The 63,615-nt window shown below is 35.1% G+C and overlaps 1 long non-coding RNA gene across 1 annotated transcript; it reads right to left on the bottom strand.

Annotated features, from left to right (window-relative positions):
- Positions 1–19,251: 19,251 nt before the first annotated feature.
- Positions 19,252–58,535, bottom strand: LOC113083529 (uncharacterized). The gene is made up of 3 exons (XR_003283298.1): positions 58,388–58,535; positions 21,663–21,758; positions 19,252–20,126 (listed from the first exon to the last, which is right to left on the bottom strand). It is a non-coding gene; the product is annotated as an uncharacterized LOC113083529 (long non-coding RNA).
- Positions 58,536–63,615: the final 5,080 nt, after the last annotated feature.

Raw genomic sequence — 63,615 nt, forward strand, 5'->3', positions numbered from 1 at the left:
AGGGTTACGCTATTCACATTGACGAGTCAATGAGAGCTTCCCAGGAGAGTTGGAGTTTGACAACCATAGAGATTGTGTATGAATTATACAGGGCTCAGAACAGCCAAAGTGGGGACTGTCCCCGGCCTGCAAGAGCTGTAAATGTGCTTTCATTGCCAAATAAGTAAAATTCTGGAAACCTCTGGATGTGAATGATCTGACAGTAAGCAGTTAGCAGAGCTTATTATTAATAATAGAATTGTACCTATATAAAAATAAAAACAGAGAGAAACATGCACACATATGTTGAATTTATGGTTTAATGGTTAGCACATGTTTTGACATATTTAGGGAATTCGAGCTTGAATCTCATATTTAGCACAGCAAGGAGGCATTAAATTAATCAAAAGTGACAGTAAAGACAAATAACATTACAAAAGGTTTCCATTTAAATAAATGTTATTCTTATTCATCAAAGAATCCTGAAAATGTAGGTTTCCATAAAAAATATGCAGCACAACTGTCATGACTGATAATAATTAGTTGTTGAGCAGCATATCAGCATATTAGAATGAATATGAAGGATCAGGAATGAATTACATTTTAAAATATATTAAATATAGTAGACAGTTTAGTTGATCTCCGTAACACTATAAATGTAGCATTAAAGGGGTGGTTGATTATGATTTCACTTTTTAAACTTTATTTAGTGTGTAATGTTGCTGTTAGAGCATAAATAACTTCTGCAAAGTTACAACGCTCAGAGTTCAATGCAAAGGGATATATTTTCTTTTAAAGAAATCACTATCTAAGGTCAACAAAAATGGCTGGAAGGGACTACAACAAGCTTTTTCCTGGGTTTGTGACATCACAAACTCCGATGTTTACATAAACCCTGCCCCTGGGGAATACGCAATTACATGTAAAGGTAAGGGGGCATGACATTTCCGGACAGCATGCACTAGGAGGTTAATGAATCACAAACACACTGACCCCGCAAACCAATCAGAGCCTTTTGTGTATTTCTGAGGGAGGGGCTTAATAAAACCAGGAACTCAACAGACCGTTTTGAAGATAATGGAAACAGCTGTGTAGTACAAAGGTAAAATATGTGGTTATAGTTTTGTTTTTGTTTTTTTATTAAAGGGTACATAACATACAGTTTCACCTAATCTCATGTTAATCTTGAGTACCTATAGAGTAGTACTGCATCCTATATATGTCCAAAAAGTCTTTAGTTTTATCATATTTATAAAAGAAAAATACAGCTTTCTGATTCTTTCCGGAAAAAGCCAAGCTCCTGGAGGCGTGCCGTGGGCGGAGCAGTAATACTGATGTTTTTTGTTGTTTCTATTAACATATATTCACTTATGTGCTGATTTCCAACAAAACACAGAAATCTGATCCAAGTACCTACATGAATGGGGTCTTTTATCACCGGGATGGCTCCATGTTTTAATAGCAAATGATGTGCAAATCCAGCGTCGACTTGGGCCTTGTTTATAAAACATTAATTACTCAAATGACCAGAACACACAAACACACTTGATACACTGCGTTGCTGCCCCGGAAAAACAAACTGCATCCACTGTTCATGTAACGCTGGGTTCTTGGGAAAGCTGAACATAGTAAACTTTCCCGCACATACAAAAATGCACTTATTTGGAGGCATTCTCGAACAAATCCTATGCAGCGCTGCCGACAATTTTGAAACGCGTTGAGGTGTGCGGTCTCACTCTCCTCAGGCGATGTGTGCACGGGCGTTTCAGAGAGATATGCTCATATAAGGAGTTCCGCTCTTGTCTACGTCATTAGATCCACGATCGGAACTGCCGAAACATGTACCAACCCGGAAGTAAGATTTTCGACACAGAAATTCTTAGTCATTCTTCTAAATTATTTTTTTTTTAACTTTGGCCATGTTTAGCATGAGAATCCATCTCTTTAACACTGTGAACAACTCTGAATACACAAAACACCCCCTTTAAGCGAAGCATGAGCACATTACACTCCACCCCATAAACAAAATCAAGCTTTCAAAAAAATCTGATCAACCACCCCTTTAAAACACTTGTTGAGCAATGGGTCCTCATCAGTGAATGGGTGCCGTCAGAATGAAAGAACTGCATGTCCATCAGTTAATGTATTGTGAAGTGAAAAGCTGAGTGTTTGTAATAAATCACTCATTAAAACATTTTTAACTTCAAACTGATGCTTCTGGCTAAAATACGAGTCTTCTCTTCATAATATCGCTATATCCACACAGCATTTTACTTCCCAAGATCTTAATCGATGGATTGGAGTCATGTGCATTACTTGTGGATTACTTATTTTTTTATCAGCTGTGTTGACTCTCATTCTGATGGCACCCATTCAATCCAGAGTTTCCATTGTTGAGCAAGTGATTTAATGATAAAATTTCTCAAAATTGTTCTATTTTTTAATATTTCGATTTCTATTCTATTTCTATTTCTTTAAAGTCTATTTCTTTAAAATCTCCTCTGGTGTTAGACAGAGCAAAAAAAAATAATAAAAAAAAAATATATATTTTTTTTTTTTCTCTCCCCTTACACTGAACCTCAACGTCTATCTGTCTGTCTGTCAACTGAGTGCATTTCCAATAATAGCAGAGCCGACATGCAGACAACATACCCATAAACATCTGTTGTGTTCTTCCTCCATTACAATGTACCCTACCACCATTAGATCCAAGCCTGTGCTTCCCGGTGGTTAAAAACAGGACAAAATATGCACACTTTGAGTCTAATCCAAGAGCTAAAGCCCAGTTGTGCACAAGTAATAACTTTTTGGGGGCAGCAAAGGAAAGCGTTTTGCTGACCGCATTCAACTTCTTTTATTATATATTTAGTTGCATGTCAAACCATTGCCAGCCTGTCGTTACAGCCTGACAGCGGCAGCATTTGGAGCGTGACAAGTCAAATTTAAATAGATGCAGGGAGGGACGTAAAAGCAGGGCAATTTCCATGTCTGCGCAGATGTAATCGAATGGTGTCAGCAGCATAAACAAATGTGTTACGGAGGCGTTGGTTTTCTTTTTTTTAGATATGATAAAGTGTATGTGTTCACCCGCGCACGCTTGTCACTCAGCGTTTTCAAATGAGATAGCAAGGCCGTTTTGCGATTATGGAGAACATTTGGCCACATGGGACTCGTGGATGTTTGGTTTGTCTGCCGCCTGTGTGCCTGATGTATACAGCTTTAGCATTGAAAATAAAACACTAATAGAGAAACAGCGTACCCTAAGGATTACGGCTTGACAAGCGACACGGTTTCCTATATACGAAAAACTGCTTTTATTAACTAATACAAAATTGGATTAGATCAACTATAATGTCCATTATAAACCAGTATCCACTCCTGATCTGATGCTTTATAGGTAATACTTAAACATGGCAAATTCCCTGCGGCTTTAAACCATGAATGGTGGTTCTTAAGTAGTGTGGCTTGGTTGGATCTGTACTTTGCTAAACTTAAACCTCGTGGTTGCTACTTGCTGTTCCACATGAATGTACAGTAGGATGTTAAAGTGTAATTGTGAGCAACAGGACTGATTTTGAGTGTCTGTCAGGGAACTTCATTGTGGCTGTTTTTAGACTGAAGATTCACAAGTCAAGTATACTAGCAAACAACTGCAATGCCTTATAACAGTGCATTAAGGTGATGCATACTAATAGATTTGTCAACAAAATATTTACAAAAGTATTTCGCGAAAATGCAGAGGCAAAAATATGCTTGTAAAATATTAAATACCCGAATGTCTGCATGTGATTGCACACAGCATGGCTTTTCTTCATCTAAGCCACAATTCTAAACAAACACTGTCTGATTAAAATAATTAAACACTGCGAAACAAATTTGTGGGGAAGGATGGTCAACAGCCAACGACATGATGAATTTATTGTATGCAGATTACACTGATATCAATAAAACATATTTTAACAGTCATGAAGGAATTAGTTCCAAAAGAATTATCTACTCAGTAGGGTTGTGACGGTGAGGAAATTTTCCCTCTGGTTAATAATACCAGTCTCACCCTCTTTTTCTAGCTTTCCTTCGCTTTTAAGCTTGTAAAAGCGGAGTGCATATTTTACATTCACTTTCAAATATTGGCAATTTGATATAAAACAACTGATCGTTTTAATTTAATTTAAATTTTTCCTATTTTCCTTGCTTTTAAATAGCTTTAAAAGGGCAGTGCGCATTTTACTTTCACTTTCGAATTAGCGGCAATTCGGCTTCAATTGCTCGAATGCAACAACAAAATACAACTTCAACTTCAATTTTGCATTCATAAAACAGAACTTTTATTAACAAAACAAATAAAAATGCACCATGTTTTAGGCCTAGGGCAGGCTATGTCTAATATAAAATAACAAATAACTTACATTAAGTTTAAAAAGGTAGCCTATACATAACTGGAAACAGACAAAACAAACATGTATAATATATAACCAAATAATTAAGAAACATAGAATGTTTATTAGCAAAATGAGTAAGAAAGCTTGGAGGCACGACATACACCTTGATATCAAATAAAATAAATAAATGACACAAAATTTAAATACAGTTAATATCAGCAAACAATGTGGAACCAATAAAAAAAAAAAAAAAATCACCTTGGATAAACGTCATCAGGCTTTTCAAAATCCAAAATATTAAATCTTCCGCGATCGTCTTGTCTGTCTCATCCCACTCTTCTTGTCAGTCAGCTCTCCTCACTCGCACTGGATAAATGAAATCTGATCTGTGATGCGACTGACATTCGGCACTCCACATTGAGCAGCCGCATACAATTTTTAATTGTAGTGTCTGTTCTTTTACTGAACTAAATTATTTGTATTACTACAAAGAATCTAAACGACAGTGGGGGTCGGTGTCACGGTGGGCAAGTGACGTCAGAAAAGTATATGATATGAGATGGAGACAATCAATTGTTTAGTTCTTGAATGGATTTGTCTTTTGAATTAATCTATTGAATGATTTGTTTACTCAGAAGTCCCTTAAAATCCTCACCATTAATGCTGTTGGACTGTAATATGCATCTTGGGATGCTGCTATATGAATTAGACTGCATTGTTTCAATTCAAGAAACTGCTGTATTTCCACATGAAAAAAAAGACGACTCTTACTAGTTCACTAAACTTCTTTAAAGTAAGATCTCTGCATAGGGCTGTAAAGCTACCCAATATTAATCAAGTAATGCACATCAGGGGAATCATTTATTTTTTAAGCAAATCCAGGACAAGCAGCATCCAGCAATGATTCCTGCATAATTGCTCCCTATGTGAGTGCAGCAAGAGAATTTACAGTTGTATGTGATGTATGTGATGTAATGCTGCTATCAGCGAACTGCAGTTGACAAATAGTAAGTGAATTTTACAATATCAAGCACTGCGTTGATAGCATACGATAAAGATGTAAAGTAAAGCCCAGATTGCATGCATTTCAGTTTTATAAATCAATACAAACACCTAAACACTTGAAATAAATTTTATGTTTTGCAGTTTATTCAATTTACTTAATTCAAATGAGCTAATGCAACATTTTTTTATCTTTTCTTTTTTTTTATGTGTAATCAATTTAAATTTATAAAACAGAAGTTTACTTAGACTAATCAGTTGCTTGGACTATACTTCTCCATCCGAACAGGGCACTTGCAATTCCTAGCATGCTTTGCATGGGACTGGATAGTTAGAAAGAGTTAGTTCATAGCATGCTATGCTTACATTTTCTGACATATAAAGATACAAGAAGTAATGAGATCCAAACATGAATGAATAACTCTTTTTAATGACTTGGTTCATCCAGTTCACAAAACAGGTCAAATTTTCAATCATAAATCTGACTGATCTGACTGTCAAACTCAGCTCACAAGATTACATGTAAAATATAAATAAATAAATAAATATATTTAATATATTAAATCTTACCATAAAAGTAACAACACTTTAAGTTTTACAGTTTTAACTTAAATGTACACTAAACACCATCATGGTAATATACATGAACCTTAAATAATCCAATAAACATTAATTTAACAACATTAGGGGTAATATACAACCTTAATATACAAAACTGATAAGAAAATTAAATAAGAAGAAACATATGGTAGTTAAAAATAAAACAACATCAAATTTCAACCGTAATGCAGGGAATTCTGTGAATGTCAAATTATGGTTATTCACTAAAAATCATATGGTCTTTTTTCACACACACAAAAAAAGACTATATACTACCATAAAATTGCATGTAATGTCCAATACAGTTTTTCACCGTATATATACAGTGTAGTAGTAATATAATATAATATAATTATTTCGTATATGTACATATCTGTTGTATCTAACGTGCACTAACAATGAACAGTTGTCCTTTTATGAACTAATGTTAACAGATTAATAAATGTAACAAATGTATTGCTCATTTTTTTTTGTTAAGGCATTAAATAACATTGGCTAATGTTCTTATATATAATATTGAAAAACAAATAAAAAAAACACTGATAAAAATTCAATTAAGTTTAGGGAAACAATTTTTAAGAGAATCATAAATTATGCAAAAACAAACCAAGCAGATCTCTTTCAGGTACAGTAAATTGTTTTAATTTTGTGCTGTTGCGCAAGAAACCATGTTCATACAAGTGTTTCCTGCAGTTTTTACAACCCTCATAGGAATTCTGGTCTGAAGTGGGGGGTCTGTCTCTGTGATTAAACCATCGAGCTGCGAGCCAATATGGCAGGCCGGAGCACGAGAAGGGTTTTGGGCTCGCGTTCAATAACGTACAATACAGCTGACAAACATTCATGGTTGCTCTGTCACTGACACGCATGACCAAATGTTACTGTGAGCAATGCTTCTGCTCAGGAAAAGAGCCTCTCACGGTGTAGGCTGACAGAGCTGAGAGGTAATCATCTGCCATGGAGTTTAAGCCCATCAGTGCATACATATTCATTACACCATCAAGCCCTGTCATGGAATACAATAGGCAACAGGAACTGAACGAGAGAGAGAGAGAGAGAGAGAGAGAGAGAACTTAAGAGATTGAGACACAAAGGATCTTCCAGGAACTACTTTAATTTGACTGCTTTATTTAATTTATCTTTTCATTTACAGTTTAATTACAGTTGTATATATAGTACCAGTGTATTGTAATATTTAATGAAAATAATTGCAAAATTTAATCAAAAGTTCCCACTTTATAATAGGTGGCCTTAACTACTATTATTTGGATCACAAATAAGTAGAATGTACTTATCGTGTCCATATTGTATTGCACAACATTTTTGCTGCTATTGATGTGGGATATGGGTGGTTAGGGACAGATTTGGTGATATAACTAGGTCAAAGGGTGGTTTAAGCTGTAAAGGATGGGTCAACAGTGTAATTATAAATGTAATTACAGAAATGAATTACAGATATAACTGCAAGCAGGTATTTTTTTAAAATATAACTACAGTGTTAAAACATGTATATACACAATAAATACATTGTATAAAATGGTTTATGTACACCTAATATATAGTGGGACCAATGAGGAAAATTGAAAGTATTTTTTTAAATCAATAAATCGATCACTATAAGAACACAGAAGTGCATAAAAGGTAAAGAGGTTCAAAATCATGATCACTGTTAGTAGGCCTAGCATTCCAGTTATCTTACAGTATGTCAGACATGATGTAAGCATGACTACAAAGCTTTTCATCACATCCATATGTCACCACGAACAAAAACCAAACTGATATATGGTGTACTTATCAAACAGCCCTACAAATCAACTGTCTTTTCAACATCACTGTCACTGCCGACCAATCAGAATTGACTGTGAAGCATGTACACAGCTGCCTTCAAGAAACTGTCTTTTTCCTTTTCAGTCACAGACACTTGACGCTACATTTTCAAGAGTCTGCAGGCGAAGGTAGAAAATACATCACCCACTCCAAAGGTGTGGAGATGGCCAAGGATCACAAAACAGTTTACAGTCTCAACCCTGCAGGATTTGCCCATTCAAGACCTGCTGAATCATTTAATGAGACACGTCCTGTGATTTTTCCCCTTTTACTGAAGGCTAGGGAGTTGACAGGCCTCACTTTTCCGTTGCCATTTTTAGCGTCTGTCTCTTTCAATTACTCCGAACTCAACCACAGACAAGAATCAACACCAGAATTAAATGTGACAGTGTGACAACAATCGAAGCTAGGCTCTTTTCCCTTACTTTTTTTCCACACTTTATCCATTGCTTCCTCCTTCCCGGGGCGTTCCGTGCCTTTGCGTTTTTTATACTCGAGATGAAATGGCAAAATGGGGATTGAAACCTGTAATCAAACACAGATGTGGTGTTCTACATACAGATGAATGCCACCATGAGCGACACTTCACTGAGGTAATTCCAGCAAACAGGCAATTTGAGCGCCCGCAACAGCAACTTAACAGTGTGAGTCCACATTCATCTCTGAAGAGACACTCAGGCAAACCAAGTTTATAGGCTCTAATTACCCTCGATAATGGCGGAGAACTGTGAAAACACGTTAACTCGATTTTAGCTCTTGAAGCGTGCCGTAGCGCTGGCGAACCTGACTTTTCAAGACAGGAGGGAATGAAAGTTCTATCTTGTTACCCTGCGATGCGTCATCCTGCCTGTTTATAAGAGGAAGAAGTCCTCTGATCGTGACGCTTGCTTAGATTCCTCGACTCCCGCTGGTCTCCGTATGGCGAGGAAAGAAAGAAGAAAGACGCGGCCTGCTGATACGAGCACACACCCGGACCAGACGACTGCTTTCGGCGAGCCGTCCAACTGTGCGAAGCATCAAGAAGTGTGTATCCTTGTCTATTGCTGTAAATGCAGCATTGTTGTAACATTTTCTAACATGCGTGCTCTCAAATAATTGACCAGCACTTTGATTCTCATTCTTTTCAGTAAAAAAATGTCTTTGAAAAGGGAATCATCTGATGTCATTCCCAGTGCCTGTGTGAGATCTAGGCTCTTTGGGAGTCTCTTTTATGTCCTGGAATGCTGTACTTACAGACCACGCAAATTACATTCTGGGGGAATTCGCGAAGAATGATTTGCGCTAGACATTTGTGTTGTTTATTAGCTTGTAGTGCATTTTTTCGTATCTATTTCAATGCAAGTAATTATGCATATACCTTAAAGGTGCTTACCCCTCCTCGTCCAGAAAATACATTCTATAAAGTAAAGCCATGAAATTTAAATGGCAGCTGTGGTTGCCAGATATTTACTTTAAAAATAATAATAATAAAAAACTAAAAATAAAACGGCTGTTAATAATCATACAAATTAGCCACGACTTCAACTAAAACATTACAAATTCCCATGAGATTGTGTTTGTTGTTTGTTTTTATTTTCTATGGAAGCTTTCCATTAAGCAATTATGATTTGATCATGATCTGATGAATAACTGCTGCCATGATCATTGGAAAACATACTGATGTTTCTAGTAAAAAAAAAAAAAATTGCTTTGACTTCTGTCAAAGCTACAGTAATTGTGCAAATAGAAGTAAAGTGTCACAATCTTTAGTAAGCTCAATTTACAAAGTTGTTACTGAGAAAAATTAACAACAATTACTAATTAGATATACATATTATAATATGGAAATGACAGGTGGTTAGTGATTAATTTTTATTTTTAGCACCAAAATACATATAGGGTTGCACTATCATTAAAATTTTGGCCAGTATTTAAGCCAATGATTATTGTCAGGTTGTGACCAATCGCAGATAATTCAATCAAAACATCATTATGAAAGCTTTTCATGATTAATTCAGAGGTATTCTAAATGGAAAGCAAACAAAGAATTATACCTTTATATAATGCATTTCTAGTAATACAGCTTATAATAGCGACATTTAAGCTAAAAATTGGTTTTGTAACATAAAATATAATGCATTACAATATATCCAATGCAAGTATATCAACTACTAAACACCTGACATATGCCTGCCATGCAGTTTCCATTTGCTAACCAGAAAAGCTCATCCTATAGGGTTTAGAATGGATTTAAAACAATTTTAAACTAGTGGGCAATACTGAAAAAAAATTAAGCTGGGTAATAAATGTATGATTTTTTTTAATCCTCGTCTGCAGAGTAAATTGAATCCCAGACTGAGAGTTCCAGCAGAGGAGAAGCCGACACTAAGTGGTAATAGATTTTCTTTGAAGGATGCAGTACAGCAGGGGCAGCGGCTGCTTTCTTTAATGATTCCATATCTCGACAAAAACAACTCCTCTTCTTCTTTGAAGAAACAACTGGTGCTAGGCTTCCTACATTGTATGGAATGTGAATAAGCCTTTTGTTAATGCAGAGGCTGAAAATATTTGATAATCATTCAATTATTGATGGAACAGTGTCGTAAATATTCAGCTTTTAGTCTGAACTGTCACAATGGCAAGTAAAGTAGTTGCAGATGCATATTCTAGTACGCACTCCTTACCAAGTGTGCAACGTTTTTGCTAATTCACTTAAAATATTAAATGGCGTAATTTGGCAAACACTCATGTGTATCCAGACACAGTGAATCCAGTAACTGCTCCATTATTTGAAAAATAACATTTGTATAATGAATCATTTAGATCTTTTTTTGTTATATTTCACATACAAAATCATGTCAAACTCAACTGTTCTTTAAAAAATTAGTATGCTTGTTTTATAATATTGATGAATATGAATAACTCAAGTTAAAAATGTTCAACCAAAAAGTGCTAGAATAGTTTATTAATATTCTAGTATTCAAAACTAACAACAAAATTATTAAACATCATTTTTCTTAATTAAAAACAAATTAAACTTGAATTTAAACTTAAAAGCAGTGTTGGAAACTGAAATTACACTTGGAAACAAAAATAAATATAATACATAAAATAAAGCTATATATATATATATATATATATATATATATATATATATATATATATATATATATATATATATATATATATATATACACACACAATGTATTATAAAAGCTAAAACAGTAGTTTGTCAAGTTACAAAGTCTTTCAGTATCTTTAAAAGCACATGTGGGAATGTATATCATGTCTGTCTACATGCAAACCGAATCAGAGAATCCACAGGAGTCCAGTCAGAGTTCTGCTGGAGTTGAAGCCCTTGAAGTTGAAATGAAGGCCAGAGTGACAGTCCTTCAAGCCTCCATTAGTTTAGAGCGGAGAGAGAGAGAGAAAGACACAAGCAGATTGAAGGATTGCTGGTGAGGGGGAGGTCTGGATGACCTGGGGGAGTTTGAACCATCTACACATTGACAAGAGAGAAGAGGACCACTTGTCCCTGGAGCCCCACGAGGTGAAAAAAGCCTGGACTGGTTTCAGGCACACATCCTCTTCAGATTCTCACATTAGCATGAAAACAAATATGACATGAGCTTTTCATGCTATGGGGCAATTCAGTAGGAATAAATTGTGTGCCTATAAGCATGCACTAACTGCATGATGTGACCTCTCGAAAAAATGTGAATATTAAATGGACTACTCAAATGAAAAATTACATTTGAAACAATTTACATGTTTGGGTTGAACTAATCCTTTAAAATCAATGAAAAAGCAATAGCTCGGTTTCTGTTCATTTGGATCATAAAGCAAAGCAGCAGTTGAAAAAGATCAAGGAGTAGTTTCTGGTTCACTCATTAAGAATGTGATCACTTAGCACCATGCTAAGCGACATGAGTTTGTGATTAGTGGAGATTCTTAGCACGTTCAGATATTTAGCATGAGCTTTCCTGCATTTCTCACATTATCACCCTGCACTTTCAGCCTTTTTTCTTCTTCTCCTCTTCATTTCTACTGCCATTCGCAATGTATTGCTCATGTGATTTATAGTTGCTTTTAATGTTTGTGCTGGAGCCATAATTCAGTGGTGGGAAACAGAGTCTCTTGGGCCTGGATCAAAGCTGGCGCTGTTCTCACATAGGTCCAGGTGTTTGAGAGGCACAGTAGGAAAGCAATAGAGCCAAGAAGCCCAACATTCACGGATTAAGATGGATGAATGAATGAAACAAAGCCATGATCAGAATGGAATACTAGCTTACTAGTAACTGTATATACTGCTTAGAATACACTATTGTATATGTATTAAAATAGTATGTGAAATTAGTTAATTCTATACACTACCGGTTGGCCAATAATGCAATCACAGCAGATTGATTTCTTTTGGCAACGCACTAAATCCTAAATTGCTTTAGGGGACTGTCACTGTAATAATGTATTAAGTCACTTTGGATAAAATGATCTGCCAAATGACTGCTTAGTTCTATGTCTTATAGGAAAGCAGTATAAGATCCGAGACAGGATACCACAGGGATTATGGGATTTGAGGTGAGTTTCGAAGTAAAGCCACTTAAATGTATAAGATAGTGAGAGACTGAGACATCACACATCCAGGTCATGCAGGGCACTAAGTGAAGCATGACACCTTTGCTAGCATCAGTGATTTTGCACTAGCTGTCGCCGTCTAAAACGTGCATTGTAGCACAGCGGGCACGCAGCATGTTTGGGGCCTTGAGAGGAACTGAGTTCATACATACAATGAAAAACAACATGACTCCAGTTGGTTAAAAGTAACTGTGCAGCAAAGTCCAGCAAAGTTAGTTCTGCACAAACGTGGTAAATGTCATGCTTGAGAGCGGGAGTGCTGTGCATTGTGAAGCAGGAAAAAAATATTATTATCATCAAGCAGCGGAAGTGAGCTTTCATGGAGACTCTAAAGGTAAGGCACATGGATTCAGATGCCTCTGGGTTGGGCAAAAATCTTTAGAACTTGCTCCCTTTCATCAAACTGGCCATGTGCTACAGAATGTTCTATTGGAATGAAAGGAAGTGGAATTTACTGAATTGCAATTTAGTAATGCAACGTTATAACAGTTTGGAGCTGGTAAGGTTTTAATGTTCGTGTTTATGGTCATGCTCACCAAGGCTGCATTAGTAAAACAGCAATATTCAAAAATAATATAACAGTACACTTTAAAATTACTCTCTTTTTATTTTCGTTTATTCATATGATGGCAAAGCTAAATATTCAGCATCATTACTACAGTCTTCAGTGTCACATATCCCTACAGAAATCATTTTGATATTCTGATTCACTTCTAAAGGAACATTATATCATTATAAGTGTTGAAAACAGTTGTGCTGCTATATATTTTTGTGATACATTTGATAAACAGATAGATTAAAAAAATATATTTTCAACTTTATTTGTTGCTTTTGATCAATTTAATGGAATCTTGCTGAATAAAATTATTAATTACTTTCAGTGGATCTTACTAATGACACCAATTTTTGGACCCACTTTATATTAAGTGGCCTTAACTACTATGTACTTACATTTTAATTAATAATTTAGTACAATGTACTTATTGTGTACATACATGTTTTTACATTGTACATATATATATATATATATATATATATATATATATATATATATATATATATATATATATATATATATATATATATATATATAAACTACATGTAATTACATCTGTATTTAATTTCTGTAATTACATTTATAATTACACTTTGACCCATACTTTACACCTTAACCCACCCTTAAACTTACCCATACCTCCAAACCTCTCCCTAACCTCAACCCCATCCCACCTCAATAGCAGCAAAAGTCTTTTACAATACAATATGAACACAGTAAGTACATTGTACTTATTTTTTATGTAAGTACATAGTAGTTAAGGCCACCTAATATAAAGTGGAACCCAATTTTTTTTTTAACTGTAGTGAAAATGTATTTAAAAATGACCTCAATTCATTTTAGCAGAATGTCGCCACAAATCTACATTTCTGCATTTTATTTCATGCAACACAATCAATGTGTTGTTTGTGTGAGAGAGCTATTATATTTAAATTAATTTTATGTTTAAACAGTAAATTTAGGAATTTAAAATTGTAAATAAAAAAAAAAACAAAAAAAAAAAAGTTGCATTCCCTGAATTGAACTGATGCTGCTGGAATGTAAATTGAATTTGAATTCAATGGCATTCTCGGTTCAGCTCTGAATGTGACCCTGATACTAAATAAGAATAATAAAAAAGAAAGAAAGAAAGAAAAAAAAAAAAAACGAATGCACCTTGATTGACCCCTAAGCATCTCTCCTACTCTCAACTGACATCATTATGGACTCACAGTGAACTGCTGAAAAAAGTTAGTCTCCAAAAGCCAAAACAACATGGCCTCAAATCCCTCAGGAAAACAGGCCAAGTGTCTTTCTGAACCCAGTGAACATTAACTGAAAAGGTCTTTTTACTTCAGGGAGTTACTTCAACCAAAGACCTTCACACTGAGTAGGCTGAATGTTTCATGGACAAGAAAAAAAATAAAAATAAGCCATATATGTTCCTGATCTACACAAGTTCCCTTATGTGAGCATAAAATAAAGCATTTTAATTGGGGGCTGATGCATATGAACTGAAAAAACAAACAAAAAACAAAACAAAAATTAAATTGTATTAACATTTATGCATTTAGCAGACGCTTTTATCCAAAGCGACTTACAGTACATTCAAGCTATCAATTTTTGTGTTCCCGGGGAATCGAACCCCAAACCTTGCGCTTGATAATGCAGTGCTCTACCAATTGAGCTACAGGAACACTGCTGACATCTTTCAGCTGAGATGAAAGTGAAAAGTAAGTGAAAAAGTGAAACACTTAAAGCTTTAAAAGTCACCATAAGTCCTAGTGTGGGAAGAAGAAAGAAGTTTAGAGAGAAAAAAAATGTGCAAGACAGTCCAATCCGTGTATGATTTTAATGAGGTTGTCCCCTCATTTTCCTCTTTAATGAATATTAAATGCCCAACCCCCATTTACATATATCTGTATGTGTAACCCCAAGCTGAGAATAAAGGTCTATCACATCTATACTATGCTCAATGGGAGCCTTCAAAAAAGGCGGGAAAGGGCCTTTAGAGAGAAAAAGATGTTTGCTACCCAGCATGCCTCTCACGTACTGCCCTAATTTCAGTCGGGTATGAGGAGGAGAGTTGTGGGGTAGAGCGCATCATACACACTCCTCAAGGTTTGAGACATCATCGGCAGTTAAATCGTACCGTGTGTGTTGTCAAATAAATACAACCCTGGCCAACTGTGTTGTACTGAGGGCAGGGGTGCCAAAGCCAAGCAGTGCTGTTGGTTCAAAGCAATGAGTTTTGTACATTTGTCATATCAAAATATGCAGTATATTTTGTTTATTTTGAGTAATACAGCATTGACTTATTTGATGCAAAGTACTGCACTGTTTCCATCATATACTGTGGAGGGAAAAATAGCACAAAATACCTTAAAAGTGTGACTAGTGTAGAACTAGTTACAAGCAAGATATATATTTTTAGTGAACACAGCACAAGTTTAGTCTGAATCACGCAGAAATGAATCGTTGTAATATTATCAGACAAAAAATATTTTTTATAAGTTAATTTAAGTTACTCAGCAACATAGAGCAAAATCAGTTAAGTATGATTTGCAATAGAACGAACTCTTTCGATTCACATCCACAAATGACCCATCAAAAACATAGGCTACTGTGCAACCAATGCAGTCCAAATCTCAAACAAACTACTCTTTTGAGAAGATTAGGTTTTCTGCTTTTTAGCACAACCAGCGCAGTCAGATTCACAAAAAAAAAAAAAAAAAAAAAAACCCTTAAGGCATGTTCACCCCAAGAATGATAAGTATAATGGTAAACTACAAAGCTCTATAAAAAAATGGTCCATACCACAGTTAGAATGATATTGATGCAGAAGAACAATAATTACTCCTTTATGAGCCAATTATTTTTTAGAGGCTCAGAAACGCACAGCGCAACCAGTGTAGTCTGACTCATGAACAAATGACTCTTATGAACCATTTATGTTTTAGCGAATCATAAACATCAAAAAGATACAGCACAATCAATGTAGAGTGTTTCACATGAAAAACAATGAATTCTTATGAGTCATTATTTTAAAAACATACAAATCAGCTAGTGTAGTATGATGAACAAGCACATGATTCTTATGAGCTGGTTAAAAAAGAATTACTCATGTGAGTCCATTATGTTTAGAGATTTAGTAGGCCTAATCAAGGACTTTAGAAAGCCCAAGAAAAATCACTTGTAGTTTTGAATGAGGAAAAATGCTATGCTTAATATGGCCGCTCAATAGCAGGAAGCCCCGCCTTCTGAATGAAAGAGCCAATCGCTAATCAGTAAAGCATTTTATAATGCTATCTGAGTAAAAGAAACAAAATTTATGACACGGTCGTAGTCAGTTTTCATTGGTGATTTCAACTAAAAAATGTAATCGTAAGCTTAGTGAACAGTTTTGGAGAATGTGATGTTTCCCCATTCAAAGTGATAGGAGCTGCAGTTGTGTTTCAAAGATGGCCGCTGAATGACATGACTTGCCTTAAAAGGACTTTTTCCTAATGTAAAGTGTGACCAGTGCAGAGCAATTTAAAAAGAAACACTTCTCATAAGCTCGTTCTTTATAGTGAATCAAAAGCAAAAATGTAGGATGATTTTACACACACACACACAGAAATGTATAATAAAATGATTAATGAAAGCCTATTATTTGATAAAGAATCCAAAAAGCTGATTCACAAACAAAATACCCTTATTGTGCAGATTATTTTTAATGACTTGAGATGCAGTGTAGAATGATATACAAACAAAATGATTCTTATGAGCCAGTTCTTTTAGGCGAATCAAAAACATACAGGACAACCTTGGCAGCCGGTTTCAAACAACTGTCATTTAGTGATAGGTACAGTGTGACCTGTGTAGAACTAGTTACAAATAAATGATCTTTTTGATATAGTGAATAAAAAAAATACAGCACAACCAGTGTGGTCTGATTCATGAACAAATGACTCTTATGAGAGGTGTTATTTTTTATTTTATTTTATTTTTTATACTATGAAGGATACCTATTACTGGGGACTTTCGCATCGCTTTAGTTCTAGAACTAAATATACACTATTAAAGTACTGGGACAATTTTGCGCAAACTATTTCCCAGTACCACTTAAAGGGTTGCATTCACACAGACAATGTGAACTAAGCTAGGACGTAACGTAAGCCAGTCGACAGCGATGTCATTGTGCGCAACATTCAGCAGCGTAAAAAAAAAAAAAAAAAAAAACGTTAACAATAGGAGGACGGAGGGTGCTGTGATCCGAGCTTTGTTTTTGTTGCGTCTTGTGGGTTTCACAATAATGGACATGAAATATCGATGTATACATAAAGCGACTGAAAGAACGGAAAGGACAATTAAGAATCTCCAACGACAACTGACAGTGCTACATTTGCTACAAGTGCCTGCACTTTAGTGTCTGTATATTTATCACTGTTCATCATACTTGCAAAATATGTTGACACAATGTTTACAGTATTTTACACTGCATTATAAATATTGGCAGGTGAGGGCATTTTCGAATGCATCTAGGCAATCAAGGTTTACTTATGTCACGTTTTGTACCACTTCAGCTGGTTAGTCCCTGCTCTGGAGTAGGAGCTAATTTGGCTGTCAAATAAGTCAGTCCAGTACTAAAATCGCACCCAGTTCCTGTGGTGCAAAAACACCCAAAAGTTGGTAGTTCCACAATTAGTTCTGGTACTATAAAAAAGATTCCCGTGGTGCGAAAGGCCCTATAATAAACTACAAATAGAGTTTACATTACAACTAGAACTGTTATGAGTGGTTCTTTTTTAACGAATAAAACACATATAACACAACTAGCATGGTGTGATTAAAAAAAAAAAAAAATATATATATATATATATATATATATATATATATATATATATATATATATATATATATATATATATATATATATATATATTTACAATCTCATGAGTCACCAGAATTAACCAAAGCTACAGTTTGACTTTAGAAGACATGGAATGTGGTAGTTATGGGGTGTAATATATAAAAAAAAAAAATGCCAAGTTGTTATTTTTAGGTGCACTTTCCCTTTTAATAGTTGTTTATTCATTCAAATAGCAGATCAAACAATACATGTGCTCTTTTAAGTATGGTTGACACACTAAAGCTGCTTATTCAGAGATGCAAACAGACAGTCAAACAAACCTTACTGAAAGAGACGAAGGCAAAAAGAATTCAACTGTCAAATCAGCTTTGAAGGGCACTTCTATCAGAATGTTGCTCACGTCAGGCTGGAACACATGCCACTACAAAACAGTATAATCAAAGGCAACAACTTCACTTAATAGCCAAAGATGTTCTGTGTGGGACTATCATAGCAATATCCAATCAAATCCAATTAACTTCTTGGAGCCTCCCCTCCAGAAAAGTGCATTACAGCAGGATTAAGCCGCTATCTGTACTGGACTTGATTAATGACCATGTTAATTAATGCTGAAGGGGCTCGTTGGAGCGGTTCCTCATGTACAGCCGCTCAGTGATCCAGCGGCGATGTGGGGACCAGGCAAATAGAACCATCACCAGAACAGACAGCCTGTCCCACAAACACTTGTATATTTCAACAGAGTCTTGGCTGTGGAAGAGCTTAAGTTTGGCCTTCGAAGTACTTCTAAACTATTGAAAATCTATGTCTATACATCAATTGAACTATTACAACTAAATGAAATTGATTCCATCAATTGAATTGAACTGAAATAAATAAATAAATAAATACATTTGGATCGGTGCTTAGGCAACTAAGTGAAATAAATTAAGTTTAATTTTAAGTACAAAAAATGTGAAAAAAAAATAAAGTTGAACAGAAGAATGTTTATAAAAATAATGAAAATGACAGACAACACAACAAAATGACTCAAATGTAAATTATAGTGAATATGAACACTTAAAATATAAATATAAAAGCTAAAATATGATTAAGTGTAATAATAATAATAAAAAATAGTACTTAAAACACACACATGCACACACAAACCAAAAGATCATTCATAAATAATGATGAAAAAATTGTGTCTGATACTGAAAACCTGATAATTATTTTTATTTTACTGGAAGTAAATAAACAAACAAGCAAACTAATAACCTTAAAAATTCTAAATTAATTTAAAAAAATAGTACATCAAGATCAATCATCTTACAAGCAATTTTGGTCATCACATTATAAAAAAATGACAACTAACACTGGCTGATAAATTATATGACACCAATGTACTGCATTTTAGATCCCTATTCATAACCAGTGAATAAAAATTAAGGTACCGTCATGAAAATAGCTTTATATTTTGCAACATGTGAATCAAACTCAAGTCACTATAAAATGACCAGTGTACTGATTACACAACTGTCATCGCACATTATTTAATTCTATAATAATGAGGCAAGTTGCAAAGCAAACAAATAAACTGTAAGGATTACACCCCTTGACAAGAAGTCATTTATCGTTTTCACTCATTTGTACACATCCTGCTCTGTATTTTCTTTATCGCTCTTAAATAAAAACAACAATGCATAATGTCCATAATGTCCGGCAAATATATCTAAAAGTAAAGCCAAATCACTTCCCCTGAAGCTCCATGCATATTTCAACAGCAGACTCTCCTGAAATATAGCATCAGTGTTTCAAGATTCTAATCAAACGTGAACATTTGAATAAAACAACCCTTTATCTAAACAAACAACAAATTATATCCAGAAAACACAAAACACCCAGCACAACCCTTTATTCACAGCAGTGCCACTCAAAATAGCCTTAAGGTAAAGTGGTTCCCACTCGTCAGAAACCATGCAAACACATTTAACCGATTGCAATCTTGGGGCAACAGTTCGTCCTTGTTGTTTATTCAAACTCTAAAGAGACTCACAAACCTTCCAAAATTGTGTATTTCTGAAATCTGCATTACATAACAGAATCTGATTAAACGACTTTTGTCAGGAATTAATTTGAAAAGCTAATCTCTGATAGGCCCAGCGAAGCCTTTTGGTGCTTGAAACAGCTGTTAACTCCACAGGTACGCTAGTGCTAATCTGTGTTAGCCGCTGATGGATGTAATTAACAGTTATCCAACACGTTCTCATTTGTCTTGTTAAGAAAATTGCAGATAGGGTTGCACGATGCTCTCTGCCAGAAACTTTAGGGTTCGGAAGGTGATCAGATCATTGTAGGCCTGTTGAATCAAAATGACACTAAATACACAAAAAACATGTTAACTGGTTTTTAATGGATTCCCAAACTTTTTAAATTCATTTTCAATTCTTTTATCCAGTCATTTCCATTTATTTGTAAAAAAAATGTTAGAGGTTATGCTCATGAGGAGTAATTTTAGCATTTTGAGTTTAACAGAAGTATAGAAATATACTTTGTATGTGTGTGTGTGTGGGGGGGGGGGGGGCATCTCAATAAATTAGAATGACATGGAAAAGTTAATTTATTTCAGTAATTTAACTCAAATTGTGAAACTTGTTTATTAAATAAGTTCAATGCACACAGACTGAAGTAGTTTAAGTAGAAGTAGAAACCCACCAATTCAACCTCAATCTTAACAATTTAAAATACTTCATAAGATTGTGATTTGTTGGCCTTCTGGAAAGTATGTTCATTTACTGTACATGTAATCAATACTTGCTTTAATTACTCCCTTAATTCAGCATGGCATGGAGGTGATCAGTTTGTGGCACTGCTGAAGTGGTATGGAAGCCCAAGTTTCTTTGACAGTGGCCTTCAGCTCATCTGGATTGTTTGGTCTTTTGTTTCTCATTTTCCTCTTGACAATACTTCGTAGATTCTCTTTGGGGTTCAGGTCTGGTGAGTTTGCTGGTCAGTCAAGCACACCAACACTATGGTGATTTAACCAATTTTGCATTTCTTGGCAAACGGGTGCAGTGACTTTACTTTTCAAAAAACAAAATGGACAATTCATCCCAAATCATCACAGACTGTGGGAACTTAACACTGGACTTCAAGCAACTTCTCCACCCTTCCTCCAGACTCTAGGACCTTGGTTTCCAAATGAAATACAAAACTTGCTCTGAAAACAGGACTTTGGATCACTGGGCAACAGTCCAGTTCTTCTTCTCCTTAGCCCAGGTAAGACGCCTCTGACATTGTTTGTGGTTCTTTCGGTTGGTTTTGCATCTTTTTCTTCCACACGTTTTCCAACATGCTTGGATACAGCAATCTGTGAAAGGCCAGCTTCTTTGGCAGTGAATGTTTGTGGCTCCTTGTGAAGGGTGTCAATGATTACAACTGTCAGATCAGCAGTCTTCCCCATGATTGTTTAGCCTAGTGAACCAAACTGAGAGACCATTTTGAAGGCTCAAGACCCTTGCATGATTTAAGTTGATTAGCTGATTGGCATGTCACCATATTCTAACTTGTTGAGAAAGTGAATTGGTGGGTTTTGGTTAAATGTGAGCCGAAATCATCACAATTAAAAGAACCAAAAACTTAAACTACTTAAGTCTGTGTGCATTGAATTTATTTAGTACACAAGTTTCACAATTTGAATTGAATTGCTGAAATAAATTAACATTTCCAAGACATTCTAATTTATTGAGATGCACATGTAAAACATGCATGATTTTAACCATTGTATTGTTATATTTTACTGAATTATACCAACTTAAGTTACATTTTCCAGCAGGATAGTCAATGCCATAGACACATTTTACAGTGGTAAAAAAAAACTAACATTTGTACTCACCCGTCTGACGACAATTCAATCAAGAATTCAGTAAATCCAAATAAACCCCAACCTCTGATTCTCCGTATAAGAAATCCACATCAATCCAGCTCATACCTGGAGCAAAAATACAGATTTGGAATTCAGGTTGAAGATAAATCAGATTACATTTCTGATAATATCAAGCTTCTTTCATATTGCTATATGATTGCCATTTATTGCTTTGAGATAAAATTTTATACCCGGTTCAGATTACATGATTTTAGCCCGATTTTGCCATGATTTGCTTGATGTAGGGTGTTGTGGGGAATCGTAAACGACAATAGGCATCGGGATGCAAAATTCCATTGTTTCAGCTCATTTAGTGTGTCATACGGAACGATAACCAAATCTTTTTTTTTTTTTTTTTTTTTTGCAGTTCTGAGAAAAATAAGTCAAAATTGCATGATCTAAACAGGATGGTGAGATGTAAACACGATTCTAAAAAAAATAAACTCACAATTCTGACTTCTGAATCCTGCATTTTTTTCCTTCTCATTTTGTCAACATCTCGCAATTCTGTTTTTTTCTTTCTTCCAGCTAGAAAAAGAAGGTAATTGTGACTTTTTTTCTTTGCTTATGTGAGTTTATATTTCTCACAATCCTGACTTTCCCACAATTGCAAGTTGCCTTTGTCGCATTTGCTGAGTCTTGCGAACCAGTTCATTAAAATCAACCATCTGAACAAAATGACTCACCAAAATGAATCATGCTTTTCAATAACCTGATTCACGAAAATGAATTATTAGAGGCATTGCTTCTATAAGCTACATACTGACACTAAGACAGAAAGACGCTAAACTAAACTAGACATATGCCGTCTCATCTACAGGCTGTTCTCAGACATGAAAGTGTCCTATATATTCGGGAGGAAAAATTCAGATCCATCCCAGTTCATAAATGATGGAGGATCACTAGTCTTTCAATATTTATTGATCCTTTTTGGCAAGGAGAAAAGTCTCTTTTCTTAGAATCTTAGAAATGCTTGTACAGGCTCAAAATCACTTAATATCCCCTTTTGAACGTCATCAGAGTCATCAAGAATGGCATAATTCTTGAATACTGAAATTCATTTGATAAAGACGGCAAATTCTGATTAGCATCAAATATGAGAGCTATGCCTTGTGTTAAAAAAATTATCAGCCAGTCAGAAGAAAAATTGGAATGGGTAATTTACAGACCATTAAAAAATTTGAGTTAGATGACATTCAACACTCAACTAAAACGAGAAGTCTATTATTTTCCATGTTATGTCCCGTGATAATAATGATTTGCAATTCTTACTTTCCACTTTTCGTATTGCTTTTTCATTTTCCGCACAGATAATTCCCATAACCAATTTCAGTAACACGTCCAGCTGTGAAAGGCCTGGATTATTCTATATTATTCTTTGAGGTCACACACTTCTAAAACCCCTTTTAAAACATTTCTATATTCTAAAAGCCCTAACTCATCAAATTTAATGACGGCATTTTATGGCTCATACTATATAGTTCTGGACAATATTAAGTAATAATAATAATAAAACATTTGTATGTATTCATATGCATTTCATTTCACATTATGATGCTTTGTAAATTTTCTAGACTTTTAGAAAGTGAAGTAAAGGTACACAACATTCAGCCAATATGAAACAAATAAATACCCATTGTGTTACTCATAACGGTCTCAAAATGTTGGACCTATACAGTAATTTTTTTGTGCACAAAGAAAGAAGCATGGGTTAATTTGTGAGATCTAAAGGCCTCACTTGAGACCCTTTAATATCTCGAGCTTTCTTTATGCTGTCTTTGTACTGTGGAGTACAAACTCACCCCTGTTCAATACTCTTTGTCTTTGAATCCCGCACCAGTTCCTCTTAATTGAAATTCCATTGATATGTAGTCTACTGTGGCCAGTTTAAACCTTAAAGTAATCCATGTGATAATAGTTTCATTGTTACTGTGGTTTGAAATGGGCTGTGATGGGGAATTCTGGAGACGTGCCGCTGTGATTATTGACGGCTGGGCCTCTGGGGTGAATCAATTGATATTTTTCCCCCCGCTCTGATTTCTAGCCCTGCCAGGTCCAGCTGTCATAATTAAGGCCATCCAGACAGATATTGAAACACAGGCGGAATATTAATGGCGTTAGTGTGTTGCATACAAACACGCAAATGCATGGACGTTCACAACACTTCTAATATGCAATCTGTAAATGAAAGACACAGTAATGATGATTTCATTTAACATCTCTCATATGGTTACCAAGTGTGTGAACCGGGCATAAATATTACAGAATAGCTGCAATGCAGTTCTCTGTACTATCACACTAATAGCACTCAATTTGAGTCGTGTCTTTGGAGGTGATAAGGGGAAATTGAGACAACAGGGCAAACATGGGGTGAGAGGAATTCTGGAATTGCTTATGAATACTGAGCAGCCACTTTATAATCAACATCAATATGAATATGGAGTTGCTAAATATGGATTCCATGTGGTCTATGAACTTCACCAAAATCTGTGCTTTCTTTAAGAGACAGTGTATTAATTTATGATATGCCGATGTTTTCCATGCCATGCATGTGAAGGGTGACCAAAGCCTGTCAAGCTGCAAAAATGACTAAAAGCTCCAAAAATGTGACCAAAATGAGTACATTTCAAGCATTCTAAAAAAAATTTAACATAAAAATAAAGATTTTGCAAGAAAACGAAAGACATTAAATTCAATATCCATTGGGGTAACACTTTAGTATAGGGTCCAATTCACACTAATAACTAGTTGCTTATTAGCATGTCTATTATTAACATATTGGTTGTTTATTAGTGCTTATAAAGTGCATATAATGCATGACATCCATAATCCTACCCAATACCCTAAACTTAACAACTACCTTATAAACTATTAATAAGCAGCAAATAAGGAGTTTGATTGAGGCAAAAGTCATAGTTAATGGTTAGTTAATAGTGAGAATTGGACCCTAAAATAAAGTGTGACCTCCATTAATAATCTTTTGTCAAATCTCATTCAGTGTCACGCCGGTTTGTTAATAATGAAATAATTTGTCAATAATACAATAATTACAACATTCCAAATTTAAATGTGTGCATATTTACAGTAGGTATATAGAGCCAAAAAATTAATTAATATTAGAACTATTGCACTTGCAACTACCCGAAATAAAGTAAGTTGAAGCACTAAAAATGACAAAAACTAACTGAATGAATGATTGAATGAGACAAAATCACAAACTTAATAAACTTAAATTAAATTTAAATGAAAAGGATAAGTATAGAAATACAAAACAATTCCAAATATTAATAATACAACATAGTAATATGTACATAATATTAAAATAAAAATAGGAACATCATACATAATAATCTCGCCCAATTCACCACTTACAATTAACCAATTAAACACATCAAAATAAAATGTGCACATTTTTATATATATATTATTGAAAACTATTAATAATTGGTTTCTTTTATTGAAATAAAGATGAAATTATATAAAATATAAACTGTCACCTTGGAATTATAAGATTCTACCTGACATTTTTTTCAAAAATTGATTTATTCACAAAGTTTCTTTTGCATGCTGTGTACATTTTGGGCCTTTTTTAACAAAAATGGTTCTATCTACATAAGTCTATGGAATGCAAAAACTTTAAAGCTCAGTATCTCAGAACTGCTCAGAGAGCGGATAGAATCTTACAATTCCAAGCGAGCAAAATAATAATAATAATAATAAAAAGCTATATATATATATATATATATATATATATATATATATATATATATATATATATATATATATATATATATATATATATATATATATATATATATAAATGTAATCCTAGTAAAATGTGCAACAAAATTTTATTTAATTTACTTTAATTTTAGACAAACTGACTTAAAAATAAAGCTAATAATAAATACTAAAATTGCTGGGAACTACATAAGTGTGAATAATGCAGAACTTTCATTCTGATTGAACTATTTCTTTAAGATGATCAATATGGACATCCTTATGCTTCACATGTTGACATCATACATTATACATTAGTCTGTTTATTAGCATGGAGCGTACATTTAGCCTGTCTTCAAAAACAACATTTATATTTCAGATATTCAAACCTTCTCCTTTAGTGATTGGCATGACATCATTTAAATGCATTTTGGTTGCCATGGGAGACCTTCTCATGCAAAGTTAGGGAGCACAAATCAAAGAATGAGAGATAGTGTGAAATTCCTTTACTTCAAAGGCTAGTCTGGTCTTTCTAATTCTTTAATGCTGGCATCTCTTTTTCTTCTCGGCCTATAAACCTGCAGTGTCAGAGCCTTTGGCTTCAAAGTGAGGCGATCTGTCGGCTGGCACAGTTCCTCGGTGACAGACATGGCAAGTGTCTTGGACGCGGGGGTCCTTCCTATAAGAAGGGTCCATGTTTGAACGAGTAAATTCTGTCTATCTGTATACACTGACCCCTCCGGGGCCGCCTGGGGCTCCATCTGAGCCGTGGATCCTGCCAGACAACAACTTGAATAATGGAGCTGCCGCTAGTCCACTAAAAGTAACCTAGAGAAACATTTCAATGCTTACAGGTTGCTCAGGAGACTTGCATTTTAATTTCTGAAATTACTTGATGAAATGAAAATAGAAACAAATGATACAATTGGCATACAGTAATTGAAATATAAATATTAATGCAGATTTTACAGTCCACATAATTTGCTTTTAGAGGTATCGGATGTTTGAGGATATATTAAAATCTCATATCCCGGAGCTGTAAAAATATTATTAATAATAAAACGAATAATGACAAATTGCTCTTTTATAGCTTAGGATACTTAATGGCGTTTTACATTATGTATCATTTAAATATTAACTTCATCTCAGATGTTTTGCCAAGAAGTCCTTATAAATGATGTGGACAGCATAACTCAGTTGGTCGGAAAAACTCAACGAGAAATATTTGAAATAATGACATGACTTCTGTTTTTGTTTTTCTTTGTATCAAAGTGTGATTACTTGAGTTTGCAAAGAAAGAAAGAAAGAAAGAAAGAATAGCATAGCAACAAGAATAGCAACATATCATTCCTTCTCGTGGGAAGGGGTTCACAGATTTTGAAATCATAAGCAACATCCAGTATTAAATAGATATTTTTGACTTTTCCTGCATATGAGGTTTTATATACATTACCGTTGCAGTTATATGCAAAAGCCAACACAGAAAGTGAAATAAATAGGGAAAAGAAAGCTCTCAGTACAGATGGAAGGTATATGAGCTATATTGGATCACATCCATGAAAAATAGTGTCTTAGATTATTCGGTGTGCTTTTATTTCCAGGGCACCGATGCAAGCTTGTTTGAATAATGCATTGAGGTTCAGTCCCCACTTCAATAGATTTGTGCAATCCACTTTTACCAAATTAATGTCGGCTCCGCAAAATATGGCTGTTTTCATTCCCTGCCTGCATGAAGTACCAGGAAGTAACAGATTTGCATGATAATCAAGATGGCAGAGACAAACTTGAATACATGAACGTATGTGACTCCAATTGAGCATCTGCCTCTAACATGGATTCGAGCACGCAGAGAATGGAGCGTGAATAATAGTCTGAGAGATAGACAGAGGGAGGAAAACAGAGATAAATAATGGTATCACTGGTTTCACCGTCACAATAGCAGTGCTGATTAATATCGCAGGAACTAAACGCCTTGCTAACCGACAGGACAGTACGACTGGCGTCATTTAAACTGGCCGTTCCACCTCCAGCCTGTTCTTTAGCTGGCATCTGACACCTGGCAGCTCTTAAACCCATTGATCTGGGGCCAGCTGGATGGACTCAACAGCCTGTCCGTCCCACTCACGCTCAGATCCTAATACAGACTGACCCAAATGAGATTCACACCGCCTGCCACGCTCATGCTAAACCGAGGAGGATCGTCCAGCATGCTGAAAGTGAAGCCTTTTGTTATCCTTAACCAATTGCAAAATGTTGTTTTTGATTCATAATATAATATAATATAATATAATATAATATAATAACATTTTAAAAAATAAAATGTTCAAAAGCAGCAATACTGTATGAAATATTTTTACATTTTAAATAATTTTCTATGTCTAAAATGTTTTCTATTCTTGTGATGGAAAGCAAAATTTTAGGCATCATTACTTCATTGTTCAGTGTCGCATGGTCCTTCAGAATTCATCCTAATATGCCGATTTGCTGGCAATTAAATATTTATTTTAGTAAAACTATTAAATATTTTCCACAATTTCCAGATAATTTGATTTATAGAAAGCTCAAAAGAATATTTATTTAAAATGTATACTTTTTGTAAGTCTTTACTGTTACTTTTCATCCATTTAATACTTCCTTTATGAATCTAAGTATTTATAAAAAATAAAAAAAATAATGGCTCACCCCCACATTTTGAATAGTATTGTGTATATTAATTTAATTTACATTCATTTAGTCGTCTAATTTTTATTTTCAATATATGGGTATGTTTTTTTTATTATTTTTTTTGTTAGTTTATTTGACAATAAAATGTTTATTTTATAATATTATATAATAAATAATTATACAAAAATATATAAATATCGCTCTTATTTTTATTATTTAAAACCTACAAACACCAAACTTATGACCTGTACTATATATAAAGTTAAAATTAAAAGTCTTTATTTATTATATGATACAAAAAGATATATTATATTATATTATATTATATGTGACTCTGAACCACAAAACCATCATAAGGTTTATTATTATTATTATTATTATTATTATTATTATTATTATTGAGGTTTAAGATAAATAAGCTTTCCATTGATGTAGCTTTCCAAGTTACCACTATTTAAAGAAGAAAACAACTCTGGAATTTGAGGGTTGCAAAAAAAATTATATTGAGAAAAGGTTTATTTATTTATTTATTTAATTAATTAATTAATTATTATTATTATTATTATTATTATTATTATTATTATTATTATTATTATTATTATTATTATTATTATAACTTTACATTTACATAAAATGTGATTAAGATTTTTTATCATGCAACGGATGAATTTTTTTAAAAATTCTCATCATCATGTCAAACACTTATTACTAATAAGCAAATAAATGAACTCATTGTCTCGGAAACAGATGGGAAAGCTGTGAAAACAATCAAGATGAAGAGATTTTAAAAGCAAACAAACACACAATAACACCCAACTCACAAAAGCTCTACTGGCTCCAGAACAAGGTGCATTTACCTAAAGCCCCTTCAAATGAGAGCGTCTCTGATATTCCAAACCCACTGGCACTGCTGAGCACCTTAAAACAGCAGCGGATGAAAATAGGCCTGACACTCGGGGAAGTAAATTGCAGCAGATCAATTGAAAATGTCACCTTCACGGACAGATTGATTAAGCGCAAAGTGCTGAACGCTCCTTATCCCCCAGATCCGCGGCCATAAGTCTGGGATGCAAAGCAGTCTGGGAATGTGGGAATGTCTGATGAGGTGTAACTTGAACATCACAGCACACAACCTATTCTGTTCCTGTAAGCACTGAAATACATGCACAGACGTACTTATTTGTGCCTTTTTTGGTGTTTAATATCGATGTTAGAAGGTGCCGAGATGAATTTTCCATTCTCTGTCATTTCTCATCACGGTACATTGTGTCAAAGAAACCAAGGCACTTGAGTTTCCTATGAATTGCTTTCTAGTGAATGTACATTGAGAAGGTTATTTGGCCATCACTTCAGATGATTTATCCTGAGAAAATGAGGGCCGTTTCTCATTTGACCTTTTAAGTACTTACAAAGAGCTCCGAGAAGTACTTGCAAAGTTTTATTAATGATAAAGTTATTTGCATGCCAGAATCCTCACTTTGCACACACTTGACCAACAGCGCATTTATTTATTTATTTATTACAGAAATTACACAAATCAACTTTAAATCACTCATACTCTAAATGAAAGTGGAAGGCTAATAATGATTGTTGATAGAAGGAGAAAAGGAAGAAGAAGAAGAAGAAGAGGAAGAAGCAGAAGGAAAACAAGGAGGAGGATAAGCAGAAGAAGAAGGTTTTTATAAACAACATATAAACAAAACTGAAAGCAATACTCAGAATTTTGACTGTTCTCCATCAGAGTGGAAATTATGTTTTATCTTTCTTCTGTGGAACATAAAGATATATTGTGGAAGGCATGTATGTATATATATATATATATATATATACATTCATACACATGCCTTTCACAAGATATCTTTATGTTCCACAGAAGTAAGATACAGTTTTGAAATGCCATGAGGGTGTGTAAATGATGCTGAATTTTCATTTCTGGGTGAACTATTTTACAGTAAATAGGTTTCTCTTTTTTGGCCTTTCTGGCACTTTTATTTGCAGTATATATAGCGGGCTATGAAATGACTGAAAAGGAGTGGGAGAGAGTTTTTGCAGTGTTTGCCTGGATGTTGAAATCCATAACACCGGGGGCGGCTCGATCCCTCAGACTCTGACATGATTCCTCAGGTCATCGGCATATGTTTCGCCCAAATACAGCACTCTCCAAGCAGGTAGTACACTCTCTCTCCCGCTCCCTTCCTCTCTCTTCGTCTCCAGCAGTCTTGAAGTCCTTGCTATCTTTCTCTGAAGGACAGGGCCATTTATAACGGCCACCGGATTTTGGCTGCTGTATTTGTCGGCCTCCGAACAGCTGCCAAGACCTGAACTGATACACTCCCGGCTCGCCCTGCCTTCGCAGTGGGTGCTGCAGTTTATGAGTCCCTGTAATGATTAGCGCATTATTAAAAATGATCGTTGGGTTCACAGATCAGCTGGAAAGGGCTCATAAAAACTATTTTTAAAAGCTGAGATCCTATTTTGAGATTTGAAAGATGTCGGCACGCTACGCGCCATTAATCTACGAGTGAGCGATGGAAGAGAAACATTTGAAGGTTCCAAGGTCTTTCGTTTCAGAAGTACAAGCATAGTTTGGACTTGCGTAGGTGCACCTTAAGGCGTTGTCAATTTCATTAGCGTCTCCCATAAAGTAGAAATCAAATCCCTGGCGATTTTTTTTTTTTTTTTTTTTTTCTTTTTTTTTTTTTGGAGGGGATACAGAATCTGAAGAGTTTACAGTTAGTAATGAGCCTCCAAAAAAACCACCAAAACATTGATACCGAGAACCCAAGTGCCGGGAACGGTGCTATCATAAATCAAGTCCTGAATGGGGTACACTGGAGGTAAACAAGACCATTCAAAACTACACAATGCAACATGTTTAGTGAGTAAAGAGTCATTTATCTGTGAGATAAGAGCTTCAACCAGACCTTGGTGTGTATGAGAAGATTAATCTTCTTTACTCTGCATGGTTTACCCTGTTGCAACCAATTAAACAGATACTAACAGGTAGGCCCACCTGCGACCTGCGCTAGATAAAAGAATTGAAGCTGAGAGGCACTGAGAGAAGAAAGAGAGAGCGAGAGATAAACCATTAGTATGATGGTAAAAATTGGTAGTTCATAATGCCGTAGATATATAAGGTCTGGGAAGGATGCTGTTAAAAATGTCAATTTTTTGATACCATTTACACTGCAGCAGATATGTTTGCACTGCCAAGACTGCTTTATGTCAGCTTTACGAGTCAAAAGGTCAAAATCAAGACAAGTGGGAACTGTCAAGGGATGCTGGTAGGCACAAAACAAGTTGGAGTATTGCTTTTTATGCTGGCTAGCAAAATTCTAATTTACATATATGGAATTTAATTTAGCGAAATGAGACAAGCCCTAGTATGACCTTCATTGATAAAAAAGATAACTTTGTAACAACATTGCAAGATTTTATTTGTTTTAAACTTGCAGTATATACAGTGTTTAAATGATCCAAAATCTGCTAGTGCAGTAAAATACACTTAAATTTCCACAATCGGGAAAATGTGATATCCCTTGGAGAATTAATTCTGTAAACTTTCTAGAAAATGTATCTACATTCTTAAAAATAAAGATTAAAAGGGTTAAAAGAAAAAAAGGGTATAAACAATGCCAAAGAATAAGCTCCCTTAACCATTTAACGCGTACGATCACACTGGTGTGACAAATCTTAGCTATTCCCTGAAGCATATGATCACACCGGTGTGCAGGGCCGGCGCGTGCCTATAAGCGAACTAGGCAGGCGCCTAGGGCGGCAGCTCAGCCAGGGCGGCAAGAGAGAGAGAAGGTGAGTGAGTGAGAGAGAGAGAGAGAAATAGAGATAATTATTAATTTATTTAATTATTTTAGTATAAATAAAATAAAATAAACTTTACATTTCGAATAAAAAATTCCCGCCCGGCAGCGCCCTATTAGTTGGTCTATATGCATGCAAAATACTTTAATGTATATTCAAAAATGTCAAAACGAATACAATTATCTGGTCATGAGTAGGCCTACTACAATCGCCTCCGTGGAAGAGCGCATTTCGTATTTGGATTTTTACATGACATCGCATCTCTCAACAAAAAAAAATCGAAACCTCCAGTTTTGTGAGCTAAAAAGTTGTGCATATGTTTAGTTTTTTTGTGTACAATATCGATTAGCCTATAAAACAGAAATTATATGCAACTGTTGCATTGTATACCTTTTTCACCTTTTTGCAGAATGAAAAAAAAAAACTGAAAACATGCTTGCACCTTTTTATTTTAGTGTAATTTCATAGATAAAAGAATTTTTTTTTTTTTTTTTTTTTACATGCATCTTAAGGATCCCTAATTGTGAATGTGAGGTGGGGGCAGCACCATCGTGTTCTGCCTAGAGCGGCATTTGAGCTTCAACATTCATCTTTCTGTTGACCCTTACAAATATAATCTGACTTCATGTTTTTATTAATATCATATACAGATTGTGTAGGTAACTATAAAGTTTACGTTGCCCTTCTCCAAATTTACCGGAGACCTACTTAAACGTGTTTCGGGAGGAGAGGATGAATCTGCATGTTGTAAATCCCACAGCTCGGATTCAGCACGAACTAACATGGCGGCACCCATCACCCGGGAGTGTTTAAACTACCAAATAGATTTACTTGCCCTTATTTCAGAATCAGAATATCATATATTTCATAATACAGTGAGTATGTTTGCAAATATTTTTAATAAAGCAGGAAAATATAAATAAAACCAATACATGTGTCATACAGATCTATTGCGGCTGTGTTGTGTCACATGATAAGCATGATGCGTCAGCATGGAAACAATAAGGCGATACATTTTAAAATAACGGTTGAAGAATCTCACGCTGGGGGCTCAGCTAGAATATTTTAAACTCACGTGCGAAAGGGTTAAGAACCTTTTATTAAACTTTTTTCCTAGTATGAAGAACATTTTAATTACCTAAAGTTTTCATAGTGTATGCCATAGAAGAACTTTTTTTAGTTAATCTGAGAGTGCTTTTGTGAACTGTTTTTAAAATAATCAATTTTTTAATGCAAACTGTTCACTTTAAGGTTCTTTGGAGAAGGTAAAGTGGCTCTTCTATGGCATCACACCACAAAAATCTCATTTTTTAAGAGTAAAGAACCATTATTTTTAACAGATATTTTTACTGGAAAATAATTTAAAGTCACTATGCTACATTGAGATGTTAAAGTCCTGTTCATCTTGTCAGGGATAATTTTTGGTGATAATTTTGGTGAAGTTTTGATATATCCCTAGTGTGGTAAAGCATAAACCATATGACATATGTAAGATTTTGGTCATACCTTCCAACCCTTATATTGTAAAAAGTTGGCAAACAGTGATGTCAAAGCAACAAAGAGAGAATATAGAGGACAAGAGTTCACCGGGGGACAGAGGACACACAGGGAGAACAGAGGCTTTGTGAGAGAGAATTAATATCAGCGTGTCTTGCACAGAATATTTTTAGAGGCAGAGCGCAAGTGAGCATCCATCAATTGGACCCAGTGGCCGTCCGAATGCCCAATCGGAGATTGGAAGGAAGGGAGGGCGGGACAGGGGCGAAGAGGGGAGTGGTTTGAACCATCACCAGAGCCATGTGCTCGTGCCAAAGCGAATCTCATCTCATCTCCAGGCGTAAATCTAGTCAGCTTTGTTTTCCCCGTTGGCAAGAAAAGCCGGGGCTGAGAGACAGGGCAGATAAATCAGATCGGAGTCAGGCTTCCCGGGCCAGCGAGGAAGGTGGGATGGGAGGGGAATTGCTACACGGACCCCTGCCTTTAATGACATACACTGGGAATGCAAAGAAGTGTAAATCTGGTCCCTCTCTTTCCTCCTCCTCCTTCCTGGTGCAAAGTCACCTCTCGCTCTGAAAGCCAACCTAACATCAACTAACGTGGAATCACAGTCAGCTGTGATAATTGCAGTTCTAAGTGTTCTCATTGTTCTAATTCTAGAACTCCAGATGGAGTTGAGTGTCGCTCCTCAACCCAATTTATGTCAGTGGTTCTTTGGAAGAGACAAAACCCACAGGAAAGACAAATCACAAATGACATATCTTTAATATCTCAACTGCTTCTCCTAGATAGGAGTCCTATCATGAGGAATCAAATTGTCCTTGATCTTTTGAGATAAAAGCACTTCATCTGAATATAAGAACTTTTTTTTTTGAATTCAAAACATCCTATAGTACAAAAGAGCACTGATTGGAATAATGCTCCAAAAAAGCCTCATTTTGAACTCTCAAATCTTTTTTGAATTCAAGCAGATGTCTGCATTTCAATATTAGAAGATCAGAACCAGTCATGGTGGTCTACCCAGCCATTGCAAGGTTGTTAGAACATCACAATAGGTTAAAGGTTAAATGTGGAAAAGTTCACCAAACGTATGCAGTTCTTGCCTGCATGTAGCACCTACAGCTCTGCAGTCTTTTGTGAAGGATGTGGGAAAGTACACCAAACATATGCAGTTCCTGACTATGTGTAATCCTTACAATTCTGCAGACCTTTCGGAAAGTCCTCCACATTAAAAACAATGAGCTGAAGTTTATCTTTAGCACTGTCCCTTATCATTTCCTTAACAGTTTGTGTGACATGTTCCAGCTGTTTAAGCCTGTCAGACTTTGCAGAGTTTGATATTTTTAGATGAGGACAACGTAAGGTTCAAAAAAAAGAAATTGTAGGAAATGGCCATGTGATTACGAGTGGTTTTGGCACTTAAAACTTTACTAACGCTCTAAGTGGACCTCTGGGAAAAATGTAATCATAAAAAAAAATGTAATGATGTGACCCCTTTAAGTCTCTTGCTTCTCAGATGCTTCTCCTGAGGAAAAACACTCCATTAATTTCAAAAAATGCCATCACTGGAATTTTAAAAAAGGTCTCAACGACACTACAAACTCTGTTCAGATGCAAAACCTGAAATATTTATTTAATTGCATAACATCTTAAACATATGAAAATACAAGAAAATGTGAGGATATTTACATTAAAAATCAAATCTGTAGCAGTGTTATGTTACCAGAATTTCAGTCGCCACTGTCCTACCAAACTGGCTAAAAAGGGGCGCTGTGTGTCTTGGGGCCGAACATTATAAAAGACACAACTCCATGGTCAAGATTTAATCAAAGCTCGTGGGTCACGTGTGTGTCAATAATTCAATCTTACAAGGAAGACTGCAGCAAATCTTTTTAATTGAAAAGACCTGGCTGCATTGATCTGTCCGAACATGCCCAGAGAGGGTGGTGTGTGGTTCAAACACAGATCAGGGGAGCTCCAATGATGTTTGGCTCATGGGTATACTTGATTGTTCCATTGAAACCTTAGGCGGAAAATCAATCTGACAATAAACTTAAACAACATGACTCTGGTGCCATATCAAGAGCTAAATTCAGACTCTTACCAAAGGGTTTGAAATGCATTTTAGCCCCAAAAGGTTCCAGGCTGCTTAGTAGCAGAAGCGTTTTTGCCTGTAAACATAAAATCTCAAAACTGGATCCCAAAATAACACACTGCATTTCCATATACATTTTTAACCAAGATTTTAGGCCGTGAGCAAAGATTTTTGGTGCATGTAATTTTGGATCCTTATTTTGTAATTCCATGATATAATTCCTGCTAGAATGCTTCTGGAGGATGAAATATTCATGCATGCACAGATACACAGCTGGCCTGAATGCCTAGAGATGTTCCACCTCTAGATGGAATGAGAGACACAAATCTAATGGCAAAACTATGTTCAGGCTCTGGAGAAGGGATGTTTGGATGATGTCAGGATGAAATACTTGACCTTGCGCTTTTATCCAGCACAGAGGGAAGATTCCGAGAGCGATCACTCCATACAAAAGGACAGTCTGAGAGCCGACTGGGACTGAATGTGTGGAGCTGTAGTGCTTGTGAGAGCTGGACCTCTCGTATGGAATAAGTGAAGTTTCTCACCTTTTGCTTGCCTTGTTTGTGCCTTATGTAGCTGCAGAGGGTAGGGGAAATATCGTTATGGCAGAGGAGGAAAATTTTCGGAAATGGCAGAGATGATAGGAAAAGAAGAAATTTGAGAGAAGAGTACAAGCTGTAAAACTACTGCAAAAATTAAAAAAAACTACTTGCAGCATACTGTATAGCTTTGCAAATAATGTGATTGAATCGGAAATGACAGTATGGGTAAACCTAGTTGTCTTAAGTCATGGATAAGAATAATCCATCTTGAATCACATTTTATGTATGAAGCAAAACATCAAAACATACATAATTTTATAAGCTATTTAAAACACTATTAATATAGATAATATAGTCCATCTAATAAAGAAAAAAAATGGTTTAAAAGACAAAAAAACAATGCTAATGACTAAAAAAAAAGTTAATTCAACTTCATCTTTAACTTTATTTATAAAAGGCACTTTCAAGATTACAGTATGAAGACCAATGTTCTGTAAAGGAACACTAAAGAAAAACATAATAATACAATCAAGCATAAAACATTATAAACATATACCACAACAACAAAGGACAAATTACAAAACATTTTCAATTGCTAATGAAAACAAGTGAATTTTAAGCGCACTCTGGAATACAGGAAGTGTAAGAGAAAATTGTACAGACAGAGGAATGTCATTCCAAAGCCTTGGAGCAGCAACAGAAAAGGCCTGATCACCTTTGCAAAGGAATGCAGGAAATAAAGACCCATATAATGAAATTCCGCTTCATCTAACGTCACACAGAGCCATACTCGAAAAAAAACTTTCCGAAACTTGTGACAAACCGGAAGGAGTATTTTTGGAACAGAAATACTCCTTCAAATGTACAGCTTAATTTTTGAAACTTTGTCCATGTTTAGCATGGGAATCCAACTCTTTGACAGAGTAAAAAACTCAGTATGTATGAAATAGCATTTCACCCCCCCTTTAAACAAAATCAAGGAACCATCAGATTTAATTGATCATTAGAACGCAAAGACCTATTGGATTGATGCAAACTGATTAAATCAGATATATACTCTGGTGCTAAACCATGCAAAGCTTTAAAAACATAATAGCACTTTATAATGAATCCTTTATCGTACAGGAAACCAATGTAATTTGATAAGCACATGTGTAATATGCTCTGTCTTCTTGGTACCCGTTAAAAGCCTAGCGTCTGAATTCTAAACAAGCTGCAGGCGAGAGAGAGGCCTGACTCACACCCAGATACAATGTATAACAATAATCCAAACGAGATGAGACAAAAGCATGCACAACTTTCTCCTCAAAGTATTCAAAACAAAGGATAGACTTCAACTTAGATACAGATTTAAGATCGAATATATATATATATAATTATATATATATAATTTAATAAACAAAATTTGAGATCAGAGTCAAAAATGACACCAATGTTTATCACTCTAGAAATACTTTTCCAAGGAAGTAACCACAGGTTGTCAGTGACATCACCCACAAATCCGTTTTTACCAAATAAAATAAACTCTCATTCAGTTGGAGAAAATTATTAACCAACCAACACATAGCCTCAGCCAGAGATTCATACAGAGATTAAATGGATAAATGATCCTTGTGTTTCAATGGTAAATAAATTTGTGAGTCATCAGCATACAAATGATAATGAATGCCATGTTTTTCAAAATCATATCCCGGGGAAGCATATAAAGGGAAAACAATAACAGTCCCAGGATTAAGCCCTGAGGAACCCCAGACATGAGAGGCAACAGATAAAGAGTATTTCACTAAACTGACTGAAAAATGATTATCTTTTAAATATGAAGAAAACCATTCTAAGGCTAAACCCTGAATACCAACATGGTATCTCAGGTGATTAATGAGAACCGTATGGTCAGCAGTGTCAAATGCTGTGTTGAATATCTAAAAGTAACAGAACACCACAATTTACAGAATCAGTACCACATAGATTATCTTTACTACCCTTCAAAAGAGCTGAATCTGTTCTATGGCCAACTCTAAACCCTGACTGAAATCTAACCGAAATGTTGTTCTTCACCAATTTTTTTATAAATAAATCATTAAGCTGTGCATCTTAACCAGTATCTTTGATTTAAAAGGCAGAAAGGGACGAAAATTATTTATATATTATTCAATATATTCAATATATAATATGAATAGAGTCTAAACCAACTCTTTTAGGAAGGGGCTGGATAATTGCAAGATTAAAACCAAGTGGAACAACCCCTAATGTCAATCTACTATAAATAATAGTTAAAATGCATGTACAATTAACCACCTCTTTAAATAAAAGAATTAATGACATCACAGAGACCTAGTGGGCTTCATGTGCATAATTATTTCTTTGAGCTGTTGAAGAGAGACAGGTGTAAAACTAGTCAATTGATTTGGAAAAGCAGAGGATACAATAAAATCATTAGAAACAGATGAAATCTGGGATCTAATTCCAGCAGTCTTATCAAGGAAACATTGTAAAAACTTTTCACACTGAACATTTTCTAGCAGTACAAGGAGTAAGAACGCGAGAAGCAATTGAAGAAGAAACATTCATAATTTGTGTACTACATGAGAAAGTAGGGGCTAAAAAAGACTTGTCGTCAGAGAAAACAATGTCTGCAATTTTCACCCAACTAACTGAAAACCCCAAAGATAATACAAGGTAAAGAGTATGACCACACTCATGTGTTGGACCAGAAACACAATGTAAAAGATCAAATGACTCTCTTTGAATGACTCAGGGGCTTTGAAGAGCAACAAACATGTTGAAATCATAAAATACCATTAAAAGAAGGGACAACAACAGATACAAATTCATAAAACTTTTGAATAAAATCCCCATTAATTTTGGGGTCTATAAATCAAAACACACAACACAGATGTAAAAACACTTTAAACGAAATTCATTTAATTTTTTTTTTTTTTTTTTTTTTGGGACAAAAAGAATTTAGAAAAGGCTGACCAACGGTAAACTGTTAACAAACTTTCATACACCCCAAGGCTGCTGGAGTCGGGGTGTAAATTTATGAAAATGTGTTACGACGCTCGTGCCTATCCCCTAAACAAAACAACAATGAAATTAAGAAGTGTAGACAATCAAGGTGTGAGACAGGCCCCAATGTTCAGAATATTATAGACAAAAGAATAATGATTAGCAGCAGTTCAGGGTTTGTGTTTGCAATACAAAAGACTATTCCATAATCAGTCCTTTTTTTTATTTATTCAAATACTTTATATGAATCTTTAAAATCTCAGGGAGCAATAGTACAGGTGTGGATATATTTGTGCAGCTCAGCTATTCAACTCCAGTGTATTCAGGAAATGTTGCTCTCCTGTAGGACCTCCACAGAATGAGGAACGAACCAAAAAAGAAAAAAGCAAGAAGAAGGCGGAGTTTTAGAACACACCCACCAATTGCATAACCTCCACGGGCCAATGGAAGCTCAGAGTTGTTTAGGATCCAAAAACAACACCCCCAGTAAAGTTTGCTTTGGTGAACTTCATTTTGACCGGATTTTGTTCAAAATTTACATCATTTTCCGTTTAAATAATCAGTTTGTTCTTCGATTTATTTTGATGTATACCGGGGCCTTAAAAGTCTGCACCTTATAGGTTTTATAGGTAACAGCAAGACCCCCACCCTGGCCCAACAGACCTGGGTGTACTAAACAATCTACAACCAGGAGGAGAAAGTTCAGAGAGAAGAGTCATTTCACCAACACTAAGCCAAATCTCAGTTATAAATAAGAAGTCTAATTCAAGAGAGAGAGAGAATTAAAAGACTTATAGGCAAGATATCTTGACTTAATCAATGCCATTGTCACTGAAATGGAGTCAGGAAAAGGTGCAGTTGTGTGCAATGTCGAATCGTTTACCAGACTTCCATAATGCAGGAAATAAAGATTTTGGCGACTTACTCTATGATCGCCAGACTACCGCCTCACATGAACCATATGCGAGGACCAAAGCACTGGCACAGATGAGGACGGAAAGATGGGAATGAGGTATGAGAACCTTAGGTTCAGCATCAAATCAACGGTCTCCACCAATGAAGTCCGATGAAAGGATACTTTCCAAACTTCTTTGAACTCAGTAAGCCTCCAGCAAAAAACTTCCTATGCTTCCTTCAGCATTTCTTCAACAGGCACAAACACCCTGGCAGGTAACACATTTCCCTCGGAGCACATGGCACCCCGACAGAAAACACACCCCGCCCAGGTAACACATTTTCCTTAGTGCGGCTTGCACATAATGAGGATGCAGCTGGCAGACTTCTCAGAGGTCACGACTCAAACAACCGGACACCACCAATTTAATATTCAGTAGAGTAAAGCGATCGTACACCAGGGTAGAACAAGCATTATGAGCAGGCCCCTTTTGGACTGAGGGGGACGGTCGGACTTGAGTTTAAAGTGTATTATAGTCTTACTAATACAACTGCCTGCTGTTGCTTCTGCTTGCTTTTAGATGGAAAAACTACCCAAACCTCTGTTTTCTTGATAATAATAGCACAACGAGATTTGGCAAACAATCCAGTGTAGGCTATCTTCTTTTTTTTTTGGAAAGCATCAAATGATTTTACAATGCATTTTCGCAGAGGTGAGCAATGCAGCCAATCACAGACATGTTTGCTGATTTCCAAAACGCAATGGCCAATCATTTATGTTGAAATCCGCACACTCACTGCTCCAGTCATTGTTTCTTGTCCAGTGCTGAAGTCTATCATGCTCATAACTCTTTTTCTAACGTAGACATTTAAAAAAAAAGTTTAAAAAATATCAAATATCAAGATTCTGCCCCCCTAAGAAATATAAAAGCACCCCCGAGTGTCCTGGCGCTGGTCCTAAGTACGAGTGAGAAAACAAACAATGAAAACCAAAACAAATGACATATACAGACTGCGACGGTAAGCCGGCAAACATCCTGGTGCCATTTTTAATCTTCAGTAACCATGTGAATATGAATAAACTCAAAATAAATCCAGGATATATTCCATGAAAACATTCTTTTAAATATGATTACTATTAAGGGGGGAAAATACTGCTCAACAAAAGTGAATTGTAACATATCATTTTTATTTTTCAAGTGTTATACAGAATGTAAAGTTAAACATAAGGCCAAAAAATGGAATTGTGCCATGATAGCAGACATCTTTGTACACATAAGACTTGATATTACTACCTGCGAGGAAGGCTATTTCTATGACCATTATGATGTTGATGTGACAAACCCTCTCATTTCAATTCGTTCAGTGTGTATTCAAACAATAATAATAATAAACACCTACCAATGCACCTGATCAGTGTTAAAAGGACATGGAATTTCAGTCAAAAGCAACATAATTTCAGTTTATTTATTTTTTATTTTTTAAATAGGTATACCTCAAGGTTGCCGTGATTTTGCCAAGTAAGACATGTTCCTGGATCAACAGCTTCTGGTGATCCTGGATCTACATTATTGTCCAAAAATTTAAACTGAATCCAATCCCTACCACTAAACCTAACCTTACCCATTTTTCCCCCCCGTAAAATAAGTGGAAAATGACCCTGATAGTAAACCTAAAAAAGAAAAGTTTCTGAAAAGTTAAATCTCAATTCTGACTGGTTTATTGGAATGTTGTTCCAGGATCAACAAGGATGTTGATCCAGGAAAATGTTGTACTTGGTGAAATCATTTTTTTTTTTTTTTTCTCAGAGTGCCAGAAATGTTGATGGAACCATTCATTTCACACACTTACACACAGAAGCACCATGCCCATTCATCTGCCACATGCCCTCTCAGAGAAAAAAATCTAATCTTAAATAACATATAAATAAATACATACATGAAATCATACAAGACCACTAGTTTTTACTAAAATAAATATATATTCAAGTTCAGAACCAGAATAGTTTAATATTAGGAGTGAAATTCTCTAATAGGCTGTTGATCTCTGTGGCACTGTTCAACGTATTGTACTATTTGAGAATGTGGCAAGTGATATAATGAGTGTTTTCATTGCTCACTTCAGGTTTTTTAATACAACATCAGAACACAAAATGATCTTGCAAACACACATGCTTTGAAGCCTCTTATTACACAAACAGCAGTGGTGTGTAATTGACATAGTTGATAGGATCAAGACTGACAACAGGTGATTCACACTGTTAGAAGCATTGATTTGGTATCACTGTGAGTCACTGCTAAATGTGAAATTTAATAACATTGCTTCTTAATTAAACTCATGAACTTTGATGTTCAAACAACAAATATGACCTTTAGCACTGACCTGAAATCAGCTCTGTGGTCTTGCATAGTATGATTAGACAACTTTTGGGTGAAAGAAGCCAAACTTGGTCAATGAAAGAACACTAATACTTTCTATACTGTACATATGCATATATAAGAAGGGATGGAAAATAGAAATTTACATTGGTATTTCCAATTATGGCTAATGCAAATGAATAAAACTCTAGATTATAATAATGTTGCTTTACAATCTACTTGGGGAAGTCGTGGCCTAATGGTTAGGGAGTTAGACTTGTAATCCAAAGGTTGTGAGTTCGAGTCTTGGGCCAGCAGGGATTGTTGGTGGGGGGAGTGAATGTACAGTACTCTCTTCACCTTCAATACCACAACTGAGGTGCCCTTGAGCAAGGCACCGAATCCCCCAACTACTCCCTGGGTGCCGCAGCATAAATGACTGCCCAATGCTCTGGGTGTGTGTTCACTGCTATTTGTGTACACTTTGGATGGGTAAAATGCAGAGCATGAATTTTGAGTATGGTTTACCATATTTGGCTGTATGTCACGTCACTTTCACTTTAGCCACCCCATGCCTTGCCATGTTGACACAGGAGCAAACCCAGAACATATCGTCCAGAGAAAGGCCTGTTTCAGCAAGCTTTTAATCATCCAAGTATTTTTCCTCCAGCAAACATGGATCAATATGTAGTCTAAAAGAGAGATTTCATTACTGCCCAGCCAACAAGATCTTTTAATTACTGTTGAAGTGCTGTTCTAAACTAATTTTGTGGCATCACTTCATGCATACCGGACGGCAGTAGATTTCTGAAAGTTTCTGTCGTGCAATATAATTTACACCCCTCTCAAATTCCAATAGATCAATAAAAAATGTTCACTGTGCCGGACAGAGGCTGTATATAAAAAAGTAAAATGTCTCACAGACCATATACAACTCTAATTAATCTGTTAATCTGGAATATGTCCATTTCAGATTATATCTGGAATTTTTCCAAACTTTTCCAATGCTGGCCAATAACAAGGCTTATTTGCTCTTCTAAGGACAGAACATCCTCCTGTAAATGTATGTTGATGCTGCAATACATTTTGAAAGTTTGTGTATTCGTATGTATATTTGTTGTTGTTTATGTTAAGAGTAATTAATAATGATAAAAATATATGACGATGGTTTATTATTATTATTATTATTATTATTATTATTATTATTATTAATAATAGTAACATTTTAAAAATATTTTATAATAACACCAATAATAATTTTATTGTTGTTGTTAGTGCATTTGTAATAATAATAATAATAATAATAATAATAAATAATAATAATAACAATAATAATAATTATTATTAGTAGTAGTAGTAGTAGTAGTAGTAGTAGTAGTAGTAGTATCTGTAATAAAATAATTAATAAATTGTCTGAATGCATTAGAATTTTATAAAACTGCTAAAGAAGGGGAAAAGGCATCTACCAGGAGGCTATTAAGGCCATCCTGACATTTCCGACCAGCTTGACTGCTTTGTTCAGTGTTTTTTTTTAGTTTAATAATAATAATAATAATAATAATAATAATAATAATAAATGATGTTGTTGATATGTCATCCAAAAAAAAAGGCAAATTATTGTATAGGAATACTATAAGAAAATGTAATCCAATAAAGTGAATGTTTGCATTAAACAATCTTTAAAATGAACAAACAGTTAATATATAGATTAATTAGTTTGTCATTTGGTGGAATAATTAATATCATGAGTAGCCTAACTATCCTTGCTTTGCCAAAATGGAGTTTCAAAAAGCATTTTAGCCTCTTTGTAAGTCCAGAATTAATCAATTACAGACAGCCACAGCTCTGAATGAGCCTCAGACTTCCTCACATCGGAGTCAACGTCAACCAATCAATAACCGACCGCACAGGCTATAACATCTTCAGCTCACACTTCAGGCCTGAACGTGGGTGTCGCTACGTAGCTGAGCTTCTACACACAAAAAAGGGCCTTATTAATATTTCAACCCTTATACAATATTGAGGGAATGGAAAGGCAAGAGATAAGGCATTACTGTGAGGCTTCAACCTGAGAAGCACGACTTTACTTGAACACTCGAGGCAGAAGAGTGTGTGTGTGTGTGTGTGTGTAAGCGCGTGTCTTAGTTGGGGGGGAAAGATGGATAAATACAGAGACAGAGAACAAGACAGACAGGGAGAAGGACATGGACACACACTTACACATGTTTCGCTTTATAAAGACCAAATGGTTCTCGACCCCGTCGCTGCTCGGTTCAAGTAGCGAGAAGAGAAACGCGAGCGCAGCAGATGAAGGAGGTCGTGCTGATGCACGCACGTCGTGGATGGGTTCTGGCCGATTACTCATCTCTGAGTGCAGATACGTTACTCTCCTGTCACACCCCATTAATATAATTATACAAAAACTAAGCTGACAGGCCGGAGATGAAGGGACAGACACGCTGCTCTCATCACTTATATCCACATCAGCATTTCTGGGTGGCAGAGGAAATATCGAAACGCGCGCGCTAGAGAGAGAGAGAGAGAGAGAGAGAGAGACCAAAGGCCGAGACAGGGTTAGGTAAAATCGGTCATCATTGGCTAGCCCTTACAAAACGTGAATGATTTTTTGTGAAATATAAAAAGGTGAATTTTTGAAATAGTTGATGAAGGTGAAGGTAAAGGTGAAGACTAAAGGGCCTTGAACACTAAGGCCGAAATTTTAATGTGCGTGATTCCAGTTTTTTTTTTTATTATTATTATTTTTTCATATCCTTTCCTATCAAAATGCATCTGATCCAATTTAGAATATTTTTTAATAGCAGACCAATGTTTCGGAGGAAGTGCGTAACTGACACAACGTGAGGTCAAATTTATTTTTCAACGAGTGAAAATATCGGACTGGTGCTGTCAAATCGATTAATCATTATAACATATATATGAATAATAAAAATTTACTTATGCATGTAAAATTATTATTATTATTAACAAATAGAAAATAAGAAGAATGCTTTTACATGCATTAAATATGCATAACTATATTTATTATTATTAGTATTATTATTATTATCACGCAACACCTCACAGTTAAAGCAGGAAATATACATCTGAAGCAACACATATAATATGGGTAGTAATTGTCAGAATTGTCCTTCAAGAAGAGTGGAATTCCATGCCTCAGCAGACTTGTGACTTGTGAACAGCATTAGACGTCGTTGTCAAGCTGTAATTAAAGCTCAAGGACACAAGACAAGGTATTGAGAAATTGGCATTTTTTGTTCTTGAATACCCAACACTGTTGTTATAGCTTTTGTTTCGATACATTGTTTGAGATGAAGAAATTACAATTAAGCTTCTACTTAAATGCCCTTCTTTCATGATACAATATCGCTTTAGCATGAACATTTTCCATCAGTTTCACCTGGAAGTTAAACATCTCTATTTATTAATTTTAGGTGAGTAGTGAAACGTTTGGGGTCAGTAACAACAGAAAGAAAGTAAAACAATTTTTACAACAACATTAAAAGTTTAGAGTTTGCATTTAAAGTGAACAAGTTTTTTTAACAAAGTTTTAACAAGTTTTTTTTTTTTAAATTCCATTCTTGAACACATGCCATGTCTAAAGTTTTCACATCACCGAATTGCTGATGAACCAAGCAAGTTATTCTGGATATTTTGTAACAGCAAAGTACTACTTTGTGTATGTGTGTGTGTGTGTGTGTTTAGTCCCATGCAGTATTAAAAAGTGTTTAAAGTTCTCTACTTTTAAAAGGCATGATTACACTAGAGGCTATACGCTTGATATCCTTCATGTACTTATTAGCTGTTAATTAGAGATTGGGTGCAATTATATTAGCATATAATTAGAGTGCTTATCGACATGTTTTATACAGTATTAAAAAAGTGATTCAAAAGAAGCAATAATGAAAATAATGAAAACACTTTCGGTCTAAAAATAAGATTCATTGGTTGAGGCAGTGAGGTTGATCCATGATGTCACAACACACAACACAGGCATAAATAGGATGCTCAGAAAGTGTTTGTAAAGCAAAGCACTTATCCAGAAGTAGGTTAAGTCCCCTCTGGATCAGATGGTCTTCTGCCCTTTATTGTGACACTTAAACCTGAATTTCTCCAGGGGCTTCAATGACTGGCTTCAGAACTCTAATGGTCCTGAGCCACTAAACACAAGTGTGGCCTGTATTTTAAAATGTCAGGTTTACCTCTTTCAAAAGTACCCACAAAACTTATGTTGCTCTATGGGATTTTTTGAACAACATATCCAACAAGAAATCAAAACTTTTAATATAGGTTCCTATATATTTGGGGGGCTTGATTGGTCAGTTTAAGTTATTGCAAAAAAGCCTTATTTTTCAACCCAAATGGTTACCAGGGCATAGCTACTGTATGCATTTGCTAGGATGTTTCTAGTGCTTCCTAGTCAAAAGAGGCCACCGCTTATTCTATATGTGTCTAGAAATCTATGTATTTGTGTATTTGATATGCAGCTGAGGCCTAATTTGGAAATAATGTACATTCAATTTCTGGAAATAATTGATAAGCAAACACATGAGGCCAAGTAATAATAATAATAATAATAATAACAATAATAATAATAATAATAATAAGTGATAATAATAATAGGTATTATTATTATGTTATTAATTTTCCATAAAGTCAGTTTAGATAAGTGTTTCACAAAATGTACTGTAATTAAATGGTGGTGAAAAAAAAATATGCAGAAACTGCTAATTATTTTTTTTACAAACAATTAAAATGAAACAGCAAATCAATTGAATTAACTTCAACTTGAAGCTAAAAGGTTTGGAATCACCCCAAAAGATGGCTATTTTGTAATAACAACTTACAATATATATATATTAGGGTCGGGACTCGATTAAAAAAATTAATCTAATTAATTAGAGGCTTTGTAATTAATTAATCGAAATTAATCACATTTTAATCACATTTAAATATTTGACCTGAGAACAGTGAGAAGTATTTTTTTCACATCAATTTATAGTATACCATTGAATAATGACTGAATACATAAGCTTAAGCAACAAAATATTGTTTATTTTTGTTCAACCTAGTCTAGCAGACCAGTGCAATTTTTGCCATTAAGTGTAGCAATAGCATATTTAGAAACAATTTAGAAATTGTACATTTCATAAATTCAGGAAGCTTATAGGTGCTGGAACCTTCTGTAAAGTGTTTTTTTAAGTAAAACACAGTAATGTCAATTACATTCAGAACACTGGAAACCCTGACTATTAGAAAACATCTCTCTGTTGCTTCAGAGGCCATAACATACTAAGTCCAACTCTCAATAACCTTGGCCAAAACAATAAAGAGTTCAACATAAACTGTTGCACCAACAAAATAATACATAGTTCAACATAAAGTGTAAAGTCCACTCGATGTGGACGGTGATATGCGAACGCTAGTTGGTGCTCCAATATAATCGGTCCGCCGAAACTCATCCAGTGAGAAACGTTCCCCGGTGCAAAAATAAGTTATTAAAAATGCGGATTTTTTTTTTTTCTGTAATTATCTTAGTTAACGCGTTTGTGATTTTGAGATGCACCTTATCACACTGAGGACATTTGAGACACTCCAACACAACTATTTAAAAAGATTCAAACAGTCACTGATGCTCCAGAAGGAAACAAGATGCATTAAGAGCTGGGGGTGAAAACTTTTGAACACAATGAAGATGGCCAAATTTGTCTTATTTTGTCGAAATGTAATTTTTTTCCATTTAGTTCTGCCCTTCGTAAACAACAGAAGATACTTGTATGTTTCCCGGTACACAAATTAAGTACAATTTACCTTGACCTTCAAATTCCAAAAGTTATTAATGCATCTTGTTTCCTTCTGGAGCATCAGTGAATGTTTGAATCTTTTTAAATAGTTGTGTTTGAGTCCCTCAAATGTCCTCAGTGTGATAAGGTGCATCTCAAAATCATAAAGTCACTGCTGGAAAGGGTTCAAATATGCAAAGATGCTGGAAAACTGAAGAATCTGCAGGACCTTAAAAATTTTTCTGAAGAACGCTGCTCAGTTTAACTGTTCAGAACAAGGGACTCATGCACAACCATCACAAAACAGAAAGACAGCCGAGGACAGTCAGATAACAGAACACAGTATTAAGAACCAAGGGTTCCCAAACTTTTGAGTGGGGTTATTTTAAGAATTTCAGCAAGAATTTATTGTGGAATAAATGTTAAAATATTTTATGTACAATATCTTACTCAGGACAGTACTAAATAAAAAATAACATGCATGTAGTATGATCTCTCCTATTTTTTGAAAATTACTCATATTTTCACAGACTCTGCAAGGGGTGTATATATATATATATATATATATATATATATATATATATATATATATATATATATATATATATATATATATATATATATATATGTATACACACACACACACACACACACACACACACACACACATATATATATATATATATATATATATATATATATATATATATATATATATATATATATATATATTCACACTTATTAAATTTCTAATCACTGTATATAGAAGTAAAAATGGAATTGAAATATACAGTTAAATGTTCATTACACAACTATACTTGACTGGAGGATGACGCAACTGGCTGGTCAGTTATATAATCAACAATTCAACATCCTTCTTTTCATCATCCGGATTCACTCTGAAATATTGTACATCGTATTGCACATCAAGTTGCAAATCCCATTTAATATTGTGTGTGAAGTCATTTAAGGGCTTTATGGTAATACTGACATGATCCAGATGTCTAGAATCCATCATATCACAAGAGGGCAAAGACTGGGGCACAATATACTCTTGGTGAGCAGGGGCAATTTTACACCAGCTCTGACCCTAATGGAAAGTTGAGTGAACTGAGCCTTTTCTGAGGTAGCATTGCACATTCGGCAGTCCCTCGCAATGCTGAGCCTCTGTCGGCTTTACTTATCTCAGGGTGGCTGCACAACACACTGAGAGATATGTGGTAAAATTCAGCCATATAATATAAATCTCACAGAACTAGATTCTGGTGAGGCTGAACCGCAGTAGTGCATGGGACTATGTGAGACAGGGTTTCGGAGCTCACTGACAAATGCAGTTAGATTTTTCCTCGCTCTGTCCTGAGAAACTGAAATATATCAAAACCGAAATAGACAAGTTGTTCGTTTGTGTTATGGTCGTACACAAGGACACTTCAGGTCTCCCTGGGGCTGATGCACTCCTCTAGGCTTCACTTATTAATATTAATTAGGGCACATGACCAAACGCTGTATGTAGGTTAAGCAACAACAAGCCATTAAGATTTGTTTTTTTTCATAATGACATTATTTCCATATGGAGCCAAAAGAGTCTCAATAAAGATAAATGCACACTCTTCATTCACATATGCACACATAGGATTCATACATGCACACACATGATTCATAAATAGACACACAGGATACACAAATGCGCACAAAATTTACAAATGCACACACAAAATTTTAAAAGCACAGAAGATTCACAAATGCATACAAAATTCAGAAATGCACACAAAATTCAGAAATACACACACAATTCAGAAATGCAAACAACATTTACAAATACACTCAAGATTCACAAATGCACAGGACAAGATTCAGAAATGTATTTCTGATGCACACACACATATATCTTGATTTACAAACTGCTTGCGGTCTGTGAACTTCACTGCATTCGTGTGTGAATTTTGAGACTCCCCTGACTTGGCTCGACACACAAATGCCTTTTTTTTTAAACATGGAATGATCTGCAACCAATCAGATATCTTCCTTGTTTTAGCCAATCACAAGAATGCACCCCACGTGGGGGATTGTTTACTTATGAGCCAATCAGCGAACGACTCACTTTCCTCAGCGAACAACTCCCTTTCCATACGCAGCGAACGACTCACTTTCCTCAGCAAACGATTCACTTTCCTTGCGCAGCGAGCGACTCACTTTCCTCAGCGAACGATTCACTTTCCTCGCGCAGCGAACGACTCTCTTTCCTCACGCAGCCGGCGACCCACTTTGCGCAGCAGGAGACTCACTTACGAGAGTCACTTTCCTCTCGTAGCGAACGACTCACTTTCCACATCGAAAGATTCACTTTCCTCACGAGTCACGCAGCGAACGACTCATTTTCCTCAGCGAACGATTCACTTTCCTCATGCAGCCGGCGACTCACTTTGCGCAGCCGGAGAGTCACTTTCCTCTTGCAGTGGACCACTAACTCTCTCTTCATGTAGGGACCGAATTATTATAATTAAAGTGACTTCTATATTGCATCCAAAATAATATTTAGATGTATTTAAATATTCAAAAAGGTGTATTTTTTTTCTTTCATTAAAATATTTAAATAAAATTAAATAATTTCCTATTGCAAATTTATGAATCCAAGGTTAACTTTTTTTCTGCAGTCACTGGGCTATATGTATTGAGACATTTATAAATTGATATAAAAATTATAAAAAAGTAAACCTGAATTGTAATCTAAACATCTGTATTTTCATACAATTTCATATTGGCTTTAATATGCAGCACCACAGGCATATCATGCTGTGTGAAAGCATTCATGTGATTGGCTCATAAGTAAACAATCCCCCACGTGGAGTGCGTTCTTGTGATTGGCTAAAAGAAGGGAGATATCTGATTGGTTGCTGACAATTCCCTGTTTTAAAAAAAAGCATTTGTGTGTTGAGTCAAGTCAGGGGAGTCTCAAAATTCACACACAAATGCAGTGAAGTTCACAGACCGCAAGCAGTTTGTAAATTAAGATATATGTGTGTGTGCATCAGAAATACATTTCTGAATCTTGTCCTGTGCATTTGTGAATCTTGAGTGCATTTGTAAATGTTGTTTGCATTTCTGAATTGTGTGTGTATTTCTGAATGTTGTGTGCATTTCTGAATTTTGTATGCATTTGTGAATCTTCTGTGCTTTTTACATTTTGTGTGTGCATTTGTAAATTTTGTCCACATTTGTGTATCCTCTGTGTGTATTTATGAATTATGTGTGTGCATGTATGAATCCTATGTGTGCATATGTGAATGAAGTGTGTGCATTTATCTTTATTGAGACTCTTTTGGCTCTATATTTCCATGGCAATAAACCACATTTTCTCCACAAACTGTCAGATTTTAATTTATGCTGATTTATGAGTTATTTTAATTATTATTAAATATTTAATTGTTTTCTGGACAGAATAAGATATGCCCTTTCCCCCCACATGATAGTAATGAGTTTTTAATCTTTGTTTGTTTGTTTTTATTTATTTATTTATACTCTGCAGTAATTAGAATTAGTAATGGAAATGTGCTCAATTTCCTAAGAGTCACAATGCACATACACATGCAATCCATCCCTTACCACATGGTGGTAGTTTCACGAATGATTTTAACACGCGACTGAATTACAGTGCCGCGGCGGTAATGCCAATTTAGGTTGTCCACCTACTGTACACACACACACACGCACACACACACACACATATATATATATACATATATATGTTCTTGTTTAAGGTCACATGACTATTATTTTCAGCAAGATCGTAGGATCTTATTTTATTAATTAAGTTTTTGCACTGAAATTATTTCCTTGACAATGTATTAAATTTTAGCCCTCACTTGTCATAATATAATTTAGCTGATTATTTATTTATTTATTTATTATTATTATTATTATTGAACGGTAATGTTGTCACTTGTCTTAACAATGGCTTCAAACAGTCAATCAATACTTTTTTGCACATTATGCTTTTCCGTGACAATAAAACACGTAAATGTAAAAAAAATTAATTAATTGGCTTACATTTTCTGTGCACAAACAAATTTATGATTTCATTTGGGGGTGAAAAATTACCTAGATATTTTGTTTGCGAGATTCAACCTTCTATTGCCCAGACCTCAGTGTTAAAACTAAGTTTGTGTGGGAGTTTTCACCACATGGCACTTAAAAACTTCCTTCTCCTCAAGGGATTGCTTTTGGTATGGCAAGCGTTGAGAAACAGTGTTGTGAGAGATCCTGTGCTTCATGGCACACGAAGCATGTTTGGTCACCAAATAAGTACAGTAAAACACTTCCTAATGTTGATAGTCATTTAAAAATGTTCTTCGTGCAAAGTAATTTACAGTACACTAATTGTAGAGACAGTCCCACTGGAATATCCTGCCAGTGTCTTGCTCAAGGGCAGGATTGTAGATTTAGTAATTCCCAACTCAAGGGACGCCTGTGCTCAGGACTAACCAGAGGCCTTTGTGTTGAACAACCAAGCTACTTAATCATTAGGCTGGAAGAACACCTTATAACATCCATCTCCCTTTATAAAAAAGCTAAAACCGTTTGAGTTAATGAAGTCTGAGTTAACAAAGTGGAATGCATTTGGGTAAAATAGATATTGGAATCAAGACATTAGCATCCATTTGCTAAGGCGTTCAGTTTAATTTAGCTTTAACTCAACAACAATTCACAAATGTGATTTCCCAAACCATTTTTGATGGGAATTCATCCACTACTTGGAGGCTCATGTGAAGTCGATGCATGTTCAAACAGATGCAGTATATTTTCCAGTTTCCTGAGGGCTGTTTGTAGCAGGCCATAGCACTTCAGCCCTTCCAGTCGAAACAGCTGTTATCTCTCCATTCCCTCCAAGGAAATAGCTCCTACATAGGTCCATTTGTTATTTCTGTCATCCACTGGCCAGTGGCTAAAAAAGTGGGGGGTGGAAATCTGCATTTTTGCTCCATCTATAATATAATTGGAGCGTAACAGACTACATTAGGGTCCAAATGGTTATGTGGGAATTATGCAAGTGCTGTTCGCATGACCTCGGGCGCACCGGCTCAGTGCGGTCAAAATGTTTGCGACCTCTGCGTGAATGCAGCGGCACAAGCTCGGCACGTCGAGCAGTGGCCGATTCATCTGAAATCAAATGACAGATTGGGAGGACAATATCACAAGACAGACACTCAGAGGGGCTGTGCTGCGGGCCGTGAGAAGTCGAAAAACATCAGCGTGCGATGCTGAGAGATAAAGACGGAAGATTGGTGACTCAGACATAAAACGAGCCGCGGGAGTCAAAGTTTAAGTTGTACCAATGGAGAAAAAAAAGAGGTCGTGGCATAAACAAGACTTCGGAGAGAAGCATAGCTGGCCACTTAAGTACATACAGTGCATGATTTGTTATTTTATGCTAAACAAACACAGAGCAAAGAACTCAAACATGGTATAATAACATAAGGCCTCTGGGATTTGCACAGTGGTACATTACAAAAGTGTACTGTAAAATAAATTGTGCTACAAGCAGAAATGATACTTCTAATGTGAGTAAGTTCCTCTTTAGTACTAGTTTTAATGTTAAATAAACATGAATGAATATCTCATGCATCATTCAATCACTCAATCAGTGTTTTAACTGCCAGAAGACATCAATAAAACAGCTTGAAAACCAAATTTAATGTAGCATTTAATTTACCTCAGGTTAGTCATCAGTGTCCACAGCTCTTTAGTTCACTAGATAATTTATGTTTAGTGAAGAGATTTTCGTGAAATATTAGACTATATACTCATATTTTACTTTACCTGTTAGTGATGTCTTAATAATTGAATGTACAGTATGTTTAAAATAATCTGTTATAAAACAGCCACTGTGTAAATGAATACATTTCAACAACAAACAGGATTATGTGCAGTTTACATTTGCACACTTGTTTGATTGTTGATTATTATATTAAAAAATAAATTGTGATTAATACATAGTATTTAAGTTTGGGCTCTGTTGTTAACTGTAACATATATATAATTTTTTTTTTTTTTTTTTTTTTTTTTTTATGTTAACAGCTAATTTCTCTAAGGATGCATTGGACTATGTTGGGCAAGCGATACGTTTTCAGATCATTGTAGCAACCTCTATCTTGAACACTTTAGCTTCAAATCATGCTTTTACACTGTAAAAGGGCAGGGGGAAAAGAATTTAATAAATTATCAATCTTTGAGGCCAAAGGTTTACAATGGCTCTTAATTATTATAGTTTGTAAGTTTCCTGAAGCTAATTACCCTGAAAGGAACTTAAAAATGAGCTTATGCATCAGTTCTCCAAAACAGCTCCCTATTAAATTCAATAAATTGTCCCTGTTGTGCAAATTTTATTTTATTTATTTTTTTTACAGCAGATGAAGGACAAGCATAGCACTTTGACGTACTGTATGAATGTTACAATAGGATCTCAGTGCTTGACTGCTGAAAGCTCATACATCCTATCATCTTAAAAGTTTGACATAGCTGCTCTGTACGGTCAATTGCGGCTCGTCTCAAATTAACTTTGCATTGGCTTGTACAGTAGAAGCTAGTAAATCCACTAGATTCTCCATGGCTTTATTCTTCTCTCCAGCTAATCTGGGCTATGTTTTTGTTTAGTTTGCCAGTTTTGGAGACGGCAGACAACCTTCCCTTCTTGTCCAACTTTGTTCAGCGAGCAAATGCAACCTTGAGGGTGTAGAGTGCCACAGAACCCTGATAAATCATATTAGAAGAATACTGCAGCATATAGCCAATTACGTTCACTCAAGGCTGGGAAGAGACTGGGAGAACTGACACACATGTTTGTTGCCAGCAAATATGTGCGGGCATGGTTTGTTTTGTTTAGAGGACTCTGGAGAATCAGGGCACTCGGGTGGAGACACAACGGAATAGAGTTGACATTGTGTTCCACTTGGGCGACTACTTAAGGAATGGAAAACAGTCAACACCACCATACACAGGTAGTTCTCATCCTTCTGCTTTCATAAACAGTGCTAGAAGGGTTTAAAGTTGAAGTGTAATTTCACACCATGGGCAATACTGAATACCAAAAACACACAAATAATGAAGGTACAAAATAAAATAAAATAAAAACACAGCCATTGGTTACACCATTGGTTGAGCCAATATATTAAATAATAATAAATTATAAGATAATTAATTTGCAGTTGACAAATTGTATACAAAATGTACATATTAAAATATAAAATATTAAAGTTATAAATATACTATAAATATAACAAATATATATGTATATATATATATATATATATATATATATATATATATATATATATATATATATATATATATATATATATATACACAAGTGTGTGTATAGGATTTTATTAATTTTTACTGTAGCCAAAGCTAATATAAAACTTAAATAATTTTCATTAATTGAAATGAAAATGAAAAAGAATATAAATATTAGATAAACATTTTAGATTAAAAATAGAGTTAGAAATGTTGGCCTGAAATAAAATAAGTTGAAGTATTAATATTACTTGAAAAAATCAAAATTAAAACTGAAAATAATAAAAATATTAGGTGGATAAGCTTGAGCTGAAAAAAAAAAATGCAAATTATAAATACTGAATTGAAATAAAATGACCTGTTAAACCTAGTCTTTTAGATAATGAGATTACATTATCACAGGGAAGGATAAAAGTGAGCAAGCTAAGATCTAAATTTGGCACAAAACTGACGTTGAAAACAAAGATAATTCGGAGGGAAAAGGTACGGAGCAACTGGGTAAACCCAAGAGAGCTCATGCATTTTTCATTATCAAGGAATACAGTCACATCATCTAAAAAGTTAAGAATATATCACACATCTGAAGGGAAAAAAAAGAAAGAAAGCTTTAAGAGCATCATATCCGGCATTTAATAATGAATATAGAAACAGCTTCAGACTGGAACAGATACAGATGTCACTGAAGTGGATTAGTGAGAGATTTACAATTATCAAAAATGGTCAGAAGTCAGGTTTCAAATTGGTCACTTGTCTTTATAACAAAACGTGGAAGTAGTTTAAATCACAGAATGTATTATTTGTATATTTACATTATGACAAGTATATATTTTGAGCTCCAACCATGGCTCAAAACTAGATTGTTGTTTCATCTCAGGTAAATTTTCTTTATTTCTTCAGTTTGGGCTTCAAAAACCTTTTGGCTTGTAGCTAGAGGGTTAAAACCTGTTAGCTGCAACCAAGCTCATCGGAAATTAAATATGAAAAATTCACACTTTTTGTTTTTCCACAAAGTCTGAGAAAGAAAGAAACAATGAGAACTCAGACCACAAACTGTCAAGTTGATTGCCGCATTGTCAACAATAATGGCAGACACAGCTTTACAGTGTATCCATTCACAAACGCAGAAAACGCAAACACACACTCGTCAAACGGAACCCACATATCACAATACTGTCAGCCGTCTGAGTGTTTCTGTACAGCTAATTCTCCAGCCCTTATCAGTCTCAGTTTAGCTTCCCATGTCCTGTGCTGTCAAACACAGCCGCTGTTTTTAAAGTTTAATCCTGTTGTCGGTGTTTGCTCTCAGAGTCAGCGAAAACTCCAGACAGCGGTAATTAATGGCCAGATGTGCGACCATCCTCGCTGATTAGCGATTTGACACACCACACAACTGAGTAAGTGGTCAATTGTGAAGTAAACACATAAGGAGGCAAACAACATCTAAATAAAAGCTTAGAATAGACCTGAAAAGTAAAGGAAAAGCTAAGCCCCAATTTGTGCTAACTAATCTGTATCTCTGCAAATAATGCTACATCTCTTTCTTAATCGTGAGAAATCAATGTTATTTAAAGAACTCATCAAGGATGAATATATCTGACCACAATACAGTGAAATCAGCATAACGGTGCAATATTATTTAAAATAACTTTTCGATTTTCATACAAACCTAATTTAAAGTGCAGTTAGATTCTGTGATGCGAAGCTTAATTTTTAGCAGCCTTTAAGCTACTCCAGTCAGTGTCACATGATCTATCAGAAATCATTTTAATATGCTAATTTCCGGCTCAGAAAATATTCATTGATGTCATGCTGCCAATATATTTGTGGAAACTGTGCTGAATAGAAAGTTCACAATTTTTGAAACCGGACTTCAGAGTGCATGCTTTTGATAAGAATATCATCATTTCTGTGTAAATTATAAAAACTTGATTATGTAAAAACGGTGACTTCATGCATATGTATTATGTGTTCAGTCTATAGACATGTGTTAGTTTCTTTATAAATTGACAGCACCAACTACTGTCCTCCCTGCTGAAAAGAAATAATGTAAAAAAAAAAACTACAGGCACCATTAAGAAACTTTAAGGGTTTTACTGGTTATAATGGGATTTGTATCAATTTTTCCTGGACACTCTAATGCACCCTGTGGGTCTCTACTGGTAATTGTGTAGATAAATGAATTACAATGGAATATGTCCCAAAACACAATACAGAAAACTTTTTTTATGGTTTTAATGGTTAAAAGTTGAATGGTTGATGGTTTGTAATGTCTGCACTGGTATTTGTATTTGTGGTGGAAACCATACAATTTTTCTGTGATGGTTCTATTGTATTTTTTTCCCTTCTTCTTTAGCAGGGCTGGCATGTGTAATAAAGCGTTTTAGTCATTTTTGTGATCTACAATAAACTTATGAAACACACACACACGCATAAGAAAAACTATTCCATTTTGTTTTTCATTTAAACATATCATAATCTTAAAACCCCAGATTTTTACCCAAAACATTTTACATTAATTTTTTACAAAAGTAAACATAAGACATAGAATAAAAGATTAAGTATTGCTGGCTCAGTTTTCAACATCCTTTGGGTCACAAATGCCTACTACAATAACAGAATGATAAATCTTGTTGATCAAGGACAGACAGCATAACTACGTTAATGTTTGTTCATAGCTTCACAGTTTATTGAGCTGTAAGAATCCCACAACCTGACCACAATAAGACACCGGGCACAGGAAGCTTCTCAACAGGCCGGGGAAACTATTTATACCACCTCATGCTAATTAGCTGGCATGCTAGAGAGGACAGCCGGAGAGCAACCAAACCAAAGAAACTCTTTGCCAGACTGAAACCCTGATTTAAACAAGCAACTCTCTATAAAAATACTAGCAAATACCATCAAATACTCTGATTGGAAATCTGTCTTGTTGGTAGGGAAGTTGGATCTCCTCAGGTTTTCTAAAAGTGCTGAGAAAATACAATGAAACCAAAAAATGTTGAGTACTTACATCTTCATGTTGTATGTCCTTAATGATGCAATATAATAATCCCAAAATGACAGCTAAGCAGCTGATGCTGTTGATTTGCAGACATTAACGTAAAACCAATGTCCCAAATAAAAGGAAAGTCAGTTCACTTGGCGGCCATCTTGGAAACACCTGGAAGATGCCATTTGCTCTGTAGTAAACATTCATGCAAGCTTCTTTCTAATTATATGGAAAAAGACTGCAATCTCCAAAAAAAATATTAAGGATTATTCACAAATAATGTAAAAATTAGCAATAAAATCTGACAGCTATTGAAATGTAGCCCTGAAAGATATCTTAATAGTGTAGATAGTTCTGATTAAGGTTGAAAAGCATTTTGGGTAATGCTGTCACTATCTTGAAAAAATGTAACGCCCAACATATTTTTATGTGAGTTTTTATGTGAAAAATATATAATATAGAGTTTTTTTATGATATGTCTGTCATATATACATATACAGTTTTAAATAAATTATAAAAAAATAATTTAGTAAATGCTAGTGCTGTCAAATGATTAATCGCATCCAAAATAAAAGTTTTTGTTTACATAATATACATGTGTGCTGTGTATGTTTATTATGTATATTTAAATACAAACATGTATAAATTTAAGGGAATATGTTAAGCTTATATGAACTATATTTATATATAATATAAAATATAAGAAATTAAATATATAAATGTATATGCATGGAAATATTTCCAGTATTTTATATATAGGATTTAATACTAAATATGTTTAAAATAATCTATATTACATTATATTTTTCCCCAAAAAATATATTCCTTTGATTTAAATAATTTCACAATATCACTAAAATAGTCTAATAGCTATAACTACATGCAGTAAAATTAACAAGCTTACTTAATAATCGTAAATTCTCAGTAAACAACAATTCTTTATGTATTCATAAATGTTAAGAAACAACCCTGAACAAACCCTAAGAGAGTTGATTTTAAACTCAATTCTTCATCCTTGTTCCTGCTTGTTATATTTCAGCCCCATCCTAACAAACTTGTACAGTATGCTTTATAAAAAGTGGGACAAAAAGAGACTGATGTCTTGGAGAGATGTCTAACAGAAAAAAAAATGACAGGCCCAGTGTGAGCAGCTGGGAGAAAATCTAACGTAGATTCATGGTAGCCTGCGGTGTCTTGTCAAGGGATGGAAGCGTACGCTCAGATACGCCGTGCTCAGGAAACATTTGGGCCAGCCGGCTCCAGGATTTCATTTTGAAGGCCGATGGATTTGATTCCACATGCCGCCCTCTCTGACAGCCAGCACCATGGGGCTGAGATGCTTTAATCCGAGGATAAGCAAGAAGAAGGTGGGATTTTACCTGCTTATACACACATAGGCACACTAAGACAAGACAAGCATTCACTGTACCGCAGGCCAATCTCTCTCAGGCAGCCTAGGCCTCTGAAGTCACCACCAAACAGATGCTCCTTGCAAAGAACTAAGGTTTTCAACAGGTCTTCAGGGAAAAAACAGTCAGGTGTTAAGGGTGCACATACCCAGAAATCCATGCGGAATGTGTATGCATTCAAAAATAGAGGCAAGGGTACCCTGTTCAAAGGGTAGAAGTAGGTCGTGTTTTAACGTGTCTGACGCTACATGTGCTGCATTAGCAAAACACAAAATGAAAAAGCATAAAACTGAACTGTAGTTTTGAGCTTACACTTTTTGCTGACTTTCTGACACAGTGAGCATGCAAAAGTAGTTTTTTACAAGCCAGGGAATCTATTCCCATTTATCTTTAGAAAAGTATTTTTTTATTATTATTATTACTGAAGTCACTCTCTTGCAAATCTTTGGTTGGTCTTATGATTTTAGCCGGTTATGGGGCGGGTCGTTGAGAGTTGCGTAATTTTTGGTTTCGGTTTACCTCTGCTGTTGTTCCTATTGGTTTGTTGATAGTTTTGGTTGTTTCTTCATTGTTCTTTTCATTAAATGCATTAGATAAGTTTAGAATTTACTTTCTTTGCAGGCCTGTACATTGTTAAAAGTTGACCTTATTATTTATTGTTTCTGTTAATTATCCTTTATTTGTCTTATAAATTATATTTTCATTAATAAATATTTCCTTGCTATGCTATTGTTCAAATTGCCTCCCTCATTTGTAGTGGTTGTGGGCTGACCATGACAAATATGGGGGCTCGTCCGGGATTAACGAATATAGACTTTTATGATATAGGTCAAGTTTTGACTCTTAGACTTGGAGCGGCACTGAAAGAGACTTTTAATTTGTGATCGCATAAAGTAAACTTGGACACCGTGTTCACCGAGTGCTGTTGTTTGTTCAGTGCAAGATGTGAGTCATTCTTGTCCAACAAGAATAAAAAGTGGAGGTGAATCCCAATGTATTAAATGTGTGTGTAAAAATGACATTAGCAAAGAATGTTAAAAAAAATATATATTTCTGTTGTGAACGATTCAGTGTTTCTAAAAAATCTATTTGATAGATTCAATAGTCCATGAAACTCAAAAAACAATCAGTGATCATCATTGCAATGGTCATCAAATTAATCTAGGAATGAATTAGAATATGTCTTTTTGGTCAATTAAGTCTCACCACTAATGAAAAATTTAAAATTCACCATTGCTGTGTCAAAATAGATTATAAAAACTTATAAGCTAATGTATTTTCACTAATTAGTAAAAATAACAATAAATTTGAAATTGATTCCAAAACTGAAGATTAATTTATCTGAAACCACAATGCTGTAGCATTTTTAGACAGGCTGCTCTTTAGTTTGCTAGTTTTCTTCTGCCTCAATACAGCACTAAGCTCATGACGGAAAGCCAGTGGACTCTGCTGTCTTCCATTTCCCTCACGCTTTATCCCTTTTCTCTCTTTCAGTCCCAACACATGAACACAAACATGAAAATGCTGGTGTTTGAGCCAAGAAACCATATCAAGGTCACACTCTTATCTCCGGGTCACATGACCCACCCCGGACCCTCAGGGCGGTTTGTGTCCCTCTGTGACCCACAATCATGCACTGGGCTGAGCCTTTGAGTCATGATCCCCTCTCATTTCACGTATCCCTGAGCTGAAGCAAGTGTGCATTTAAAAGCACTGCTGGTAGAAAACGCTTTATGGATTTTTATACCAGGACTAGTGGCTTTTTAGTGGTTTGGAATTGAAAATAGGGAAGGTAATGGCATGGTTTTTTCCTGAAAGTGAGAAAACACTGTATAAAACACATATAACTTTAAAAAACAGAAATAAATACATGAGATATTGTTACCGCATATATTTCCTTATCTTCCAATCTAATGAGAAGTTAATCACCGCAAATATATTACTGAGTAATGACCACATTTTGAACCTATTCCCTCAAAGTATATGCTATTTTCTTAGGAATGTGATAAAAATCACAAAAATGGGTCCGTACAAGGAAAAAAGGAAAGTTGAAAGCAAAGCAATTAAGAGCAATCAAATTGCAGAACTGGATACGACAGAAGCCAATTTGGGGTCCGGCGAACCCTACGGCTGTTGCACTTGATCTCTCAGTGACTGTATGTATGAGTGCAGTCTCTTGGGTTCAATTCAGAATCCATCCCTATTCTTTAGCACAAATTCTGCTGTTTTACTTTCCCAAGGCATCATAGCAAACACAAACAATTGGGGCTAGAGCTGGCCAGCGTGAGAGGTCACATTGTGACCTGTTAAAAAACACTCAGTGTTTCCTTTTGAAGTTAATTTCAGACCAAACCCCAGACTCAATAACTAAGATATTTTTTACCAGTAGGTTACTGCAAAGGGAATTCATTGAAAGTAGCATAAAGTGCAGTGAACTATGAAAGCTTATTTCTGTCACGGAATAAATAAGTAAAAATATATGAAAAAGTCAGAGATGTTGACATGCAATTCTAAGATTTACATTTGCAATTCTGAGAAGATAAGATAGAAGTCAGAATTGTAAGATAAAAAGTTGCGATTCATGTAATTGGATAAATAAGGTTAAAATTATAACTTTTTCCTCACAGTTGCGACATTTCATCTAAGAATTGTGAAATATTAATTTAAAACCACAATTGTGAAATATAAGCTCAGATTTAAGGAAAAAATCTGAATTGTGAGATTAAGTCACAATATATTCTTAATTTGTTTTTATCTCGAAATCAAAATTTATATCTCAAGGTCTCAAGTTATGAATTCACAATAAGATAGAATTGCAATATGTAAACTCACAATCGCAACTTTATTACTCACGTTTCTTTTTTAATTCAGTATTTATCTTGCTATTTGCGAGTTTTAAAGACTTTTCTTCGTAGAACTGCAAGATTTTAACTCACAATCACAAGATATAACCTCGCAGTTGTGATTTAACACTTCGCAATTCTGAGGGGAAAAAAAATTGTCGACCCATGATTTTTATTTTGTTATTCCATAGTGGAAATAAGCTTCCATAGTGAACTAAGCAGCTTACTTTGTTTGTTATTCAATATTTTTGTTATTTGACTGCATTTTCAACTATTAGTCTTCTCAGTGTCATTTTATTTCTCAAAATTCGTTCTTTTTTTTCTTTGAAATCAATTGAAATGCATAAAAAGTCAGGGCCTGGTGATGAGTAAATGCCCACACACACACACACACACACACACACACACATACTTCCAAAAAAATACATCCTGACTAATCATCTCTTTAGCGCGTAAAGGAACCGATTTGAGAAAGTGTTCAGACTATCTCCTTTCATCCATCCTCCCTTTTTCAGAAACGGCAGACACATATTAACTTCCAAATTGAGTTTGGAAACAGCTTAGGCATTATAATGCTTCACAAAAGGGGTCTTTTCAGGGATCCAAACGGAGAAAATCAGGGGAGCTCTGCTTATTTCAATTTAATTCAAGAATTGAACTCTTCATGGACAATTTAACACAGCCGTGCTCTATTTTTTATTTTCCCCCAGATCTTCGGACAGCGGAGCCGCATGCTTCCTGCGGTGTGAAGGCTGAGACAAGCATTAGAGCAGTCTGCTTGCTGTTTGGGGAATAAGACGGCAATATCCAGTTGAAATGTCAGCAACAGGCAACAATATAATACTCCCACATATCAACTTCAATCCCTGTGGGCACTGTAAAAGGGAAGCGACATTTACGAAACAATGCCAGCAAATACCATGCGACCAAAGATGGAAAGCAACTCAGAAAGCACCACACTTTTAGTGTCATTGGGAAAATTGGTGCATATGCTAAC

This window comes from Carassius auratus, unplaced genomic scaffold (genome assembly GCF_003368295.1).
Source record: "Carassius auratus strain Wakin unplaced genomic scaffold, ASM336829v1 scaf_tig00038648, whole genome shotgun sequence".
Classification (NCBI taxonomy): domain Eukaryota; kingdom Metazoa; phylum Chordata; class Actinopteri; order Cypriniformes; family Cyprinidae; genus Carassius; species Carassius auratus.